At 39.9% G+C, this 72,089-nt stretch overlaps 2 protein-coding genes and 1 long non-coding RNA gene across 4 annotated transcripts; 2 read left to right on the top strand and 1 right to left on the bottom strand.

Moving 5' to 3' along the window:
• Positions 1 to 33,345: 33,345 nt before the first annotated feature.
• LOC110915144 (PH, RCC1 and FYVE domains-containing protein 1) lies at positions 33,346 to 40,757 on the top strand. 2 transcript variants are annotated; one of them, XM_022159795.2, is made up of 9 exons: positions 33,346 to 33,833; positions 35,018 to 35,104; positions 35,320 to 35,409; positions 35,531 to 35,617; positions 35,720 to 35,839; positions 36,383 to 38,494; positions 38,606 to 38,752; positions 39,544 to 39,986; positions 40,077 to 40,757. In XM_022159795.2, exons 1-9 carry the CDS (start codon positions 33,783 to 33,785, stop codon positions 40,237 to 40,239), a joined length of 3,300 nt encoding a protein of 1,099 aa, XP_022015487.1. In that variant the 5' UTR covers positions 33,346 to 33,782; the 3' UTR covers positions 40,240 to 40,757. The 2 variants fall into 2 exon arrangements, with proteins under 2 accessions (XP_022015487.1, XP_035839883.1); XM_035983990.1 differs by lacking the exons at positions 33,346 to 33,833; positions 35,018 to 35,104 and having other exon boundaries at positions 35,320 to 35,443.
• Positions 40,758 to 46,688: 5,931 nt separating this feature from the next.
• Positions 46,689 to 48,707, top strand: LOC118487284. Its single transcript, XR_004881209.1, has 5 exons — positions 46,689 to 47,268; positions 47,353 to 47,533; positions 47,852 to 48,099; positions 48,186 to 48,342; positions 48,422 to 48,707. It is a non-coding gene; the product is annotated as an uncharacterized LOC118487284 (long non-coding RNA).
• Positions 48,708 to 49,458: 751 nt separating this feature from the next.
• On the bottom strand, positions 49,459 to 54,556 carry LOC110889344. Its single transcript, XM_022136862.1, has 3 exons — positions 53,125 to 54,556; positions 50,730 to 53,009; positions 49,459 to 50,192 (listed from the first exon to the last, which is right to left on the bottom strand). The coding sequence occupies exons 1-3, from the start codon at positions 54,554 to 54,556 to the stop codon at positions 49,459 to 49,461; spliced, it is 4,446 nt and encodes a 1,481-aa protein (XP_021992554.1).
• Between the last annotated feature and the right edge of the window lie 17,533 nt (positions 54,557 to 72,089).

The raw sequence follows: 72,089 nt of genomic DNA, 5'->3' as shown, positions 1-72,089 counted from the left end.
TGAAGAAGCAGGGTTCTTAGGAAACAGGTGGGGGTATTTCTCTTTCATTCGGTCTTCACGCTCCCAGGTGAATTCAGGACCATGTCTAGCATTCCAGCGAACTTTGACGAGCTTGACACTGCTCCGGCGGGTCTTGTTAACTTTCCAATCCGTGACCTCAACAGGTTCTTCAATGAAGTGGAGCGTGTCATCAATATGAATCTCGTCGGTAGGAATGGCAACGTTAACTTGAGTTGGACTCCTCTTTAGATTGGATACATGAAATGTATCGTGAACGTTATTCAGCTCGGCAGGTAGATCCAACTTGTATGCTACTGTTCCAATCTTCTCCAAAATCTTAAAAGGACCAATGTAGCGTGGATTCAACTTCCCACGCTTCCCAAAGCGTGCTACACCCTTCCAGGGTGATACCTTCAACAAAACCATATCCCCAACCTCGAACTCTTGAGGTTTCCTTTTCAGATCTGCATAGGTCTTCTGGCGATCACGGGCCGCACTAATGCGATCTCGGATTTGCGCGATCTTATCTGTAGTTTCCTGAACTACATCGGGACCTACCAATTGTCTATCACCTGCGTCAGACCAACAGAGCGGCGACCTGCACTTGCGCCCATATAAAGCTTCGAATGGCGCGGCACCAATACTGGAGTGGTAGCTGTTGTTGTATGAAAACTCAACCAGGGGTAAATGCTTATCCCAGCTACCGCCTAAATCCATCACACATGCTCTCAGCATGTCTTCCAATGTCTGAATCGTCCGCTCACTTTGGCCGTCGGTCTGCGGGTGAAACGCGGTGCTCATATTCAGCTTCGAGCCAAAAGCTTCCTGGAAGGATTGCCATATCCTCGATACGAACCTTCCATCTCTATCAGAAATAATCGAGAGAGGTACTCCATGGCGAGTGACAATTTCTCTCATGTAAATTTCAGCCAATTTGCTTGTATGATCCTTTTCACGGATAGGCAAGAAATGTGCTGATTTCGTCAAGCGATCCACTATCACCCAGATAGTGTCATGGCCCTTAGGCGTTCTTGGCAACTTTGTAACAAAATCCATGGATATATCTTCCCACTTCCACTGGGGAATTTTCGGTTGCTGCAGAAGTCCCGAAGGCTTCTGGTATTCTGCCTTAACCTTAGCGCAAGTCAAACATTGGCTCACATAAATAGCAACATCGCCTTTCATCCTAGGCCACCAATAATAATCCTTAAGATCTTGGTACATCTTATCCGCTCCCGGGTGGATAGAGTACCGTGACTTGTGAGCTTCATCAAAAATAACTTCTCTTAAATCACCAAACAAAGGAACCCAAATCCTTTTCTCAAAACATAACGTTCCTTCCCTGTTTGGAACCAATATCTTCTCCATCCCACGGAGATATTCTTTCTCAAGGTTCTCCTCCTTGAGAGCTTCTTTTTGCGCTGCTCGAATGCGTGAGGAAAGATCGGTTTGGATAATCATTTCCATAGCCCTAACCCTTATGGGCTTGATTCTCTCCTTGCGACTTAGGGCATCGGCGACCACATTCGCCTTCCCTGGATGATACTTGATCTCGCAGTCGTAATCGTTCAGCAACTCAACCCATCGCCTTTGCCTCATATTCAACTCCTTCTGGTTGAATATATGCTGGAGGCTTTTGTGATCTGTAAAGATCGTACACTTCGTACCGTAAAGGTAGTGTCTCCAAATCTTCAAAGCAAAAACCACTGCGCCTAGCTCCAAATCGTGCGTGGTATAGTTCTTTTCGTGCACTTTCAGCTGGCGTGATGCGTAGGCGATAACCTTTTGACGTTGCATCAACACACAACCCAATCCTTGACGCGAAGCGTCGCAGTATACCACAAAATCGTCGGTACCTTCCGGTAGAGCTAAGATTGGCGCGTTGCAAAGCTTATCCTTCAACAACTGAAATGCTTCATCCTGTTTGATTCCCCAATCAAACTTTTTATCCTTTTGCGTGAGGAGCGTCAATGGCTGAGCGATCTTTGAAAAATCCTCAATAAATCTTCGATAATAACCAGCCAAACCCAAGAATTGCCGGATCTCGGTTGGCGTCTTTGGCGCTTCCCAATTCTTGATCGCCTCGATCTTGGTTGGATCCACATGAATTCCACTTTCATTTACCACGTGCCCAAGGAATTGCACGTCTCTCAGCCAAAACTCACACTTAGAGAATTTGGCATACAACTGCTCCTTCTTCAGTAGCTCTAAGATAGCTCTGAGGTGTTGCTCGTGTTCTGCCTTCGTCTTTGAGTAGATCAAGATGTCGTCGATGAACACAATCACGAACTTATCCAGATACGGCTTACAAACTCGGTTCATCAAATCCATGAACACAGCAGGTGCGTTTGTTAAACCAAACGGCATGACAAGGAACTCGTAGTGCCCATATCGAGTTCTGAAGGCTGTCTTCGGGATACTTTCTTCCTGTATCCGGAGCTGATGGTATCCAGATCGAAGATCGATCTTTGAGTAGAAACTTGAACCTTGAAGTTGGTCGAACAGATCATCAATCCTTGGCAAAGGATACCTATTCTTGATCGTCAGCTTGTTCAATTCTCTGTAGTCAATGCACATACGGAAACTACCATCCTTCTTCTTGACAAACAAAACTGGAGCTCCCCAAGGCGAGAAGCTTGGTCGAATAAAACCCTTATCCAACAACTCTTGAAGTTGCGTTGATAGCTCTTGCATCTCAGACGGGGCAAGTCTATAAGGTGCCTTAGCCACAGGCGCGGCGCCTGGAACTAAGTTGATGTGAAATTCCACTTGCCTCTGAGGCGGCAAGCCTGGCAAGTCTTCAGGAAAGACTTCCGGATATTCCCTTACGACAGGGACGTCTTCGATCTTCGGCTCAGCAGCCTTTTTATCCACGATGTGTGCTAGAAAAGCAACACATCCTTTCTTCAGACACTTCCTTGCTTTCAGACAGCTGATAATCCGCAACGGCGTCTCACGCTTCTCTCCATGAACAACAATGGTCTCACCATCGTCGGTCGAAATACGGATAATCTTCTCGTGACAAACAATCTCCGCCTTGTTACTTGCTAACCAATCCATCCCTACTACCACGTCGAAGCTTCCTAACTGGACTGGTAGTAGATCGAGAGCAAACTCACGCTCTCCTAACTCGATTACGCAACCTCTAATCACTTCATTGGCTTCTACTAACTTCCCATTAGCTAACTCGATTGAATAAGGAATATCTAACTTACTAGCGGCTAAACCAAGCGTGTTCTTAAATTCTAGCGATACGAAGCTATAATCGGCACCAGTATCAAACAAAACAGACGCATAGCGTTGGTTTACAGGGAACGTACCAGTAACGACATTGGGATCCTGGCGCGCTTCCCTGGCCTCCATGTTGAAAACTCTTCCACGAGCTTGGGTCAATTCCGGGCAGTTCCTCTTGAAGTGCCCTTGATCTCCACAGTTAAAACATCCGGGCCTCTGCCCGTTTCCACCATTGTTTCCAGCTTGGTGGTTTCCCTGGTTTCGGTTCACGGTGCCTGCTTGGTTAGCACGGTTTCCATTTCCTCCTTGATTTCCTTGTGGGCGGTTCCCATTACCACCACGGTTGTTTCTATTCCCATTTCCTCCTTGGCCTCCCCGGCCAGCATTAGCCCAACAGAAATCTCTCGTATGTCCAGTCTTCCCACAAGACTCACAAACCCTTAGACTGCAGCGACCAGAATGATGTTTTTGACATGAGTTGCACTTGGGCTGTGCACCCATGTATCCCCTGCTCTTCTTTTTATCACCAACTGAATCTTGAGCTGGTGCATTCGCTTCTCCCTTCTTGACCACCGTCCCGGTGCTTTGTTTGAAACTTGAAAACTTCCGCTTATTACCACTAGATGACTCCACATGAGTCTCCTTTTTCTTGGGTTCAATCTCATCGAACTTGTTTAACCGAATCGCTTCTTCAGTAAGAGCCACACTGAGATCAATGGCTTCTGTGATGGTTGCGGGTTTGGAAGAAGTCACCATACTGATTATCTGAGGAGCCAATCCCCAGATGAAGCGCTCAACTCTTTTAAACTCGGGTGTTACCATATAAGGTACCACGTGAGACAGATCGTGGAATCTCTGAACATATTCCGCTATCTTCGACCCTTCCATCTTTAAGTGCCAAAACTCAGTTTCAAGCTTTTGAATCTCCGCGCGAGAGCAGTACTTCCTTCGCATAAGCTCTTTCAATTCGGCCCAAGACAGGGCGTAGGCGGCGGCTTCGCCTAGAGTTTGCACTTGAAGGTTCCACCAAGATAGGGCTCCATCTAGAAACAGCCCTGAAATGTAAGTGACCTGCTGGTCGATCGCACATTTGCTCATACGAATGGTGGAATCAGTCTTCTCTGCCCAACGAACGAAGGCAACAGCACCGCCCGTGCCGTCGAAGTTTGTGGGCTTACAGTCCAGAAACTGCTTGAAGGTGCACCCATGAGTGGGATTCTGGTTGCCATTGCCGTTGGAGCTACTCCAGCTGGGTCCTCCCTGCGATGCAGCATACTGAGCAATCGCGGCAGCAATGATTCCTTGCAGTTCTTCTTGAGTCGTGGGCATCGGCTGCGGTTGACGTCTTGGTGCCATTTTCTAAAGATGCGTACGTCGATTAGGCCATAGAAATCATACGTATATAGTAATAGTAATAGCATATAACATCTCATGTTATCAATATATCACACACAACATCCCATGTCCAACATCCCATGTCCAAATATAAAAATAATCAATCAAGTAAATCAGATATGATGAGAATGCGGCGATTGCATATATATCAAGACCATAAGCATAGTAAGTGTGTTAGTACATCCATCAATCACATAGGGGTTACATCACCCCTGTACAAAATACATCATATCAGTGTTACATACAAACAATACATCACATGTATCAACAAAAATCTGTGTGGTCAAATGGTCTTCAAAAGCTGTGCATAACAATCGCGGCTGTCTCACCGGTGTCTACCCTGGTAACGTCGATGATCTCTAGAATGGTGGTGGTGGTGGAGGATAATGTAGGCGGCGAAAGAGAAGCCAATCCTCCTCCAAGGCCTGCTGGGTGCGGATCACGGATGCAATCTGCTGCTCTAGGATCGAAAGTCGAGCGGCAATGTCAGGAGGAAAAGACCGAAATGGCTGAGCAGATGAGGATGACGGACCAAGATATGGACCAAAAGACAACTGAGCTCTCTCGAGCTCCTGCAAACGCTGAGAATGGGAATCATGCTGGTGTACAAATGACATCAATAGGTCCTCTAGGGTATGCCCCATATGAGGTGGATCAATGGGTGGCATAACGGGTAGCGAAGACCAGAAAGAAGGCTCGCTGGCAGTGCCAAAAGGCATAACAGGAAAAGATGAAGTGGATGCTGAAACAGGAGATATCTGAGGCATGACAGGCATGGGCATCGATACATGGCCAAATGGATGGGCGGAAGAGCCCTCTCCAGGCCCCGCTGGAGGTATGACAGAAGGAATCTGAAACGAGAACTCAGGATGGTGAGCATCAGTGCGGTGAGGAGGAAGCGGCGGAACATCCTCGTCAGCCGGTATCCAACCGTGCTGAGCCTCCTCGTCAGGGGGATCCATGTGCTCTGCAAACAGAGCATGCTCGGGCTCAATAGGCAAGGGATCAACAGGAGCTAAAACAGGATCAACGTGAGCAACAACAGGATCAACGTGAGCAACAACAGGATCAACGTGAGCAACAACAGGATCAATATGATCGACATGAGGGTCAACTGGAATGTCAGCGATCAGAGGGTCAACAAGAGGATCAACAACATGGTCAGCATCTAACAAAGGAATATCATCAACAGGAACATCGCCAAGTGGCTGACCCGCCAAAATAGGATCAACAGGAACATCAGCATGTGCCAAACCATGCTCATGTGCGGGATCGAAAGCAGCGGCCTGCTCTGGAGCTACTGCAGGCTCGGGATCGTCAAACGCCATATCGAAGTCAAAGTCCGGATCGATAGGATCAAAAGGGTCGGCAGGGTCAACGGGGTCCTCTACAGGCTGGTCCATATGAACGAACTCAATATCACGGTCTGGATCGAATCCAGGAGGAAATACAGGGTCAGAATCCTCGATATCGTCATGCTCAAAAACAAAGCTCGGCATAGGGGCGGCAGATGACGCCTGGTCAGGATCCGAGTCATGAACGAAAAGCTGCGTGCTCGCCACATGTGATGGAGCAGATGCCACAGACTCAAAGGAGTCTGGAGCTGGAGAATGAACAGGCGAGTCTCCGGCAGGAGCACCGGCGATCATCAAAAGACCGCCAGCGGGCAAAAGAGCTGGGTCAGGATCCTCGTCCTCGTATAGCTCATCATCGAAAAGATCAATATCGTCACCAGCCTCGGCATCAAGCATAAGCTCATAAGCTGGGTAGGATGCAAGAGGAATCGGGGCGGGAATCACAGCGAGAGGAAGATCCGCAGCAGGACCACCAACGATGGGCTCATCGACGCCGTCAGGTAGTGCGAATGGCTGAAAGTCGTCGTCGTCTGTACTGGTATAATCCGAGGTGTGCACCTCGTGCTCTGATGACATACTCTCGTCTGACTCCATGGGTCGGGGTCCAGTAGTGTCCGAATCTCCTGTATCTGAGGTATCCATGAGTCTGTAATACAATCACAAGTATGTACAAATATCAGTAAATCAGGTAATCACACAAGTTACCACATAATAATCACATATTCCTCCTAGTCCCACTAGCCTCCCAGCCTCCCAGACTGTTCTTCCTAGTCCCACTAGCCAACTTTTCTCAGCCTCCCAGACTGACTCCCTAGTCCCACTAGACAAACATTTCCCAGCCTCCCAGACTGACTCCCTAGTCCCACTAGACAACTACCTCGATCGATTGGATCGAGCCTCGACCTCCCAGACCGAGCCTCAGCCTCCCAGACTGAGCCTAAAATAATAAAATATGCTCAACATTTGTTTATAAAAAGTTTTGGATCTGGACTTAAGTGGTATGCAGAAAAACAGTTTCGTGAGAGCCCTAGTGATCATAGTCTAGACTCAAAATGAACCCTAGTTCGCTATGATCAGAGCTCTGATACCAAGCTGTCACACCCTGGCTTTGCGGAAGCGTGGTTAATTTGGTGTGACTTCTTAATACCATAGCTTAACCATAACAAGCTATATGAATTTAAAATCATGCAAAGTCATCCATTGAAAATAAAATTGTCAAACATTGTCTAAATGGGTAAACACCCAACAACCATTACTTGTCTTAAACAGTACAACTACTACCATAATGCAACATAAATAAACATGGTTCAGGGGCTATGGCTTGTCCAGGAAAGAGCCATAAGCCTTGAACCCGGATGACTCTGAATCTAAATGCAGCGGGAAATCCTGCTAAACCGTGCCAGATCCTTAATTCCCTGAAATACATGTAAGTTGAAAAATCAACAATAATGTTGAGCGAGTTCATGCGAAAAATGAGTAAATAAACCTTTATCTTTATCAAAAACCCTGGTATGTAGCAAATAAGGAAATAAAAGAGATCACCAATGGGTTGCAAGTCCACTGATATGTGTGAAGTGCAAGTAGGGATGACTCAAACCTAGCGGATTTATGCGTCGGGCACTAAGTCACCCCGAGGTCCGTTATGCTGGACCTGAGGCTGGGCTCGCTACACCCAGATAGATCTACCGCTCCTGTCCCTCGGTCCTCAACGAGGATTAATGGCCTCAAGTTTCTGCCTACCCACTCACATGATCTAAGTAATAACCCTCCTTATGCTAATCATACCATGTATAACATATCCATAATCATTGTAACATGTATTTCACCCCCGCAGTTTATAAAACTGAAAACAGTTAAGAGAAAAGGGGGACATGAACTCACAGTGAGCGCGTCACAAAATCAAGCAATCCAATATCCAAGTGCTGTGCAACGACCTACATGTGCTAATTCTATTAGACGGATGGCCGTGCTTTAGCTTCATAGTTTACATCATTGGAAACAGTTAGGCAACCGTTCCGTGTATATATTTGATACGCATTCTCCTTCCCAAGGATGGGGGATTTAAATACATGTGTATTTATATCATTTTATTAAGTCCCACTTAATATATTTTATTTCTTATTCCAAAATATATTTATTTTTCTCAAAAATAATATATTTCCTTTTTCTCATAATATTTTCCCAAAATAATATATTGACAATATACGTGCTTATGAACACTTCCGAATAAAGCGTAAGTTACGTTTTGGTGATTAGGTGGTAATAGAAATTACCGTTGTAACTTATATGTTTGCCGTGAAGGCGTTTGTATTATTTCGGGCTTGACAAGGTTAGTAAATATTATTTTTACTCTAAAAATAATATTTATACATTTTCACAAAATAATCATAAACAGTGAAGTGACAAAATATATTTACCGAATAAATATTTATCACTTTTAGTTTTGTGAAAATCCCACCTCCGATTATTTATAAATAAAGTTGTGGCGAAAATATATTTTTGAAAACATGTCAAAGTAGTCTAACACTTGTTAAATAATTCTAAGTGTTAGATTTTTAGAAAATTTCGCCAGAGTTTCCACTGTAACTGGAGGTGGCCACGCTTTCAAGCGTATCATTTTCTTTTACAAATCATCTCAACAATTTATCAAATCAACCAAATCAATTTTCAACACATCAAATAGAAGACTAGAATGTAAAACCGCGTTGTTTCATGAACTTGTAGTTTTTACAAAAACTACGGTGTAGATCTCGTTATTTTTAGTGGATCTATATATAGCATAACTCAGTCTTGCAAAAACCTCGTTTTTAGAACAACTTACTTCTTACAACTTCCCGACAATTTTTGTAAACATTGTTATTTTGTCGGATCTTTTATTCTACAAGTGTTTCTATACTTGTAGTTTATAGAAATCGTATTTGTTAACACTTTATCCATTTTTATTAAAACATGATTTTCTCGACACCCGGTCCTACGAATATACCACTTGTACATACGTAGATCGGCTTGTTTTAAATACTATTTTTCATGTTAAAACATTTTTACACAAGTTCATGTTTCCCGTGTGGTGGAGTTTCACCTTTTAACCCTTGTACACAAGAAACAAGTGTATGTCAAGATACGCGATCCGAACAAAGTCGGGTTAAACGATGATGAGAGCCACCACATCGTAGATCAGGCCATATTAATCAACATATTCAAGTACTACGACATTTACACGCGTTTTGAGCTTTTAACCAACGATATTCACGTTTTAGCAAACTTTAAAGTTCCATCAAGCGGGTTACCGACATTCAACCGACAAATATCTTTTTAACCACTTTAGACATGACCAAAAATGAGTTTTAAACGTTATACCTCTAGCTCGGGGCTAGGGAAGAAACTAGTCGAAAACTGCGTGGATAATAGCAAACGGTAGAGGTCCTCCGCGTTCCGTTTGTTCCGAGCTCCGTTGTACGTAACCACCGACACTTGTATACCCTTGGAATGTCAAGACTTGAACCGAAAAACGGATGTGGGGGTGGTGGTGATCTCGGCCGAGAGGAGGGAGAGGGAGAGGGAGAGAGAGTGAAGGTGAGGTGTGTGTGTTTGTGTGTGTGAGAGGTGATGTTATTTATAGAGAAAGTTGTCTCGATCCTCGTGCAATCCAATTAAATATTCAAAAGCGTACTCTCCTTGGCCCCACTAGTTGGCCGATTCCATTGAGTTGTAATGGTGCTCGGTTCGTTTCCAATCGTTCAGTTACGGTTCAGTTTGGTTAAGTGCGTTAACTTTAAGGTCTAACCCCGTTAGTTGTTTCAGTGCATCAAAAGCGGGTGTTAGGGTAATCAGGGACCCTAACTGGCTCAGAAAAGTACTAATATTAATTTTGGCAATATTTTTATGTTCCGGGTATTGTCCGGTTGTTCGGTCGGATAGTAATCCGTTAAAGTGCTTAAGATATCCGTTAAGCGTCATAAATAATATCTTTAGCGACACAATTTATTCTGCAAAGTGTCGGGAATAATTCCTCATATTTTGGCACTTTATTACTTAGCTAGAAGCTAGTGTGTTGATAAAAGTGCTGTGTTTTGTGCTTAAAGTTCGTTTTAGGCACGTCCAAATCTCTATATCTTATTCCTAGAGACGTAATCATACAACCCTTGTATCCCTACACACACTATGGGTGTAGTAAAATAATTCTGGCTCATTCAGGCCTTTAGAGGCAGCGTTTGCCTGATGCTGGCTATTCCAGCAAGTTCACTGTGTATCCGTTTAGTGCTACTGTGCTTTTGTGCATCATGTTTGTCACTAAGGTTTAATAAATAAGTAGTGTGGTGACAGGAATATCAAAGTATGATGCAGATATGTACAAGTACCAACAATCAAGTAGCAGTTTATCAGCAAACTCAGTAAAGCACAGTAATTAGGCAACAATTAATAATTAATTAAGTCGTACGGATACCTGGTTTTGAGAGGGTTGTCACAGGATAACCATGAGATGGCTCGTTGCAAGAATTGTGGGAAGTTCATGAAGGCGGCGGCAAACTCCACCCTCAAGAAGCATACCGACTAGGGGTGGCAAAATCAACCCATACATTCAACTTTGGGTTAGGATGGGTATTATTTTTGTAGTAGATGGGTTAAGTTGGGTTAATAAGAATTGTTAAATGGGTCAAGATGGGTAACTTTAAAAAATAACAAAATAACATGTGGGTCAGGATGGGTTTTCTAGGGTAAACTAAGCTCTTAAGCCATCATATAGTGATCAGTCAGCATCATATCCTCTCGTGAAAACCAGGGTTTTGCAACTCACTCTTCACCACCACTAGTACCACAACCCTTCCTCGCTCAATGGCCAAAGGCACCTGCTGCTCCGATCCGGCAGCCACCGTATCTCCGCCACCTATCTCGCCGGAATCTCAAACCAATCGTTTCAACGACTTTTTACTCGAATCCTTCTTACACGTCTCCGATTTCGACTCAATCAACACCGCTTTCGATACGTTGATTGAATCTAGGTCTTCTGATTCCGATAAACATGATTTGATTCAACGTTCTCTTCACATCGGTTCGATTCTTCTGGAAGCCGGAAAACGGTCCGATCAGAAACGTTCTCTGTTTCATAACGCTGTTGTTTGGCCTCTTCCTCCTGACCTAACGATTAAGGTATTTTGAAGTTTGTATGTGTTGTGATTTGATTGATTGAGTGTTTTGGTTTTGGATTTGATCGGAAACGTTCTCTGGTCGTCATTTATGGTTTGTATTTTCGGTCGTCATTTATGATTTTTTTTTTTATTTTTTAAAGTTTTTTAATTTTTTGATTTTTTTATTTTTTGTTAAATTTTTTTATTTTTTATACATTTTTTTCATTTTTTTTATTTTTTAAATTTTTTTTGGATTTTTTTGAATTTTTTTTTTATTTTTTTGAATTTTTTTGATTTTTTTGGAATTTTTTGATTTTTTTGAATTTTTTGTTGAATTTTTTTGAATTTTTTGAATTTCTTTATTTTTTTGATTTTTTTTTTGAAATTTTTTGAATTTTTTGACAAAAACCCATCTTGACCTAAACCCATTCTAACCCATCTCTTAATAAACCCATTTTAACCCAAACCCATTCTAACCCATGCCCATCCTAACCCATTACCCGAACCTACCCAACCCACCCATTTTGCCACCCCTAATACCGACAAACATTGCCCGGTGACAAAGGCAAAAAAGGAAGAAAAGGGCGAAGGATCCGGTTCTTCTAATGTGTAGTTTGGTGGATGCGTTTGTTTACTTATGTTTGATGTCTTATGTTTTATGTGTGATGTTTGATGTGTTATGTTTGATGTGTTGTGTGATTTAAGTGTTATGTTTGTGAAATAATAGTTCGTTTGTGAAATAATAGTTCGTTTGTGGAAAAAAAAATTCGCATATATAATCGTTTAAGTAGTACAAAAAGTCGGTTCCTTCGGTAATCAAAATAGGTTCGCATTTGTTTCGTAACAGAATCGGTTCCACGGGACTGATCAGAATCGGTTCCTTCGGGACTGATCAGAATCGGTTCCTATAATTTATTTTTTTGCTCGTTTGCTTGAGGACGGTGCGGCACTTTCACTTCCGCTACGCTTTGGTGCGGGCACTTCGGTACAATCGTCTTCGGAATCATTGGTCTCTACCTCGTCTTCCTCTTCATCCTCTTCTTCAATAATCTTGTGCTCCAACTCCACCTCGTCTTCGAGACTCGACTTATGTTGAACACGATCAACGCCGTCCAAATGATCTTTTAGGCAAATTGCCATCTCTAGCGACTCCGGGGTTAATCTTGTTCTTCTAATCGACAATACCCTACCACTAAGAGAAAAAACACTTTCCGAAGCTACCGTGGAAGCTTGGACCGTTAGTAAATCACGAGCAATGGTGGCTAGAATCGGGAATTCCGATTCTTTAGACTTCCACCATGCCAAAATGTCAAAATTATTATACTCCTCGGCCGTCATAGTAAGTGCATCATCCCTTAGTTTATATCGGCCGAGTTCACTAGATGGTTCGTTACCCCTTTGTTGTTTCGCCGTTTCCTCTCTAACGACGTTCAACATGGTTATTAAGGGATCGGCAATTTGTGGAAAAAAAATAAAAAAATGTGATGTTTATACTATAACCGGTTCCAACGGTCATATAGGAACCGGTTCCAACGGTAATATTTTACATTTAATGTGTTGACATATATCAAGATTCGGTTCTAACGGTAATATTCATATAAGAATCGGTTCCAACGGTAACATACCGGGTACAAATAGGAACCGGTTACAGAGAGGAACCGGGTCCGGGTAGAAACCGGGTACAGAGAGGAACCGGGTACGGGTGGATTTTTTTAGAAAAAAAGGAACCGGGTAATACCCGTCGGGTTTTTTAAACCTGGGACCGGTTCCTCTGAGCATCGGGTAGGAACCGGAACCGGGTCCGGGTCGGGTCCACTGGAATCGGGTAGGAACCGGTTTTTATGCCCATCTCTAGTTCCTAACATATATAATTTGCTCCATAAGTTCATAAAACAACACTAAACACTTAAATAAAATAAACAATCATGTTCAACCATAGCTCATAACTTTCAATTATATTTTTAGACATTCAAGCCTAATATTAAATGTTGATTACTTGAAACTAATCATTTAAACAAAGCTATAAATAAAACAGCAAAATCATTTAACTACAAGTATAGAATAACAAAAAAATCAAAAAAATATAAAAAGATTAAACCCTTACATATCTATATTTTCTCCTAATCGTCACATAAAACAAAATAAATAAATAAACCATACTAGTTCTATATTGGAATTCTGACGTAATATGGGTCGGTCCAACCGGAATTTTGGTTTTTCCGGTAAAAAAAGCCACGAGGTCGTGAGCAGTGGCGTCAAGTCGCTGGGAGTTTTTTTTTTGGGGGCGGGATTTGGAAATGGAATGGGTGGATGGGTTTGGGTTATTTTATTTAGTTCAAATTTCTTTAGGTTGGGTTTGGGCTTGTGTTAATAAAAATTGATTATAAATTGGCCTTTGATTGGATTAAATAATTAAGTGAATAAGTGGTTAATAATTATTTTTTTTCTAAGTGGGGCGGTTGAAAATTTTCAAGGGGTGCGGGTGAAAAATTCCAAGGGGTGCGGTCGGGATTTCCGGTGAAAAATAACACTAAAAATATTTTTTCATGGGGTGCGCCCGCCTACCCTTGGCTTAGGGTGGGTACGCCCCTGTACTAGAGGGACTAAGATTAGACTCTCATAACATCAATCATAAAATCGTCCCCTCCTCTCTTTTCATAATCACGAAATTCCTAATCCTAGAATTTGGTACTACCATCAAGAACATATATCCTAAATGGGAATCAGATCAAGCTGACAATTATGTCGAACTCCGTGGCTGCGTCTGTGACTGGATTATCTGGTGGTCTGTCTGCTGTAACAGGTATGATTTACATATTTTCCATTATGTTTAAACAAAACAGATCAACATGTGGTATCAGAGCATATGTTGCTCAACTAGTTCTGTTTGTTTCCTTGAATCTGGAATGAAAATCTGGAAAACAAACTTTATGAAAACCTGATAAAACTCAAGAACAAGAATTCGGTTAAAACTTACATTTCACATAGTTTATGTTCTAAACAGATGTTTAATCCACATCTTAACTAATCACAAATTTCGAAATTCGTATTTTTTCAGATTTCAAATTCCAGAAATTATTTTATTATTTTTAGGGTTCATCATGTTCTTAGTGAAAATTCGAAAACATTCCCTTATTTTGGAATGAATTGAGGATCAAAGGGTGTTTTTCTGTTTTGATTAAGCTTTATCTAATTAAGATTTCGAAAATTGTTAATTTTATATGGATATTATTTTCAAAATCAGTTGGATGAACACAAAATAGCACTAAAACAGGAAACATGATCTCCCATGATCCCTTATTTTTTGGACTTTCACCCTTATCACAACTAACTGCTAATAATTGGAGATTCTAATCTTGGAGAACAAGCTTTCAAGAACCAGAAAAGATTTCGAGATTTCAGAAAACTCAAAATCATAACTAAGTTGAAATCTCATTAAAATTCGAGAAGCTTTCAAGAACAATAAGAGGTTTCGAGATTTCATAAGACTCGAAATCTAACTCGAAATTCCATAAAATGTCGAAATCTCATAAGTTGAAATCTCAGTAAACTTGAAATCAGAACTTTTCGAGATCAACAGAGATTTTGAGATTTCACTAGGAACTCGAAAACATATTTTTTTCTCGAAAACATGAAGACACAAATATACCCATCAGCTCTCTGTTCAATCCCTCAGAACTTCCATCTGAAAAGAATGTCTCTTCAGCCATTAGAAGCTATCTTAAAATACAAAAGGAGATGTCTGCAGAAGATCTAAAGAAGTATGAAGATGATATAATGTCGCAACCCCCGTCCCCTAACAATCCAGGAACGGGTGGCCACGGCCAATTTTGGTGGTATCTTGTGTTTATCCATTTTGGCAGCGGAATTTTCATCAGGACCGTAGTTAGGAAATGTTTTATCAGAGTAAAATACCACACTTTCATAATATTTAACACATGGGATAAAACCCTAGTTTTAAGTATACACATTTCCATAGGAATAAATCCTATTTTTATTTAATAAAATATCTATTTTATTTTAGGTAACTTTATTGCCACTTTTCCAAGCCTCCAGTGCTGTCCAGCTGGCTTCTATTTGGCTTTCACATTTTGTTACCTGAAACGCGTTTAAAAACATTTTGTCAGTGGGAAATACTGGTGAGTGAATCCTAGTTTAATCAAGTTTAAATGAAAACCATTGTACAGTATTGAGTGCGTTCACGCAATTATATTTGTTTCCAAGTCATACCAATTACCACCCACGGTACTGTCAACCCGACTTGTGGAAATGTTACTTCTCGCAAGGCAGTAACAAATTTTGTATACAAAACACCAACATACCGACAATAATTGTATCCTTACAAATACTCAATAACTGTTTAATATATAATTAATTAAGTGAGGTTTTGTAAAAACAATTTGCAAAAAGGAGATTACTCACATTGTTGTCTTAGGTTTTCTGTAAGGGTTTCCTGGTGACAATCTATAAATTATAAAAATGCACACGTGTTAGTATAATAACTCATTTTATGTCACACCTCGAAAATTATCAGGGCATTGGCGTGACTGGACTGGTATCTTCATTGCACAGCGGAAGCAAATAAACTAAGTCTTTAAAAAAATGAACGCCACTAAGTACTCGATTCTTCATGGTCATCCTATTCCAACCGCGCCTTGTCTTAGAATGCAGCCTGAGAAAGAACATGCGAAAAAGTCAACATAAAGTTGAGCGAGTTCATTGTTTGTTTGTAAAAGATCTGGAATAAATCTTTTGAGATGTGAAAGATTTGAAATAAAACTTTGGAATAACCGGTTTTCGAAATGGTATTGAGAAAACGAATTTAAAAATCATTTTCTTGTCCAGTTATATGAGGACTTTGTATTTGTAACGATCTATGATCGTAAAACCATGTATTTGTAAAGTATGTATAACTGTCAATGCCCACCCTGACTTTGACTCTATGCTCGTATAAACCAATACTTTGAATTTGTATAAAACATGGTTTTTATTTTGTATAAATCAAGCGTTTTGTAAGCGTGTATGATAAAAATCCCTGGTATGTAGCAAATAAGGGAATTGAGATCACCAATGGTTTGCAAGGCCATTGATATGTGTGAAGTGCAAGTAGGAAGACTCAAACCTAGCGGATTTATGCGTTGGGTACAAAGTCACCCCGAGGTCCGTTATGCTGGGCCTGGGGTTGGGCTCGCTACACCCAAGTAGATCTACCGCTCCTGCCCCTCGGTCCTACTACGAGGATTAATGGCCTCAAGTTTCCGCCTACCCACTCACATGATCTAAGTAGTAAACCTCCTTACGCTAACCATACCATGTAAAAAGTATTTGTAATTACTGTAAAACATATATTCCACCCCAGCCACCCTGGCTGAACCTCCCCAGCCACCCTGACTGACTCCCTAGTTACGAAAAATCATTCACATTTCGAAAATACGCATTTGTTTTGTAAAAACCGGTATGTTTAGTATAAACCTTTCGTAAATCATTTGAGTTTCTCGAAATCCATTCGTGATACGATTTAGAAATACGAGTTTTGTGTTTGTTCAAAACTTTGTATGTTTCTGAAAATCGTGCATGTCTTTCCACCCCGAAAACATTTACAAAAAAATGTAAAACAGTAAAAAGTGGGGGTTATGAACTCGCCTGGATATTCCTGTGCAAAGCTAGCTAATTACGACTTCGTGATGTCGCTTCCAAGATGAGACTCGCTAGCGTGCATTCTACAATATTCCTAACATGGAATATCTAATAAGTTTCTAAGTAAATGCGGTAACTACACTACGTGTCACCGAGCTCTACCGAATCGTTAATTGAACGATTCAACGATAAGTTGTTAACTTAATGGAAAAGATTAGGTTATACGTGTTAAGTCTCGTTTAATGTCAGCAGCAATTTAATAAGTCTTGAAAAAGACTTAGTTTCCGAGAGACTTAAAATAAATAAATATTTATATAAAAATATATAAATATATCGTTGTAAGTGTGTTAGTCGTCTCGAGTAGTCATACGTGTATAAAAGAATATTTCTATGAAAATATCATATAACAAACTCGTATCGCGCTTCGTATAATAACTTGTATTATATATATCACGTCTTGTGTATATTTGCCAAAAATATACGTATATGCCGTTTAGGCGTATAAAATAAATATAAAAAGCTATATTTATTGTGCGAAAGTATCATCGCGTTGTTTGAAGTTTGAAATAAATATACAAACTATATTTATTTTATAAAAGGATTCGTGTCGTATATAACTTCAAATAAATATATAAACTATATTTATTTAGCAAAACAATCGTCGTGTCGTTTGATATATGGAATAAATATAAACTATATTTATTTTGATGAAACGACTTCGTGTTACGCGATGCTTGAAATAAATATATATACTATATTTTTTTTATAAAAGATTCGAGTTTGTTTGAAATAAATATAATAATAACTATATTTATTTTTGTTGTCAAAATAATCTCCGTATCGTTGTTCTCGTAGGTTGTAAGTTGTTGATAAAGAAACTTTATATTTGTATCTCGTTTTATAAAAGTCGCTTTATAACAATAATCGTCGTTTTACAAACAAGACGCGTTTTGTTTTATAAAAACTCGTTTTATTTTACGGGTTTTCTCGAAAAACGGACAGAGTTTCCTCTGTTTTTGGACGCCCCGACAACACAAGTTGTCTTTATATTTTCAAAATTCAATCAATACTCAAACAAGATTCAATTACTAATGTATAACTTTCGTAGAAACGTCAAAATAAAAGCTAAAACTAATATGAATCGGTTCGAGCTCGTTCACGAAATTATATAAAATTATATAAAAGTATTTTAACATAACGAAACCGCATCTTTAAACCATTACCAAAACTCTTATGTCGAAAAGCTGAGTTGACCGAGTCAGCCGGGTTGACCGGCTGAGTTGACTCAGTTGACCGAGTTGGACCGAGTCAAACTGAGTCGTGCTGAAATACACCGAGTCGAACTGAGTCGAGCTAAAATCTGATCCGTTAAATCCCGAACCGCGGCTGTGACCCGAACCACACTCAAACCCGAACTCGAAACTTCCAAATCTTCGAGCTGTGATGTTACCGGTGCCGCCGGTGACTCCCACGCCGGTCGGCAGTGGTGTCGGCTGCCACCACCATCATCACTATCAACAACAGCAGCGACATTAACATCATCTGAGAAATGAAGGAAACACGGGAAGAGGGGTAGGTGCTGATGTGCGTTAGTGTGTATATGTTTTTAGATATATATTTAAGCCCTTTTTACACTTTTAGCCAAGTTTTAAATTTATAAAACACGATATTCACTAACACTAAACACACATATGGGCAAGTGCACCCATCGTGGACGTAGTATAGTGTTGGTAAGATACCGAGGTCGTCCAAGGACACAAGAGCTTTTAATACCGGTTTATCCTCAACGTCTAATCAAATCAAAAAAGTTAGAAAAATGTTTTAAACTAATAAAAATAAAAATTAACTAAATGATGAAAACAAAAATAAAATAAAAACAGATAGACAAGATGAATCACTTGGATCCGACACGTGTATTAGTATAACCTTTGATTATTTTCGCACTTTTGCACTTATTTAAGAGATTATCTTAGTTATTGTAGTAGGCCCCTCTTTTGAAGGCGACGTTACCCTCAACCCAGTAGTTTGAGTCAGCAAGGATACAATCCTAAAGGGTCGGATTATTGAAAGATAATGAATTAAGTTATTAATGCAAATTATGGTAGGCCCCGCTTTTGGCGGTGACGTTACCCTCGGCTAAGTAGTCTGAGTCAGCAGGGATACAGTCCTAAATAGCCGGGTTATAGTATTAATAGTAGTTAGCTTATGAGGGGGTCAAAGAGTTTGGATCCCCGCCATCCAATACCTATGGGCATTGAAGGAGATCCTACTAAATTTGACCCAGGTCCCAAGCAGGACCTCTAAACGCTGAACAAGGGCAAGACCTTTACCAAACCGTTCCCTTAACCCCCGACCAGGTAGCCAACATACCTCCATATAGACCGTGGAGATATGAATGGTGAAAATCTTTTATTTTATATAGACAGTAAAATAATGCCAAGACACCACGGACAAACGATAAGGAAAGATCACCTTCAACATAAGTAACTAGTTATTAAAGTCATTAATACAAAACCAAATAAAAAGTGCAAAAGATTAAAAATAAAAAGTATTATACTAAACACTTGTCTTCACCAAGTGATGTAAGAGACTTAGGCAAACATGGCCTTGATTGTCAAGAACTCTTACGATCAATCTTGGATCCCGAGACGACTCACACACTCTACGATGGACAATGGATGATGGTGGTGGATGATGGTGTTATGGTGGTGGTGGGTGGTGGATGAGGTGTGAGAGAGGTGGTGTGCCAAGGGATGAGTTGAAATGGCTCCAAGCACTCCTATTTATAGGCTGAACAGAAGCCTGGGCACGGCCCCGTGTCCGCTGGACACGGCCCCGTGCCCGTCTGACACTCTCTCTCTTCATTAATTGTAATTCACAATTACAATAAATGCACCTGCAGCACTCTGACCACGCCCCCGTGTCCGCTGGGCACGGCCCCGTGGTGGGCAATAGAAGCTTCTACTACTTTGTCTTTTGTGCAAGGGCTGACCATTCTGGACACTGCCCCGTGCTCGCTGAGCACGGCCCCGTGTTGAGCTCGACACGCCCCGTGTCCGCTGGACACAGCCCCGTGTTCAGCTGGGCACAGCCCCATGCTCAGCTGGGCACAGCCCCATGCTCAGCTTTCTTCTTGTTTTTTCTTTGGGAGATGCTGTCGAGGAGTCGGGCATGCCACGTTTCTTCCTTTTCTTTGTATTTATGTCGGATTTGGCTGCATTTTTGCTTCTTTTGTTCATTTAAGCTCTTTTAACCCTGAAAATACAAAAGGAAGACAAAAGTACACTTTTTCCAACATTAGTACTTAAAAAGGGTTAGTTTTATGGCTCATTTGATGTAATTTATATGTTGCATTTTACTCACATCAAATACCCCCACACTTGAATCTTTGCTTGTCCTCAAGCAAAACTCTTTAATATGTGCCTTACACTCCCAAATGGAATGGGTAGAAGAGAAGGTTTTGGGCTTGTCTTGAGTGTCGGGAATCCAAGATCTTTATTGGGTTTTATTTTTATACTATTTACAATCCTATTCGTTGTGATTTATTTAGAACGTTTCATAAGAGAAATTACTTATTTGGGCATAACATGCCTTTTTAAAATTTCATTTATATACAAGTTCACATACCTCACGGGGGATTACTCAACACTCGGCCGAAGGTGTATTTTTAGTGAATCACTCGAGAGCGGCATGGAACTTATTCCTACCATAAGCTTGCCAAGCAATCAATCCTCCTCCTTTTTAACTTTATACCTTTGTAAATATCAAGAGGACTTTTTGGGTGAAGGGTTAGGCTTGGGTTAAAGGTGGGTGGTTGGGTTAGTGGTTAGTAAAAGGGCGAAAAGCGTAAAAAGCGTCGGTTTTCGTAAAACACTTTTTCTTTTTTCTTCTTTTTTTTTTTCTTCACTTTTTTTTTTATTCTAATGAAGCATTTTTCAAACAAGGTTTCTTTTGATGAGCTTGTTTGTTTATTGCTAACTTCATCTCTTTTTTTTTTTTTTTTGTTTTGTGTCACAAGAAAACCGAGCTTTGTTACTAAAATAAAGGGTTTAAAATGAAAAAGGTTTTGGTGGGTAAAGGGTGTTTGTTTTGGGGAAAGAAACGAAAAGGTTTAGGCTCAAAGGGGTTAACTAGGGGGATTTTTGGGTAGGTGGTAAAAAAAAAAGGAAAATTAATGGTGTAGAAATAAAAAGGGGTTAGTCCTAATGCCTCCATCATTTACTTACTCGGGTTTAAGTTGGTAAGGACCGGGAATGTATCGTCGTGGCAAGTTCTAGAGTCGTAAGAACCAAGCGGCTATTCACACAAGAAACGAAAAATGAGCATTTAGTTTAAAGATGTATATTTGTATGCTCAATAAAGGCTCAAAACTCACTTTTGTGGGAATGGGTTTTTATGTGATCAAGTATATATAATCAAATTTTAACTAAGATTGTCATGCCGTTTCATAATCTTCTTATTTGGTTCTTTTTATCACGACGCTATCGGTTGTAAATTTATAAAAATATAACCTTTTTAGAACTTGTTGTTCCCAAATTAAACCAAGACAAGTAAAAAAAAATGAAAAGTTTTTGAAAAAATTTGGGGTGATTAGCGGTTCCAATAGAGTTTTGTGTAAGGCTTGTTATTAGGACTTGCAAAATTCAAGGTTTTAGCATCCCCCCACACTTAAATTACGCATTGTCCTCAATGTGTCCCAAAAATAAGTTTTTCGGTTGATTAAAATGTGTAAAAGTGGGTTAAAAACAAGATTTTATGGTACTGGGTAGCTGAACACGGGGTGGTGTTGGCTGAACACGGCCCCATGTCCAGACTGCCAGTACCAAAAGTAAACAGAAGGCTGGGCACGGGGGCGTGTTCAGTGAGCATGGCCCCGTGTCCAGATACCTGAACTGGGCATTTCTGCAGAGTTTTGGGCACCGGGGCGTGTTGGGTGAGCACGGCCCCGTGCTGAACTTGCAGTAATGAAGAAAAATTGTCGAGAGGCTCTGTTTTTGCGCATGGGGTGTTGGTTCAAGCTTCCCTTAGTATCCTTCACCATCCCGAGTGTGTTTTATTCCTGCAAATTAAAACTAAACTAGAAAGCATAAAAGTTAAACTAATCTAAAACTAAGGATAGTTCCGCGGAATGCCTCCGTGGTGCGCCACGTTTATAAGGGTCCTTGGCTAGACCCTCCTTATCGGGTGGTTCTGGCTCATCTTCAATTAGGGGGTCATTATTGCCAAAAGGATATTTCATTGAGCGCTCAAGATCTATGCTCCTTTTGAATGCCCCTAATTGAAGAGGTAGATTGTTGAATTTCCGGTTTTTCAAAGCTCTATGAGTTTGTACAAAAGGTTTTCCCAAGACTAAGGGGGCGTCATCTAGGATGACGAAGTCGGTTGGGATTACCATTTGATTTGTTTGAACCAAAACATCTTCAACTACACCGATTGATTTTATTACTTTCCGATTGGATAGAAAAATGGGTATTTGAAGTGGAGTAAAATCACTAACACTTAATTTTTCAAAAATGTAGTTAGGCATTATGTTAACACAAAGATCCTTATCGATGGTGATATTGCTAATAAATGAATTTTGAAAGAAACATGGAACCGGTGTAATGTTAATTTCAAAAGGATCTTCTTTTATTAGCGAGGTTTGATCATTAGTTAACTTAACACTTACTAAGTCTTTGATTTTAGCACTAGTGTTTAACTCTTTTAAAAACTTAGCATGAGGGGTTATTAAACAATGATTTTCGAAAGTAGGTGACAAGAGGTTAATTTCTTCAAAATTAGACTCTTCTTGAATTTTAACATTATCGGACTCACCGTTTTCGTTGTTTAACTCATGTGTCGGTTTTTCACTTTCTTGTTCTTCCATTTTTACACTTTCAACTATCTCTACGTTATTATCATTTTTTAACTCTTCTCTTGCGCGGGACTCCTCTTCCCTTGCGCGAGATTCTTTTATGCAACGTTCGATAGTTTTAATGTGTTCTAATATCCTATTAGTTACTTCGGTGAGATTGAAAGAATTTGGATCCTCAAAGCTTGAATCCGGTTGCTCGATCCTTGGTTCCTCATAATACTCATATGAAGTAGATGGTTCACACCATTGTTCTTCACTGTAAGTATATGATGGATAAGGGTCGAAACTTTGTTCTTCATAGTACTCATATGAGGTGGGTTGTTCACGCCATGGTTCCTCATAGTAAGAGTATGAAGATGGTGGCTCATATCTTGAATCTTCAAAGTATGAGTATGAAGGCTCATACCTTGGTTCATCAAAATATGAGTATGAGGGAGGAGGTTCATACCTTTGGTCTTCATAGGATGTGTATGAAGTTGATGGCTCGTACCTGGGCTCCTCATAATGGTTGTATGAATTGGATGGTTGATATGAAGTATTATATTGAACCGAGCGTGCATTACGACAATTAGTGCAATAATTACCTCTATAATCATCCTCATCATAGGTGTAGTTGTAACCTCTTGAGTATTGATCCATAGGAATCACTCAACAGACTACAACTGAGTCTCGGGACCAGAAAACAAAAATAAGACGGAAACAGAAGCTGGACACGGCCCCGTGTTGGGTGAACACGGCCCCGTGTTCAGGGACTGTATCTGGGCGTTTTAATTAAATTAACTGGTCACGTTGAGCACGGGGGCGTGTTGAGTGAACACGGCCCCGTGGTCAGACTCTGTATCTGGGTATCTACTCTAAAAATATGCAGCACGGGGGCGTGTTGAGTGAACACGGCCCCGTGTTCAAGCTACTGTAAATGCAAAACTAAGCTAAAATGCAGAAAAAATTGCGCGCGTTTTGAAAAGGTTTTGAAAAACTGATTAGGCCGTCGATTTTAAGCTTTCTTAAAATCCTTGTGTCCCCGGCAACGGCGCCAAAAACTTGATGTGCGTTAGTGTGTATATGTTTTTAGATATATATTTAAGCCCTTTTTACACTTTTAGCCAAGTTTTAAATTTATAAAACACGATATTCACTAACACTAAACACACATATGGGCAAGTGCACCCATCGTGGACGTAGTATAGTGTTGGTAAGATACCGAGGTCGTCCAAGGACACAAGAGCTTTTAATACCGGTTTATCCTCAACGTCTAATCAAATCAAAAAGTTAGAAAAATGTTTTAAACTAATAAAAATAAAAATTAACTAAATGATGAAAACAAAAATAAAATAAAAACAGATAGACAAGATGAATCACTTGGATCCGACACGTGTATTAGTATAACCTTTGATTATTTTCGCACTTTTGCACTTATTTAAGAGATTATCTTAGTTATTGTAGTAGGCCCCTCTTTTGAAGGCGACGTTACCCTCAACCCAGTAGTTTGAGTCAGCAAGGATACAATCCTAAAGGGTCGGATTATTGAAAGATAATGAATTAAGTTATTAATGCAAATTATGGTAGGCCCCGCTTTTGGCGGTGACGTTACCCTCGGCTAAGTAGTCTGAGTCAGCAGGGATACAGTCCTAAATAGCCGGGTTATAGTATTAATAGTAGTTAGCTTATGAGGGGGTCAAAGAGTTTGGATCCCCGCCATCCAATACCTATGGGCATTGAAGGAGATCCTACTAAATTTGACCCAGGTCCCAAGCAGGACCTCTAAACGCTGAACAAGGGCAAGACCTTTACCAAACCGTTCCCTTAACCCCCGACCAGGTAGCCAACATACCTCCATATAGACCGTGGAGATATGAATGGTGAAAATCTTTTATTTTATATAGACAGTAAAATAATGCCAAGACACCACGGACAAACGATAAGGAAAGATCACCTTCAACATAAGTAACTAGTTATTAAAGTCATTAATACAAAACCAAATAAAAAGTGCAAAAGATTAAAAATAAAAAGTATTATACTAAACACTTGTCTTCACCAAGTGATGTAAGAGACTTAGGCAAACATGGCCTTGATTGTCAAGAACTCTTACGATCAATCTTGGATCCCGAGACGACTCACACACTCTACGATGGACAATGGATGATGGTGGTGGATGATGGTGTTATGGTGGTGGTGGGTGGTGGATGAGGTGTGAGAGAGGTGGTGTGCCAAGGGATGAGTTGAAATGGCTCCAAGCACTCCTATTTATAGGCTGAACAGAAGCCTGGGCACGGCCCCGTGTCCGCTGGACACGGCCCCGTGCCCGTCTGACACTCTCTCTCTTCATTAATTGTAATTCACAATTACAATAAATGCACCTGCAGCACTCTGACCACGCCCCCGTGTCCGCTGGGCACGGCCCCGTGGTGGGCAATAGAAGCTTCTACTACTTTGTCTTTTGTGCAAGGGCTGACCATTCTGGACACTGCCCCGTGCTCGCTGAGCACGGCCCCGTGTTGAGCTCGACACGCCCCGTGTCCGCTGGACACAGCCCCGTGTTCAGCTGGGCACAGCCCCATGCTCAGCTGGGCACAGCCCCATGCTCAGCTTTCTTCTTGTTTTTGCTTTGGGAGATGCTGTCGAGGAGTCGGGCATGCCACGTTTCTTCCTTTTCTTTGTATTTATGTCGGATTTGGCTGCATTTTTGCTTCTTTTGTTCATTTAAGCTCTTTTAACCCTGAAAATACAAAAGGAAGACAAAAGTACACTTTTTCCAACATTAGTACTTAAAAAGGGTTAGTTTTATGGCTCATTTGATGTAATTTATATGTTGCATTTTACTCACATCAGTGCTTACCGTGAAACTTGTCGAAGAAGTATCAAACCACCGCCGTCGTCTTCATCATCCTCTCCGACGGGTCGCCGGAGAACCACCTCGAACCGCCAGATAAAGGCTTTGTCTGCCGGTCAACGGCACAGACCGCCGGACAACCGGTTCTCTCTCTCCTTCTGCCTTTCTCTCTCTTTCTGAGTTGCACCGCCGCACCACCACCGGACTGTGGTGGTGGTGGTCGTTATACGGATCGAAAGATGGAAGGGGGGGCTGCTGTTGCTTGTCGGAGAAGAAAGGGCCGCCGTTTACGGCGGTGCCGTCGCCGGTCGCCGGAATTCCGGCCGGTTCCATTTGCTGATGAAGGTTCACGAGAGAGAGAGAGAGAGTAAAGTGTGGATGTGTGTTTGAATGTGTTTGTCTTGTGCAGGTGAATAATTCCCTGTGTTTGTATATGTAATCGAGAGGGAGGACCGAGAGGTTGGGGGTTTGAGTTGTCAGTTGAGCTTGAGAGAGGAGATGAGGGAGTGGATTTCCTGCTTCTCCATAGTTGTTTTTGTGTGTTTTGGTTGCAGACAAAAGGGAGGGTCCTTTATATAGAGATTTGAGGATTAAGGGTTCTTATGTGCATTTATCTTACATTCAGGTTGTATTGTTTACCCATTGAATCAAAATCTTATGCAAAGATTTTATAGAATTTAGTTGGTTTTGTAAATCTTGCACAATCTAGTCAAAAGATTTATAGAGATTTTGTGCAGATTATTAGAATCCTTAGAGACCTTACTAGATCTAGTATATTATGTGTAGGTTTAGACTTGGGCTTGGGCCCAGGGCCCACAAGCCTATCTCGTGTGTAAGTAGTTCGTAATTTCTACGAGACCCGTTGTCAAAATCCTGAACTCTGTTTAACGTCAAAAATTAAAATACACCAAAGTATGGTCGGCAGTCGTTGTTTGCACGCCCGTTCGTCGACTACGGTAATAATCGCGAAAAATTGTATCGTTGCCGTCTTTAATCCGTTCTTCGATCCGGTTTTGACTGTAGTCACTAAAATTTAATTACGAAGCTAAAATATCTCGTAAAATTTAATATTTTGTTGGCGTTGTCAGTATTTCGTACAGTATTAGTCCGTTGTCGCGTCGTATTTAGCATATTTCCCATAAATCACCACACGCGCACTGTATAGCTGAGCAAACGTTTCTGGGCACTCCGAGGGCCTGGTTAAGTTAATTAGCGTTGTAAACACTATTTATTATTGCGTTAATCCTCTGTTAATCACATAATTAAGATCTGTAAATTACCGGTTGTCATATTTTAACATTAGTAATACCCTCCCCGAGACGGCATTCCAACGACTACGTCGGGCAGAACCACGACAGCCGTTACTGAACCCTTGATCAATCGGGCCGCGTATCTAATACGTACCCAGGGGTTATGATACTTACAACGGAGCAGAACTTCATTATTTAGGGGGTATTATACCCGAGAATTATATTAAATCTTCAGCAATTTGAGAGAGAGAGAGAGAGAGTTCGTGAACGATTTCGAATGTTCAGCCGATGCCTCCTATATATAGGGCCACATTTCGAGTCTCCCGTGCCCGCGTAAGAGTAAGCTAAGGCTTACGCGGCCCGCGTAGTAGAGTAATAGGGGCTAGGGTTGCTGATTCGTCGAGTTTAGGGTTGACACGGAGCTGACACGTGTCGGCTCAGGGATGCGCCTCGTTGCAGTGTTGTCGCGCCCTGCGTAGACCCTTATGTGGTCTTACCGGCCAGCGAACGATACAAAATTTTGATTTTTAATTAAGTTTAATAAAAATAAATGTATCAGGGGTCCGTTTTCGCGTATGAGGTGTATTTTAGGACATATTGGGATATTTAATATATTTTAGGGTGTCAGAGAATATTTAGGAGGGTCGTTATATCCTCCCCACCTTGTTTTAGAGCTCGTCCTCGAGATCTACTGGAACAAGTGTGGATATTTTCTTTGCATCTCTAATTCATGTTCCCATGTATACTCTGGTCCTCTTTTGGACTCCCACTTCACTTTGACCAGAACTAATCTCTTATGCTTGAGGTTCTTGATTTTCCTGTCTTCAATCTGTAAAGGCCTTGGGGAAAGCTAAGTCCCAGGTATGTTGGACCTTTTGAGATTATTAGAAGAATATGATCTGTAGCCTATCAGCTATAACTGCCAGAGGAAATGACAGGAATACATAATGTATTTCATGTATCTAATCTCAAGAAATGCTTAGCTGATGAATCACTGGTAGTGCCTCTCAAGGATATAGAAGTAAATGAACAACTTAAATTTGTAGATCCTTTCCAAGGAGAGACTTTCAGTAACACTTTGTCTCCTACCTGAAATTCTAACGGTTTGCGTCTGTTATCGGCGTAGCTCTTTTGTCGATCACGTGCTGCTTTCAGTCGTTCCTTGACTTGAATAATTTTGTCGGTTGTTTCTTGTACTGTTTCAGGTCCAGATAGTTGCTTTTCTCCAATCTCTGCCCAACAGATTGGAGTTCGGCACTTTCGTCCATAAAGTGCTTCGAATGGTGCAGCATTGATACTTGTGTGATAACTGTTATTATAAGAAAATTCTATTAATGGTAAGTGATCGTCCCAATTACCTCCGAAATCAATTACACAAGCTCTAAGCATATCTTCCATTGTCTGAATTGTCCTTTCGCTTTGTCCATCCGTTTGAGGATGGTAAGCTATGCTTAGATTCAACTTGGTTCCCATTGCTTTTTGGAAACTTGTCCAAAAATGAGAGGTAAAACGACTATCTCTATCAGAAATAATTGACAAAGGAATCCCATGTAATGAAACTATTTCATTTACATATAACTTGGCTAATTGTTCCATACTGAAAGTTTCCTTCATTGGTAGGAAATGAGCGGACTTAGTGAGCCTGTCTACAATCACCCAGATTGTATCATTACCTTTTCTTGTTTTGGGTAATTTGGTAACAAAATCCATTGTTATCAATGCCCATTTCCAAACTGGCATTTCTAACTGCTGCAATAAACCTGAGGGTTTCTGATTTTCAGCTTTGACTTGTGAACAGGTTAAACATTTAGAAACATAAGCAGCTATATCCGTTTTCATTCCTATCCACCAAAAATTCTTTTCTTAAATCCTGATACATCTTATCACTTCCAGCATGCATCCTTTTTCAGCTTTGACTTGTGAACAGGTTAAACATTTAGAACACCACATCTCTCTTTTATCATTCCACCACCATCTCATTTATATATACTCTAATTTTGAACATTTATGTGCATCAGTACTTGTACCATTGGTAGTTAAGGTTGTACAGTGGTTTTCTTATAACCATTGGATAGTTGTGTAGTTTTTTCAAAAATGGTATAACTCACTTTATTGACGAGTATGTGGTATGTGGTGATTCATGCTTTGCTTTTTATTGCATTTAAAAGGCTTTTTGGTTGCATAAATTATAATCTTTCTTCAACCTTTGTTCCTTTTTCTCTCGCAACACCTTTTCTAAAGTTAAGATCCAACGTGAACCTGGGTTTGTTTTTCTGGTTATTTTGACCTTCATGTTTTGAGAAGGTTTGGGTGTTGAGTTGTTTTTGCCCGACGGTTCCAGCCATTTGTGGCGGCGTTGGTATGACGACTTGTAGTTGTTTTTCAGCGGCTATGACTGTTTGTTGCGGTGGTTATATACGACTTGCGGTGGGTAATTTCCTTCTCAATTATCGTGTTGAACGTTTTGCTATCACTTGAGTTTAGAGAGAAACATATGAGTGTTGCCCCACTGTTGCCAGCAGTTCCGACCGTCTATGGCAGCGACGAAGTTACTGTGTGCGCTGCCTTCTTACATTTTTTGTTTCTCGCTATGAACGTTTTACTTTGACTCGAGTGATGATCTGATTCTGGTGATAAACATTATGATGTTGAGTTTGGTCTTGGGTTTCCGGGCGGCTGCATGTTTCTAAGATAAAATCAATGACGATGATGTATATTTCATCCGAGATCAATAGAATAGGGTGGTGATGATAATGGGGTAACCTACATCTAGACCCTAATTGTTTATGTTTTCATTATTTTTAACGCTTAAATCTTCTTAGAAGACTTTCAGTTCAAAGAGATGGATATTTTGTAGTGAAGTTCTCGAATGTGGATTTCTTTAATTAAGGATAAATTTGATTTTTTAGTGTAAATGCGAGAGTATTGGATTATGACGAGTGGAAGTGGAGAAACAAGGTGTAAGTGCAGCTCCCGTCGGGTAACTTTGCTTTATCAGTTCTGGTCAACGGTCAACCAAGTCAAAAGTCAAAGAAGTCAAACTAACAAATTTAGTTGTCTGAATTCGTATGTTTGGCATGTTGGAATTTATGTGATAAATTCGGAAGCCTTCTTTATTATGTATTGTATCTGAGTTTGTAAAAGATGTTTTGTCCGATTTTGATGTTATATTCGGACCAGGATATGTCACGACTTGTTGTCCATATTTATTGTATCCCGGGCAATACGTTTTATCCGGGTTTCGGCTCTAGTCCAGCATATATATATGTGTTGAGTAGGTTAGATTAGGGCAATCCTTGAAATCAGAGAGACTGTGTGTCTAGAGAGAGAAAGTACTGGTTTAGGTCAGGTTGAGGAAGATGATGTATACTCCTTTGGTATGTAATATGTGATGAATGATTCAGTAATAAAGGGTTTCATCTTCTACATCTTTTTATCTTGTTTGTGTTTTGATGTTTCACGTCTTGTTCAAGGGCAGTGGATGTTGTTTGTCATCGATCCAGGGGGTCCCAGGGACTTTCAAGTGTATCAGAGCGTGGTTACCGATTCGGAACGATCTAACCACCTTTAGAAACACCATTGTTCTTGATTTGATGTTTTTTTCGCTAAACATCACGAAGACGAAGAAATTGAAGTTGTTCGTCGACTGAGATGGTTTTCTAGTTTTCCAAGTTGCTGTAAATCTGAGGTTTGATCTAAATTTGCTCTGTCCGGATTTTTGTACGTGTTAGAGATTTCGAGGTTATTGTCCGAACTTGTTCCTTCCATATTTATTAATGACCTTGTGTGAAGTCACACTTGGGAAATAAATTCGGAAGTTTGGTTGTCCGAATTTGGATATTTTTTTCTGTCCAAATTTGGGAGTTCCTTTGCTTTTGTTCTGTCCGAATTTGATAAAACATTATGTCCGAATTTGTTTTATCTCTATTGAGTCCGAATTTGTTTCAAATTACTTGTCCGAATTTGTTTTAAGTGTCTTCTATCCGAATTTGTTTCAAGTGTTTCCGAACTTAATTCGAGGGTTTGAAGTCCGAGTTTGCTTAAGTTTTTTTTAAGCTCACCTGTCCGGACTTATAGCAACATGAAGTGACCGGGTTTAATAAGTTTTGGGGATCCGGGTTTAAGAGAAGTATGCCCGATTTTGAGCTTTTGTTGGTGTTTTGAGTTTAAGCAAGTTTTGAATTTGTCAAAGTTAGTTATAAAAAGTATACATGTTCGAATTTGTGATTTTTATGCTAAATTCGGAATAATTCTTGTTAAATTCGGGCTATTGATGCCAAATTCGGATAAGAGGAGTAAAAAAACTTAGTCCGAATTTGTGAGCTAAATTCGAATTCGGACTTAAAAAAGGTTCCGAATTTGTTGGTTCAAATTTCGAATTTATGGGTTATATTCGGAATTTTTGAGTTAAATTCAGTAACTAGTTTCTCGGTGTTCGGATTTGGTCAGTATTAGAGTTTTCGGACAATTTGAGACTTTTATCGAGCATTAGAGGTGAATAAAATAAGACTTGGTTGGACTTTAATAGTTTACAAGGGAAAAATGGGAGTAAAAATTTCCTATTTTCTTCGTAAATCTAAAGCTTAGGCGTGAAAAAGCTCGTGTGTGATGGAGTTTTGTCACGTGTGTTTGTGTTTTTAATCAAGTATTTACGTGATGAAGTTGATTTCTCGGTTGACGACTAGTTAAAGATTGAGCCTTATTAAGTTGTTGTTTAAAGTAGAGAAGATTAGTTTCTTGGTCCCTCTTCCAAGACGGTTGCCAATCTGTTCTTGAAATAATGTAGTGCTTCTTGATTTGAGGGGAAGATCGGAAATGAAAGCCATTGGGTGGATTCATGAAGATAGGAGATTGATTCATAAAGATACGTGACGAGATGAGATCATACATGAAGGGTTAAAGACTTTTGATCAAGATGGTGGATGTACATTTCGGAGTTGGTTTGTTATTAACTTATAGAGCCAAACTTCATGCCTTAGTGAAGTTTGAAGTGTTCAAGGTTGGGCATTGGAAATCCGATGTTTCTTTCTGCTGCTGGTTAGGTTTTAAGATTAAGGTATCAAGCGATGTTCTTACATGAGGATTGTAGGATGGTTCGCGTTAACTTGATTCGGGAGTAGTTTGCGGGGGAGGATCTACAGTTTTTGATATTGGATTCTTTAGGTTTCACAAAACGGCCATTTAAGTGATCAACAACAAGTCTTTTATTAGAAAGATTGAAGATCGCTGTGCTCTGTCAGAAAAATCATGTCTCAGCCAAAGTTGAAAGCATGCACAATATCATCAGTTAATGGGTAGTCTGTAAGTGCAGTATCTGGTGACTGAAGATTATCGATGCCACACAGAATTGATAGCAACAATTAAGGGGGAGTCTATAAGTGTAGCTCTCGTCAGGTAACTGTACTTTATTAGTTCTGGTCAACGGTCAACCAAGTCAAAAGTCAAAGAAGTCAAACCAACAAATTTAGTTGTCCGAATTTGTATGTTTGGCATGTCCGAATTTATGTGTTAAATTTGGAAGCCTTCTTTAGTATGTATTGTGTCCGAGTTTGTAAAAGATGTTTTGTCCGATTTTGATGTTATATTCGGACCAGGATATGTCAGGACTTGTTGTCCGAATTTATTATATCCCGGACAATACGTTTTGTCCAGGTTTGGGCTCTAGTCTAGCATATATATATGTTGAGTAGGTTAGATTAGGGCAATCCTTGAAATCAGAGAGACTGTGTGTCTAGAGAGAGAAAGTCCTGGTTTAGGTATATGTGACCTAAACCAGGTTGGGGAAGATGATGTATATTCCTTTGGTATGTAATCTGTGATGAATGATTCAATAATGAAGGGTTTCATCTTCTATATCTTTCTATTTTGTTTTTGTTTTGATGTTTCACGTCTTATTCGAGGCAGTGGATGTTGTTCGTCATCGATCCAGGGGGTCCTAGGGACTTTCACAAGGGAGTGACTTTGAGAGCTCCCATGGCTTATTAGTGATTGACCATGGTCAACGTGGTAGTTCAATGATAAAACCATTTAGTCAATATAATTGATATAAGTTTAATTTTCAAAAATAAATAAACTACAGGTGGTAGAATGGTTTTGTATGGTAGAGAATTATGGAAAATTAATAACTCAAGGGTGGTAAACAGAAAAAAAGAAACACTTTGTGCAATACCGAATGTTGGACTAATGCTAAACAAAAAAGAGCAGATGAAATTCCAGGAAGCCGCTCATGTTAAAATTTGAAACCAAGGAACAAGAACTGATAACATCATACGCAGGTTTAATTGGGATCCAATCCGATAAATTGGACGTACATGTAGTTTTTGAGATCCGATAAATTGAACATACATATATAGATAGTATTGCATCTTAACGAATTACAAAACGTCAACTATGGTGTCCGTTTTGGATAAATTGGGCGCATATATAACATTGTATCTTAACGAGTTAAGTTGTCTCCCTCGATGAACATAAATAAAACGTTAACTATGATGTCCGTTTTGGTATAAATACGCAAAAAAACCCGCAGGATAAAATACTAGTTGGCTTAATAATATATGCAATTAAAAATTGTTTCTAGACTTTTGAAACACCAAAAGTAATTTTAATAACAAATAATAATAATAATAATAATATAAAGAGGAAAAGAAAAAGCAAGCCTTGGAAATAGAAATTGTCTGCTGATTATTAATCTTCTCTGACAGAATTCTTCTCTTTTGGCCATCTTTGACTCTCTCAACTCCCTTCAACGCCACCACCTTCCTCCACCGCCGGCGATTTTCTCCGATTATCCGCCACCTCTTCACAACCACCACACATCAATCTCCATAACCACCTCAATTCCCCCTATTTCTCCCAAAACAACAACGCTGATTGTTCATTTGTTTGAGCTCGAACTGATCGCCGGTTAATCGCGGTGGTTTTGTAGATCTGGAAGTAGTTTTGGAGGTTTTTAGGTGTGCTCTTACGGTTGATTTTGTGAGGGTTTTGGTGTGAGGTGAAAGGTTGATGTTGCGCGTGTGTGATTTTGATTGATGATGACCGGCGTTTGGTGGCGGTGCTGCTGCTGCTGGTGGTGGTGCTCCGGTGATTACGTCACATGGAATGGCAGATCTTGTTAGCTACGGTAACAACGCTGATCGTGACATTCAGCAGGTATACGTTATGAACTTGTTATAACTATAATTTAATTGTTAGATATGGACTTTAATTAGATATTAAATTGGGAAGTTTTAGTATTATATTGTTTGAATAAATTGAAAAATTTAGGTCTTATTGAGAAATTTGATTGGGAAAATCTTTATTGGTACCTTGTTGGGGATTTTGTTTCCTAAAGTTATGTGTTTGGTGGTATATTTTGTTGTGGAAGCATCTATGCTTTCTCGATTATTAATGTAAGATTTCCTTCCTTGTTGGCCAACCTCGAAATGGTAAAATATATTATTGAACCTAAGGAGGAAAGTTGAGTTATGAGAGAATTAAGGAGGAAAGTTGTAAGAATGAGATGGTTTGTGGTCTGATGTACGAAATGCTAAGCTTTTGCTATTGATTTTTGAACTTTATATCCACATAACAGCCAGTGTCCGAATGTCGTGAACTAGAAGATAAGGCATGGTATGTGGGGCGGTGCATGACGTGTTCCTAATAGGATGAGTTTAAAATGAAGTACATTGCACTAAATCTTTAAGAGCCGCCCCATGAACTGGCCACGTGACCTTGCCCGCGTTGCCCTAAAAAATAGTGAGGGTTTTATCACTAAAACCACTAAGCAATGTGAAACAAAAGGTGAAATCTTCTACAACTGACCAACCATAATGAAATGAGTAGTATCCGATAAATAAAACTGATTAACACCGCCAATGACCTGGTGGTGGAGTGGTAAGGGAGAGACCTGGTGTTCCAAGTGATCCAGGTTCGATTCCTGCCCTACCATGTAGTTTCGGCGGCACCTAGTGATGATGGGAGACTAGGCGAGTAGGCGGCGATCACTAGTTTGATCCTTGAATTGAGCGGGTTTTACCTCACCGCATTGTCGTGCCTTCGAGCGAGTGTTCACGGGCTTTGGCCCTAGGTGAGGGTTTTCACCGGCTCGGAGGCGAGTGTATCCCGATGTGTTGAATTTCGCCAGTAGCCCATTTGGAGGAGTCATTGGCCGTTCAAAAAGAAAACTGATTATCACCCAATTGGGAAAGTATTTTGTTCTATTTTCCAGGAAGAGTTACGGATATATTCCTATATGAAGGCTATATGTATAATAGATTTTTCCCGTTTTCCTGTGTTCACATAATTTTGCAACTAGCAGTTCCATCATTCTTATGTGATTCTCTTACCTTTTGCAGGCATTAATTGCACTAAAGAAGGGTGCACATTTATTTAAATATGGTCGCAAGGGGAAGCCCAAGTTTTGTCCATTTAGACTTTCTCATGTGAGTTTTTCATCATATTTTCTTCATCGGACCGTTAACAATATACTCTCTTTTGGTTAATACTTTTGTTTGCTTTCCACAATTCAACATGTGACCCTGTTTTCATGTTAAAAAGAAAAGAAAAGCATGCAATTTGATACCTAATAATAATATTCTCTTCGCTCTTTTCTTTGTTTTCATATGTGATTGCTAACGGTTTGAATATAAATTCACAGGATGAATCATCTTTAATTTGGATCTCTAGTAGTGGTGCAAAGAGCTTAAAATTAGCCTCGGTCTCTAGAATTATTCCCGGACAAAGAACTGTGAGAATTCCACAATCTTTCAAGCATCAATCATGTATCATGATACCTTTGGTTTCTTACTTATCATTAGTTAATCATGAGCACAAATAAACGTAATATGTTCATTTAATGTGATCTTTAGGCTGTCTTTCGACGTTATCTGCGCCCTGAAAAGGATTATCTTTCATTTTCACTCATATACAACAACGGGAAACGCTCTCTTGATTTGGTCGGTGATTTGTTCAACTATATCATCTGTTTGTCACATGCAGATGGTTTATTAACTTATACATGTTTGTTTTGTTTTCCCGGAACTGTTGTCTATTTTTAGATCTGTAAGGACAAAGTTGAGGCTGAAGTGTGGATAGCCAGTCTTAAAGCACTGATTTCATCTTTGCAAGGAGGGCGTTCAAAAATCGACGGATGGAATGATGGAGGCCTTTACCTTGATGTATGTTTATCTGCCTACAAAATTTCTTATTGAGTAAATTTCCATTTTAACCAGTCTAGTCCAAAAATCTAATTTATAACAACTCCAGCCCCCAGGTTTGCATTTTTTAACGCTTTTCATCCAAATGGCTAACTTGGTTTATTTTTGCTGTTAAGTCTGGGTTAATTGACTAAAATGTCCTCAGGGCCTAAACATAAAAAAACAAACGAAGTTAATCTGTTTTAAATATATATGATATTCTTATATAGAAGAATTAACTTCCATTTCAGTCCCTGAGGGTATTCTGATCAATTAGCCAAGACTTAACATAAAAAACAAACCAAGTTAGCCATTTGGATGAAAAGCGTTAAGATACGCAAACCTCAGTGCTGGATTTTTTATCAAATAGATGTTTGGACTAGACTAGTTAAAATGCAAACCGTTTTAGTTGGTAAATATTAAAGATACTTCAAAAGTATAATGCACCAAGAACGGTAAATTCAGTCGATTCTTATAACGTTCATTTGTATTAATGTTGTTTCATGTTCGGTTAATTAACAATAGGATGATAAAGATTTAGCATCAAACAGTGCAAGTGACAGTTCAGTTAGCGCTCCTCAAGATTTTAGTTCCCCAGACGTTTCGGTTAGTTCAAACCCAACTACATCTCCCAAGAGTTATCCTCCAGTGGGTCCCACCAATTTCGGGAGATCATATGCACCTTTAGACCGAACAAATATGCAACTAAAAGGTTCCAATTCAGATGCTTTCCGGGTTAGCGTTTCTAGTGCACCGAGCACTTCTAGTCACGGATCGGGCCCCGATGACACTGATTCGTTAGGTGACGTGTATATATGGGGTGAGATAATATCCGATAACGTTGTCAAGCTTGGCCCGGACCGAAACATGAATGTTTCAACTACGAGAACCGATGTCCTTCTTCCCCGACCTTTAGAATCAAATTTGGTTTTAGATGTTAGTTTTATCGCGTGTGGGGTCCGGCATGCTGCTTTAGTAACTAAACAAGGTGAACTTTTTACATGGGGTGAGGAATCTGGAGGTCGGTTGGGTCACGGTGTCAAAAAAGACGTAACTCAGCCTTGTTTAGTTGAATCTTTATCCGTTTCCGACATCACTCTTGTCGCATGCGGTGAATTCCACACATGTGCGGTTACATCGTCGGGTGAAATGTACACATGTGGTGACGGAACACATAACGTTGGGCTTCTCGGGCACGGGACGGAAGTCAGTCACTGGATACCTAAACGAATATCGGGCCCGCTAGAAGGTCTTCAAGTTGCGTCGGTAACATGTGGCCCGTGGCATACGGCTTTGATAACGTCAGCGGGTCAGCTTTTTACATTTGGTGACGGGACTTTCGGTGTTTTGGGCCATGGTGATCGGGCTAACGTATCGTATCCGAAAGAGGTTGAATCTCTTTCGGGCTTGAGGACAATTTCGGTTGCGTGTGGAGTATGGCATACAGCTGCTGTAGTTGACGTTATCGTAACGCAATCTAGTTCAAATACTTCTTCTGGAAAATTATTTACGTGGGGTGACGGAGACAAAAACCGTTTAGGTCACGGTGACAAAGAGCCGAGACTTCAACCCACATGCGTGCCGGCACTTATCGATTACAATTTTCATAAAGTTGCGTGCGGGCATAGTTTGACCGTAGCTTTGACCACATCTGGAGAGGTTTATACAATGGGAAGCACTGTTTACGGCCAACTCGGAAACCCTGAATGTGATGGGAAATTACCCTGTTTAGTCGAGGGTAAGTTGGTAAATTCACCGGTTGACGAGATTTCTTGCGGTGCGTATCACGTGGCGGTTTTGACATCAAAAAACGAGGTGTATACGTGGGGAAAAGGAGCTAATGGAAGGTTAGGCCATGGAGATATTGAAGACCGTAAAATACCAACGATCGTTGAATCTTTAAAAGACCGACACGTTAAATGTATATCTTGTGGGTCAAACTACACCGCTGCCATTTGTGTTCATAAATGGGTTTCGGGTGCCGAGCAATCTCAGTGTTCATCTTGCAGACAAGCTTTCGGTTTCACTAGAAAACGACACAATTGTTATAACTGCGGGCTTGTGCATTGCCATTCGTGTAGTTCAAAGAAAGCACCACGCGCCGCTTTGGCTCCTAATCCCGGAAAACCGTACCGCGTTTGCGATTCATGTTTTACAAAGTTAAGCAAGACCGCTGAAATCGCGTCTGCTGGAGTCAGTACCAGTAGCAGGCGAAACGTAAAGCCCCGTTTATCCGGTGAGAACAAAGATAGGCTAGATAAAACCGAGTTAAAGTTAGCAAAATCAGGGGTGCCGTCTAATCAAGATTTAATCAAGCTTTTAGATAATAAAGCAGCGGCTAAACAGGGGAAAAAAGGTGATGCATTTCTTGGTCGGTCAACCCAAGGTCAATCCTTGATGCAGCTTAAAGATGTCGTGTTAATGGGTGATTTTCGCCAGATGATTCCCAAACCGGTTAATATTCACTCTAGCGTTAGTTCGAGGTCGGTCTCGCCGTTTTCGAGAAAATCGAGCCCTCCACGTTCTGCAACGCCTGTTCCTACTACTTCTGGGCTTTCTTTCTCCAAAGGTGTAGCCGACAGTTTCAAGAAGACGAATGAAAACTTGAGTCAGGAAGTTATTAAATTGCGTAAGCAGGTATGCTATAATAAACTCATAAGAGGGTGTTAACGCTTTGGTTTGTGTTTTGTTTGAGTGATTGCAGTCTTAAACTTGTGTTTTGTTTTTTTTGTTTTTAATGTTGTTAAGGTTGACAGCCTGAGGAATCAGTGTGACGTTAAAGAATTAGAGCTTCAAAAATCAAGACAAAAAGCTCAGGAAGCTATGGTGTTGGCTGCTGAAGAATCTGCTAAATGTAATGCTGCAAAAGATGTGATAAGAACCCTGATGGCCCAGGTGATTTCTCTTATAAACATTTTTCATATATTACACGGTGTATAACTAAGGGGTCCTGTTGGTGGGCTGGTATTGGGTTCCACCCACCGACACGTTTTTGTGCGTTTAATGAAATCTTAATTATTAATGTACTTGATTGGAAACTTCGTATTAGGGGGAATTACCTAATTCGATTTCTTTGATTTTTCTTTCCTCTCTATTCTATATGAGGCGACCCATTCTCTCAATTCACACCTTACAATCTCTCTAACTCATAGTTGTTAACAACGAATAGCGGACGATAGCGACTATACGCTACGTAGTGATAGCGATGAAATAGCGGGCACTATTTTATGTTTAGCAATACACTAGAAGAAAATTCTAGAAATATTTTTTTATGTATATTATATCCAAATACGGTGTTTCTATACGTATATTCAACAAAAAACCTAAAATCCAGCTATTGTATACGTATATTTTATAGCTATTTATATTAAAACCAAAAAGACCTGAAATCCCACTATTTACTCGCTATGGAGGCGCCAAAATCAGATAGTGAAGAATGAGCGATTCGCTACCCTATTCGCTATATCGCTTGCTGTGAGAGCTATTAACAACTTTGGTATGGGTTAAACAATTTGTGTGATTACAATAATACTCTAATTTTATTTAATAAAATATTTAAAATCTATTCAAGCATTTTGGGTGATTTTTCACCTATTTTTTTTTTGAGTTTCTTTAAATAAAAAAAACTTTCATAAATAAATGATTTCAAAAATTGTCCAGTTTTCACAGTTCTATAAATTTTGCAGCTGAAGGATATGGCAGAGAGGTTACCACCTGGATCGTACGACTTTGAAAGCATGATGTCAGCAAATAGCTTAGAGCAGAATGGTGTTATTCAATCCTCTGATGTAAATGGATACACTGGTTCTATATCAAACGGATCACTGGGACCCACCAAAACACTCACAGGAGCCAAAGAAACCGAAGAAACTGTGCGGGACCCTTATCCAAATGGAGTAAGGATACAATCGGGAACCCGTAATCATGTTGAAAACAACGATCCCGCACCACCAGAAAACGAAGATAATAATGATAATTACAACCCTAGTAGCCCGGCTTCTTCGGTCACTACTGCAACTACTACTCATCATGTCGATGCTGAATGGATTGAACAATATGAGCCCGGTGTGTACATAACCCTTACGGCTCTTGGTGATGGAACTCGAGATCTCAAACGGGTCCGCTTCAGGTAGCTTCTATCTTAATTGGATATAAACTAAATAAATTTTGTATTTGTAGTAATTTTTATGAATGCTAATACTAATACGTGTATTTGCAGCCGGAGAAGATTTGGGGAGCATCAGGCGGAGATATGGTGGTCGGAAAACCGTGAACAAGTGTATGAGAGGTATAATGTGCGTGGCTCAAACAAGTCATCGGTTTCTTCAAATGCTGCGGCCCGTAGATCTGGTGAATCGGCAGCACCACCAGCCAAGTACTAAACTAAAACCATAAAACCTACCGGGTATGATTGTTTCATGGCTGTGAACAAAGTAAAGGTACCCCTATCCCAGTCGGTCCTTTTTTAAGTTTTAAATTATTTTATTTTTTGTAATATATATTAGTGGGGGCCGAAAATTGATTTCATTGGAATAGCATTGTAGCGTACATATGTTGAACCCAATTATTATGATCCCACCACTTAGTGTGTGGGTGAGCATGAACAGAATGGCTGGCGTAAATTAGTTATGTGCAGGTGGTTATTAAGAGATGCACAAATAACTTGCTAGATTGCTAACCCAGAAATGTTGCTCGAACCTTAACACGGTGCAAACATAAGGAACTGTCTATGCATAGACCCATAGATGATGCGTGTATCTGCGGGTTAAGACATATTTTGATCAAGCATTATGAACTCTCCCAAAATCAAAACCTACTATACCTTACTGCCCAACAACACACATTATTCATTTTTTATTATGTAGAGTGTTCTCAAATAAATGTGACAACTTCATAGGCTCTTTCACATTTCTTTTAGTTTTAACTTTGAGTGCTTTGGGGCTTTGGTATGTGAATAATTGAAGTAATTCATATCAATAAATGAAAATGGAAAGATGAATTGTAATGGAAATAATTGTACAAAAGGAATGTGTGATGTGATAAAATAGATTGAGATATATTTATACAAAGTACAAATATCGCAATCAGGGTGGACATCACCTTGATAGCAAACATTCCTAACAATTTTTTTTCCCTGTATGTTGGAAACATTTGATGGAATGTAACAGCTGTTCTAAGAAAACTAATATATGTTTGGATCTCTGTTGTCAAGGCTCGGGCTGATATCACCCTGATATGACATTCCTAACAATTTTTTTCCCGTATATTGGAAACATTTGATGGAATGTAACAGCTGTTCTAAGAAAACAATATATGTTTGGATCTTTGTTGTCAAGGCTCAACCAAGTGTGTTCCTGGGCCCACTTTTCAGTCGCATTCCAGCTTTCTTGCTTCGCTTCAAAAGCACTTTCAAGCCCTTAGGCGCATTTTCATGCCAAATTCTAAAGAAATCCAGTAAAAAAATTGTTTGAACTGGTTTAAACATGTTTGAAACAATTATAAGAACACTAAACAAGTCTCGAACAACCTAAAACAATTTAAACTAGCCCTAAAGAAGCTTAAAACATGTCTAAAATCCTTAAATGTTGTATTTTTATCAAGGTTGGAGAACTCGCTAGTCGCTAGTCGGCCAGTGAGGGGGGACTAGCGACTACTCGGGATTACTCGTGATTAATCGGGAATAATCGGATCGGGTTTTTTATATGTATTTTTCAGTTTTGTGTATACATATACTGCAGGGAGTTTTAAATGGGGGGTTTTTATAAATATGTATTTTTCAGTTTTGTGTATACATATGAAAGAATAAAGGGGGTTTTAGTGGGTGTCTTCTCTGTTTTGATTACTGCAGGGAGTTTTAAATGGGGGTTTTTTTATAAATATAGTGTCCTATGAAAGAATAAAGGGGGTTTTAGAAATATAGTGTCTTATGAAAGAAATATAGTGTCATATGAAAGAAATGTTTGAACATGTTTGAACTGGTTTAAACATGTTTGAAACAATTATAAGAACACTAAACAAGTCTCGAAACAACCTAAAACAATTTAAACTAGCCCTAAAGAAGCTTAAAACATGTCTAAAATCCTTAAATGTTGTATTTTTATCAAGATTGGAGAACTCGCTAGTCGCTAGTCGGCCAGTGAGGGGGGACTAGCGACTACTCGGGATTACTCGTGATTAATCGGGAATAATCGGATCGGGTTTTTTATATGTATTTTTCAGTTTTGTGTATACATATACTGCAGGGAGTTTTAAATGGGGGTTTTTATAAATATGTATTTTTCAGTTTTGTGTATACATATGAAAGAATAAAGGGGGTTTTAGTGGGTGTCTTCTCTGTTTTGATTACTGCAGGGAGTTTTAAATGGGGGTTTTTATAAATATAGTGTCCTATGAAAGAATAAAGGGGGTTTTAGAAATATAGTGTCTTATGAAAGAAATATAGTGTCATATGAAAGAAATGTAAATCACTACAAGGCTGATTCTGCCATGGTGTTATATCAACATCGCGGTGTCTTCTAATCACTATGTTGCATAAGACACTATATTTCTGATGAAGTTGGTTGTAGATGGTGAGAGTATTGCATAACACACTACACTTCTGAAGTTAATGAATACTTTAGTGCATACTTTAGTGCAAAAATACACTTTATCACTGCATTGTATAAAAACACTATATTTAGTGCATACCTTAGTGCAAAAATATAGTGTCCTATGAAAGAATAAAGGGGGTTTTAGTGGGTGTCTTCTCTGTTTTGATTACTGCAGGGAGTTTTAAATGGGGGTTTTTATAAATATAGTGTCCTATGAAAGAATAAAGGGGGTTTTAGAAATATAGTGTCTTATGAAAGAAATATAGTGTCATATGAAAGAAATGTAAATCACTACAAGGCTGATTCTGCCATGGTGTTATATCAACATCGCGGTGTCTTCTAATCACTATGTTGCATAAGACACTATATTTCTGATGAAGTTGGTGGCTTTTCATCACTGCATTGTATAAAAACACTTTATTGCATAAAACACTACACTTCTGATGTTAATGAATGCTTTAGTGCATACCTTAGTGCAAAAATACACTTAATTTGCATAAAGCACTTTAAATGCATAAAACACTACAAGTATGTAAATGGTTGTAGATGATGATAGTATTGCATAACACACTACACTTCTGAATAATTTTTTCCATAAAACACCACAATTCTGTTGTTGGTAGAGTGTTATATGGAAATGGTTGTAGATGGTGAGAGTATTGCATAACACACTACACTTCTGAAGTTAATGAATACTTTAGTGCATACTTTAGTGCAAAAATACACTTTATCACTGCATTGTATAAAAACACTATAATCACTATGTTGCATAAGACACTATATTTCTGATGAAGTTGGTGGCTTTTCATCACTGCATTGTATAAAAACACTTTATTGCATAAAACACTATGAAAGAATAAAGGGGGTTTTAGTGGGTGTCTTCTCTGTTTTGATTACTGCAGGGAGTTTTAAATGGGGGTTTTTATAAATATAGTGTCCTATGAAAGAATAAAGGGGGTTTTAGAAATATAGTGTCTTATGAAAGAAATATAGTGTCATATGAAAGAAATGTAAATCACTACAAGGCTGATTCTGCCATGGTGTTATATCAACATCGCGGTGTCTTCTAATCACTATGTTGCATAAGACACTATATTTCTGATTAAGTTGGTGGCTTTTCATCACTGCATTGTATAAAAACACTTTATTGCATAAAACACTACACTTCTGATGTTAATGAATGCTTTAGTGCATACCTTAGTGCAAAAATACACTTAATTTGCATAAAACACTTTAAATGCATAAAACACTACAAGTATGTAAATGGTTGTAGATGATGACAGTATTGCATAACACACTACACTTCTGAATAATTTTTTCCATAAAACACCACAATTCTGTTGTTGGTAGAGTGTTATATGGAAATGGTTGTAGATGGTGAGAGTATTGCATAACACACTACACTTCTGAAGTTAATGAATACTTTAGTGCATACTTTAGTGCAAAAATACACTTTATTTGCATAGAACACTTCTGTTTCTGTCACAGTGTTAAAATTAAATGGTGGTTTTGAATAACAATAGTGCATAAAACACTACACCTCTAATGTTGGGACAGGGTTATATGTAGATAGAGTAAGTTGAGTAGTTTATTGCATATAACACCACTAGTCTTATTATTTGTATAGAATAAAACACTACACGTCTGATTGTGAATTCATTTCATATAATTTGAAAATTCCTGGTTCGATAACTAATTGTAAAAAGGATTTAATTTTAGTCCGGAGAAGCGGCCGAATACCAAAAATCAAAATGGGAAAGGGTTTCCATAACACAATTGGACAAAGCATCCAGTTGAGCGATTCGGATAATGATAACGAAATGCAAAAAGGTATATGTAAAAAAAAAAAAAATAACTACGCATGTAAAAAACAGTTTGTGTACACTTTACTTTTAATAATTTGTTATGCACTATGACGTTTTGTCGGAATTCTTGCACCAAGTCTGACCAACAAAAATTATGACACTTTAATTTTATTGAATTTGATGGTTTAAAGTAACAAAATGTGTTCGGATTGCAGCTAGAGCAGCACCCGATGCAAACAGCGATGACGACTTCCAAACGCCGCTTCCGGTACCGTTCGCGGAAGGTAAGAATTTGAATAACTCAAATTAAATGTTGGTGTTTTTCGTATGATATGGATCATAATGTAACATCATCTAACCGTTTTTATTAGTCCCAAATAAACACCATACTGCAGCTGAAAAAACACACTGTGTCACGGCCGAGGACGACGACTTCGTGATGCAACCACCAACGACAGATCAATCAGGTAACTTTGCACACAAAAATTGTAACCAAAAAACACTTTTCGTTTCATTGGGAATATAGTCTAACTGATGAGCTGTATATGGGTTACAGCTGCCAATTCACAGGAAGTCCGCGACAATGTTGACCACCAACATCCATGACATGGAAAAAGACGTAAGTCAACAGCGACTAGGAGGAAGTCGACGAGACCACCAGCATCATTTCCATCGAAAAAATATGAGCCCTTTACCGGGCCAAAAATTAAACTGAAGACGTCTCCGGATAATCTTGTTATATTGGTTAACAGCTTGAATAAACCACAAAAAAAGAAGGTCATAGAAATGGGATTCGGTGCATTGCTGAATTTCAACATACATCATGTGCCGACGCGGCTAGCATATTGGCTGGCAAGCAACTATGACGATGCTGCAGGAGTGTTGAACTTTGGAGATACCCGTTTACGGATCACATCAAAGTTGGTGAATACAATATTCGGAATACCAAACGGGGGTATAAAGATTGTAGAAAAAGAAAGGGCGAGGGACATCAATCCGGTTGTGAAAGAATGGAGGGATCAGTTCAATGATAACACTAAGGTGTCGCCAGTCGGGCTAAAGGACATGATGGTTACAGACACTTCAAGTGGCCGGGCATTTGAATTGAACTGGTTGGTGTTATATAATACTATACTTGGGGAGATAAGCGCATGCAACACAATTAACCAGCGATTCTTGGGGTGCGTGGACCCAAATGAAAAAATATCGCGCTTTGATTGGAGCAGCTACATGATAACCTGTTTAGATCGGACGACGAATGCATGGAACCGGAAGAGGAATGACGCTTTTAGAGGCCCGGTCGTGTTACTAGCGGTATGTGACTCTACTCTATTGTTTATGATATCTAAGTTAAAACACTACGTGCATAAACACCACAAAAAATTTATGTAACAACATAAAATTGGTTACATCAGCTACCATTTCATACAAAACCATTAAAGTCTATTAAAACAGTAATACACTATGTTACAGTGTATAACACTACAGTCACATGTATTATAGTACAAACAAGTCTGTTTTGAATACAATATTCCATATCATATTAAACAGTACCATCATATTAAGAGACTGCATCAGTTGACTAAGTAAAACACTACAGTCAAACAGTAATACACTATGTTACAGTGTATAACACTACAGTCACGTGTATTATAATACAAACAAGTCTGTTTTGAATACAATATTCCATATCATATTAAACAGTACCATCATAATAAGACACTGCATCAGTTGACTACGTAAAACACTACAGTCAAATAGTATTAAACATGTCTACATAATCCTTATAATTTAATGCTTATATGTGCAGGCTGCATACGCGTACGACCAAAGGGATGATTTGAAGCGTAATAAGAAGGGATGTCATCCGATTGAATTGATAGATGACGGGATGCTCGACGAACTGCTCGGAAAGCTTGATGACATACTTTGGGATTCTCACATAAAGCATAACACCCCAATGATACCTAAAATTCATGTAGATGAAGAAAATCCAATGAGTGAAAAGGTTAAGAAGATACCTGAAGACAAAAAATCAGCATCAACCAGCGCTAAAATAGTTGAAACGGCAGCAGAAAAACGTGCGGATGACAACAAGGATGGGGGCAACGAAGAATACGGACCGTACGATGAAGGGGACGACGACCATCTGGGAATATATAAACATTGCAAAAATTATCTGTTGTCACAGCCAAGTACACAGGAGCTACCGTTTGTATGTCAAGTTGGGGCAGGCGGCGAGTTTCGGATCCCAATGGTATCACAGTATGGGACGCCGTCCGTCTACTCACAAGAAGAAAAAGATAGTGAAGAGGTACATGACTTGATAACCTTTTTAACGTTTGGTGCAATATCAGACCTATTTATACTTATATACATCTGACAACGTTTTGGATAACACTTTATAATTTGGTTAGCAGGATATGGCGACAAATCTGGATGATGCACTTAAGGAATTTGAAGATTGCGTTGAGAAGATACAAAATGCAATGAGGGAAGCTTTACGTTTGCACCCCAACAGTGAAAAGATATTGAGTAGGAAAACGTCATGGATTGCGACGGTCCGCAAACATATAAAGGACATTGCGGATAATGAGGAAGGCGATGTTGTGTCAGAAAAAACCCCCACACCTGTCAAAAACACTTGACTGTTGACACAAGGTAATCAATCTCCTTTCCCGCCCATGACTTCATCAGTTTGCGCAGAAATAGATGAACTGATATCTGCAATACAATCCATACGACACCCAGGCACACAATCGAAAGCTGAGGGGATCCAACCAGTAAACTTGCAAAGTGAACTGGACAACGTCGCAACAACTTCAAGTATTCCAGACACTGAATAGGAAGGAAACGCCTTACTGCAATATAAACTCCAAAGGCCAAAAAGAAACACCAATCTTCCAGATGTTTTCAGGTCACCGTACGTGCAGCGTGTGGTTTCGTTAACAGATAAACGAGAACAATTGGAATCTGCATTGGCTAGCTGTATACTCAGCGCAACGGGAAACAAATGGTAGGCATCGACAACAACAAAAAAATTAAATAATTGAACGAATTTGCTTGTTAATTAACAATTGAGTTTCATGTTATCACGTAGGGATATTATATTCGATTGCCCAGGAGGTGTCTCGATTTTGAGAGGCTCGTTTGAGACGATGTACCCTTCCTTATGCTTGGATGCAGATATTATATCAGCATGGGCCGCAGTCCTTAACCACGAGGAGCGGTTACGGGCACCGGGTACCCCCGCGAGGCTGTTTTGCAATGCCGGAATGTTGGTAAGACACTTTTCACACCTTATAGAACACTACTTGATAATGTAGACCAGTTGATAATGTAGACCAGTTTATAACACCACAATACTAAACTTAAATTAAAAAAAAAATACTTATAACACTATATGCTGCAATCAAACATATAAAACAGCTTATACATATAAACAGCTTATATGAAACTAAATATTATGCCTTTATACATATAAAACAGCTTATAACACTACACCCCCAGCTTATAACCCAGTTTTTGGAATATCGTCGAAATAACAAACGGACAAAGTAGCTTATATAAACTAAAATCTGTTATTTATTATGAAACAGGTGGCAGGCGATTTTAAAGGGTCCGATGAATACAGAAGCTCGATGTTCGGTAGCCGGATGGAAACAATACTAGGCCAAGCAGATAGCATGGACATCAGAAACTTCCAAATGGTATTCGTGCCGGTGCTGTATAATACACAGTATATACTAGTGTTCTTCAATCTAGCACAATCACAAATATTGGTGATCGACAATATCGAGGGTGATGTCCCTATCAACATACGATACAGCGGCTACGTAGAAAAGTTGTAAGAACACTACCATTAAAAATATTAGTTGACATACAATATGTATAACTTTTAAAAAACCCCATTTGACATCATAAAATTCACAGGTCAATGCATTCTGCTCGTATGTGAAAAATCACTCTCCTGCAATTGCTAAAAAACTGCGATCAACATCACCGGTTAGTCTGAAGTTCCCGTGGCAAACACTGTATAACGGAACAGATTGTGGAATATTCGTCATGCGTCATATTGAGACTTTTAAAGGTGTTATTGTAATTATAGTTTTATTATTAAAGTTGACACTGGCATGTACGCTAAATTGGTTTGCATTTCTGTTCACTAGGGACAAGTGTGCGCGAATGGAACTGCGGGCTATCGCCAGAGCGAGACATCACGGGGGAGGTGTTGAAAGACCAATCGATAGAACTATGTGACTTGCGAATAAAGTACTTATCACAAATCTTGTTAAGTGACATAAACTCAATGCGGTCAAAAATGGAGAAAGAAGTACATGAGTACGCAAATAAGAGTCAACATGAAAGACTGGAAAATGCTAAGACTGCAAAGGACAGGATCGAGTTACGATTGTCAGAAGAATAGCACATAGTTTCGTTACAACTGATAATGTTTTGATACATGCCTTATTTTAGATATTAGCCTGATAGCATGGTTCTGAAATGTTTTGATACACGTTATAATTAGACTGGTTTCATTTTGTCTGGTACAAACACTGTAAAAAAGTGATGGTAGTGGTCTATTTCGTTAATATAACACTATATTTCATTACAAAACACTGCATTTATAAGTAAATAACGGACTTTAAACTAACTGTATATGACAATAGCAACATACTGCAGGTCCCTAATACTGCATTTAACACTATAATTATAGATAAAACACTATAGGTAAATGTCAGACTTTAAACTAATTATAGAACCTATAATAAAACACTACAAATCAATTATAAAACACTATATATCATTACAAAACACTGCATTAATAATGTGACAGCAATTAAGTGTTTGATTCACCTGATTATTGTTGTCATAGTTTAAACAATGATAAAACACTACATTTAAATATAAAACACTATATTATAAACCAAGGAATTCATGTATGTCAATTAAAAAAAAATTACAATTTCTATTCATATTGACAAACGTACAAATTCTTTTTTTTTTTTTTGGGTAAAGGGTTACCCCGGTGAATATTATAAAGAATCAAAGAACAGGGTGCAACAAGAGTTTGACACACACTACTAGGCTTGACAGGCCAAGCCTAGGCAACACAAAACAAACAACTCACAAGCGGCCCAAACAAACAAAACAACCCGAAAAACAAAACTAACTAACTGCAAACACTAGCAAACTAGACTCGCAATTAGCCCGGTTCGTCTTCTCTTACTCCCCAGGTTTCCAAAAGCTTCCTATAATTCCCGTGACGTCCGATCTTGAAACTCATTATACGAAGCCGCACCATATCCAAAATAATCTGTGCCACCATCTCTTCCTTCCTGTGAATGTTGGAAAACAGCCGGTTATTCCGTTCTTGCCATATAAAGTATGTAGAGGCCGCTACCACCAGCTTACACACAATGTGTTCCAGAGTCTTTGAACTCGCATTCAGCTCTATCCATGCCATGATTGAGCTCCATGAATCGTTTACATTTACCATATCAACTTTTTCCTTGACAATGCTCCAAATCTTGGCCGCATAAGAGCATTGAAAGAATAAATGATCTCTTGAGTCTCGTCCATAGTTACAAAGAGGACAGCACATAAGACGTAGATTTGTTTCACTCCCCGCTTCCCAAACTGCCAATCTATCTTGTGTCTTCAGCTTATTCTTTAGAACTAACCAAAGATGAAAAGAATGTCTTGGAATGCACTGGCCATACCACACCATATTCACCCAAGCCACCTTGTTATCCCTTACCCGAAGATTATTCCAAGCTTCCCAAGAGCTAAAATGCACAATTTTCCCTCCCACCTCTCTCCATCCCAGTCTGTCAACCGAATCAGGAACAAGAGAAGGAGCCATGACATTTATGAGTACTGGGAATAAGTCATACCATGCCTGAGGCCACCGCCAGTTGCCATTAGCATCTACAAGCTCTGCAACAGTAGTTTGCAAATTAAAACCCGCTTGGGCAATTCTCCTTGGTGTAATAAAGTTTCGGATCGGACTGCACGAGCACCAATTATCACTCCACGCGTTTGTTTGGGATCCACTCCCAATTAACTTCCAAACATAAGGTCTGACCAACGGACGAATAGATAAAATCTTTCACCAACTCCAAGTCAAAACCCCACGACTTTGAATCTCCCAAAAATTTCTGCCTTTTATCTTGTAAGAATGGATCCATTTGACCCACAAGGATTCCCGGTTGGTAATAATGCTCCAAATATGCGACATCATAAGTGCTTTGTTCATATCTGAGATATTTCGGATTCCAAGACCCCCCTCATCCTTAGGCAAACAAACGTCCTTCCACGCGACTTTAGACCGAATACTCCCAGGAGCCCCCCCGTTCCAAAGAAACCTTCGCATTCTCTTTTCCAGATCCTTGACTATACGCATTGGCAAAATAAAAACCGAGGCCCAATACGTATACATTGCTACAAGAACAGAGTTAAGGAGCTGCAATTGACCTGCAAACGATAACAATTTAGACATCCAATTATCAACCTTCCTCTCCATACGTTCCACCAGAACCCAGCAATCTCTAAAAGATAACTTAGTAGAGATTAAGGGAACCCCGAGGTAGCAAACCAGAAGTTCACCCTCACGAAACGGCAACAAGCTCAGGATTTCAGCTTTTACTTGGCTTGGAACATTGCAGAAAAAAACCGTACTCTTGGGCAAGCTAGGGACCAGGCCCGAAACACTAGTGAACTTCTCCAAAACTTTCTGAACAAGCTTAACCGATCCAGTATCTCCATTAACAAAAACAAATAAGTCATCAGCAAATGATACGTTGATAATCTTTTGTTTAGAACAGTGACTATGGAACTTGAAAGCAGGGTTTAACGCCATCTTTTGTAACATGAGAGATAACACCTCCATAATCAACGTGAATAGGTACGGGGACATTGGATCTCCTTGACGAAGACCCCGTTTCCCTGAAAAGTAACCATGCAACTCGCCATTTACGCTAACCGAGTAGGATACCGTTGTGACACACGCCATAATCCAAGCAACCATTTTCCGGTGAAAACCAAACCGGACTAAAATAGCTTCTAAAAAAGACCAGCTTACAGTATCATAAGCTTTCTGGATGTCAATCTTCAAAGCACACCTCGGAGGACCACGATCCACATGATAATTATGCATAAGCTCCTGCGTAATAAGAATATTATCAGATATCTTTCTACCAGGAACAAACGCCGACTGGTTAATGTTCACTAGAGTCCCCAAACACCCCTTCACACGATTAGTGATTATTTTGCTGATACACTTATATATCACATTACAACATGATATTGGCCTGTAGTCAAGAACTGTATTTGGAGTATCCATCTTTGGCACCAACGCTAAAATCGTATGGTTAATCTGCTTAAGAATTTGCCCGTTATTAAAGAAATCACACACCGCCTTTGTAACTTCACCGCCCACAACATCCCAGGCATTTTTAAAAAACGCTGAAGTGTATCCGTCCGGACCTGGAGCCTTATTCTCACTTATACTGAACATAGCCTGTTTAACTTCATCATCGGTAACCTGTCTCACCATAGTCTCCGCCACATTCTGCTGCAAAACATTAACAAATAAATCTGCATCATCCAACCTAGCCACTTTATCTTCGGTGCCCATGAAAGCTGAATAATGGTTTAGCAAAGCAGCCGCGACATCAACTCCCTCATACTGGTTCCCATTCGTATCCTTAATGCAATTGATTCTATTTCTAGCATTCCTACTTTTCACACTATTATGAAAGTAGGATGTATTTGAATCACCCGCACATAACCATTGCACTTTAGATTTTTGTTTCAAGAAACACTCCTCATCATAAACCGCTGACTTGAAGTCTCGCAAACAGATAGTCTCAGATGACCGAATAGCAGAATCAAAAGGATGAGCTTCCACCTGTTTTTGAATCTGGTCCAGCTCATTCCGTAAGTCAGTAACTCTTTTATGGAGATTACCTTGATTACGCAATATCCTCCTAAAATGTGATTTCAGACCCTTCATTTTCTTAACCACAGAAAACATGGTAGCACCCTCCACGGTTTTAGTCCATTCGGACATCACAGCTTGACGGAACTCAGGCTTTGTCACAATAAAGTTTGGGAATTTAAAAGGTTTAGGCCGGTCCGTAGACATAGAAAATAATTTCAAGATAGCAGGAGCATGATCTGAAACACGGAAAGGCTGAAACATAGCATAAGCATCCGAGAAAACATCTAAGAGTTTGATGTTACCCATAATACGGTCAATCTTCTTTAGCATTCCTACCCCATCCTTTGGTTTTTGATTCCAAGTATAATGCAACCCATGACTCTTAACATCGATCAATTTTGCCTCTTGAACACAATCATAGAATTCTCGCATAGCTATTATGTGGGAGGACGGCCCCATAGTAAAATCCTCCATATTCAAAGCGGCATTGAAATCACCCATTACAACCCAAGGGGTATCATGAGTGAGGCCTTTAAAGTTACACAAATCAGCCCACAAGCTTCTCCTATCCTGATATTTGTTTTCCGCATACACAAAAGAACAAAATATCTTCTTTTTGACCGATTTTAACAATACCTGAGCATGAATAACCTGGTCTGATTGGGATATAACCATAAGATCAATATCATCCGCATTCCACCCCAATATCACCCTCGTACCTCTATGACACACACCTCCGTTCGATGTCCACTTCCAATTCCGAAAAATCTTCTCACATATCTTATTCAGCTTATTAACAGCCACATGAGACTCTAAAATGGCACAAACACTTAAATGATTCTCCGCAATAAAATGGCGAACCTCACTTTGTTTCAGGGGTTGGTTCAGACCCCTTATGTTCCAAGCAGCTAAGCTACCCATTAAAACCATTGTCACCGGGAGTGCTTGCCCCCTCAGAATTTTGATTATTCATGTTACCACTCATAAAATCAGCCATCTCTGTCGGATTCAACTCCTTAACTTCATCAGGTTGTTGTATACGGGTACCATGATTTTCATCAATCATCGACTTGGCACTAGTCGGATCCCTTTTCTCATTATTCTTATCATTATCAAGCACCGCAAAGGAGTTTGACAACTGCACAGCCGCCGAATTATCCCCCTTCGTTCCAGACGTACTTGCATGATATTTATTAGTCTTAGGTTTATACACAACCTTAGGTTTCTGCTTCTTTTGAGGGAACGAGTACCTTGCCATCTTCCTTTTATCAGTAACAAAACCCTCCTCATCAACAGTAACCATCTTAGCCTTACCATTAGGTTTCTTGCTACACGTATTGTCATCATGACCAAACAAACAGCATGTACTACAGCGTAACGGCCTCCACTCATATTCAACTTTAACCCGTTCCAAAATGAACCCATCCTCATCCATTTTAGGGATAGCTATAGTAATGTGATCCTTCAGCTCGTTATCAGCATTTAACTCAATCATCGCACGAGCATAACTACTCCTTCCCCAGTTTTCAACACACATATCAGCTGTATAGGAATCTAACCTTTTAGGAACCCCTAGCTTCGAAGCCAACAAGCTCAATCCATCATCCGTATAAACTGAAATCGGCACATTGTGCAACTTAACCCATATTGGAACGGTTTTGATACTATCTTTCTTGAGTGTAACCTTCGGAGACCATATGTTCAGAAATAACGGGACCTTTCGTATTAACCATGGTCCTCCTTCCAACACCTTAGTCAATCCTTCCTTCGAGTCAAACTTGAAGAAAAAGAAACCTGACGTGTTCATCATAAGTTTTGAAAACCCAAACTTTGCCCAGACATTCTTCGCATAATACTCAACCACAGGAAACGGCAATCTATTCCCTAAAAAATAACCATAGAGGACATTATCGAATTTGTCTTGAACCTGCTGCACAACCTCTTTCGGTATAACAATATCAGCATCATCTCTCGTTTCCTTAGGTTCCAAGAGTCTGAAATTTACCTCCCTTTTCTTACGAGTGGACTGCACCTTTTCAGCATACGAGACTGTTTTCTCCTCCTTACTAGCTTCCCAGAAAACCTCATCATGCACAGCATTAGGCTTAACGACATCATGATCAACGGCATTAAGATTGACTGGAACTGTGATTTTGGTAAGTTCATCTATGACATTAACTACCTTCGGTCCCTGTTGTTGATCAGACACAACACCCCTACGCGGACAGAATGTTTTGCCGTCAATGTTCAGTAATCTAGTAGCAAAACCCTTATTAGGGTTTGACGAGGAAGACAGAATATCCGGCGGCTTGACATGTCTTGCATCCATATCCGACGGCTTGAAGTAACTATAATCCATACCACAATAAATCTAGAACCATGCAACGAAGAAAATACGAATAACCAAGAACCAAAGCGAATTGACAACAAACCCTAGCAGTAAAAGAAATAAAAACTAACCCTAATCCTGACGTCAAAAGATTAGTAACCAAGGTAAAGTCTAGTATCCTTACTCAGAAGGAACGACAACACCACAATTGCTAACCCAGATCGATCAAGAAGAAGATCAGTATGAACAGACGAGCAAGAAAACTAGGGTTTCACACGGTCGCCAATTTCGCCCAGAGCCATATGTGCATGTGGTTGGCGGCTAGGGTTTTTCAGCCTTTTCACACAAACGTACAAATTCAAAAAACATATAACACTATAATTATAGTTAAAACACTATAAGAAAAGGACAGACTTTAAACTAACTGTATATGACAAAAACGCCATACTGCAGGTCACTATTACTGCATAAAACACTATAAGTAAATGTCAGACTTTAAACTAATTATAGAACCTATAATATAACACTACAAATCAATTATAAAACACTATAATTATAAAATATGATAAACGACCTGGTCCTTAATAAATAACAACGTCAAACACAAGGAATCCAACAAAAAAATTAAACGTCATTAAAAAAATAGAAATAAAACTCAAAGTTTGCATAAATTAGTAATCAACTACTCTTGCTCTTCATCTTCTAGCTCCTCTTCGTCGTCTCCTTCACCCGCCACATCTTCTAGCTCTTCTTCGTCGTCTCCTTCAAGATCCGCTTCATCACTTTCTGAGGAGTCGTCGGCATTTTCCCTTGCCGGGAACGAGCAGGTATGTCTATTATGCCCCCGACGTTTGCAATTGCCACATTCGCGTCCCTTTTTTTTCTTCGCAGATTGAATAATGGCAATTTCACGATTACTCTTCATTTTGGAAGATTTGCCCATACCTTTAAATCTAATGGTTTTCGGCATACGAACAGTTACAGGTGTTTCTTGCGTGTATCCAGTTATTTCAGCAAACCTATCGCGACGACTCCTAGGGGGAGCGTTTACGACTGCCTGATCAGCGGTCGATTGATACTGGACAACATGGTCCCTAAAAGCGCACAACGCATCAAAGTTATAAACCAACCTGTTAATAAGAGACTCGGCTGACCTTGTTATCTCCCTTACAACACCATTAACTTGCTGGTACCGATCATCACTTTCACTAATCCCCAATATCGCTCCCGGCGCACTGTTAGGAATAGCTTCCCTTGTCCACCGTCGCATTATGTACCTTTCAGGGAACTGCCTGATATCAAGAAGCCGCAAAACACAAAAAATATGCGCACACAGAAGCCCAAACTGTTCATACCTATTGCATGAGCAACTAACGGTCATGTCTAGCTGCCGCATCATAACCTAATACATAAAAAAAAATGAGAACAAAAATATATACTCAATCAAAACTATAAGATAAAACACCATGAACAAAGAAAAATTATAAACAAACAATTGTTACATCCTATAGTTACCTGAAAAAATGTAGTACACGCTTGAGAAAAGTCCTTCACAAAGAAGTTCACAAAGTTATCCTCTCTATCCTCCCATTTTCCAACAGCACACTTGTGAATGGCTGTCTGAATTTCAAGTTGCGCATCAAAGAAAATTGTCCGTGTGTATATGTTTGCCGCCTGTTGCTCTAAGACAAACTCTTTTGCAAATATTTGGGGGTTCGTGTGCCTAGTATCGTGATCATTCTTCCTGTGCTCGTGTCTTTGGGCTTCGATTGCAGAATCAAAATGCCCCAAGAATTCAACGAGGGTACAATTTGGGTTGCAAAACTGCCCAAAGAAATGGTTCTCACTCTCTGAACGTGATGAGGTACGCATCAGCCCAGACATGTGTTGATCGCGATAATACGCAGGGATCCATGTATCCCTAATCTGATACATTGACTGTAACCATTCATGATTCAGCAAATCAAAATCAACCAATATAACACCCCATTCATTTTCAAACTGTTCTGGCAGTAAGGCATCGGTCCAAACAATATCACACAACCTCTTCTTAAAATCAGTGCTATTGCATAGGTTGGCGCCAGCCTAAAAAACAACGATTCAACAATCAAAAAATTAAATATACAAAAAATACATGATATAACCTGATAAAACATTATATAAAAGTAAAACGACATCAATAAACAAAAAGAGACATTGTCACACCCCGATTTTCCACGTGTCACCGGTGGGCCCGGTGTGGGGTATGGTGACGTAGTTGGCATCGTCATAGACAAACAACACAACATAATAATGCACAGCGGAAGCAGAAATAGATTCATTTCAACTTTAATTAAAATGTAATAATAAATATCACAAGTAGTTGAAACGGATCCACAGGCGGATCAAATAAAATAAGATAATTGTTCAACAGTTTATTTGTCGTCCGAGCTTGCGAGACTATTGTGGACGCTCTAGGAGACAGCCAGCCTAGTACGTGTAGTACCTGCACTTAACCTTTTGGGAAAATACGTCAGTTTACACTGGTAAATACAAATTAACTGACTCATTTTGAAAATGATTGAAAATTGATTTAAATGCACATGGCATAAATATTTTTATAACTTGGGATAATTATGCAATATAAACTTGTGAATGAATTACATGCTACTCGTGCGTTCGGTAGCCCGGGATCTTGTCCGGGTTAAAGATTAATAGACACACCACATTAAAGAGTTATACACGACGGGTGTACGCCTACACCCCGTGCTCTGGTCGTGGCCATCTCGTAAGATAATGCCAAGGATATCCGGGACACGGTCATTAACCCCCCAAAGGCTTAAAGTAAAACAAGACTGTTTAAACGAGCCGATCAAATTATTCCAATTGCATACCCAAGGGTGCAAGATTTGAACGCTCGATCAAGCGGTATTCTATATACCGTACCCCAAGCCCGTATAGGGAAAATAAGTCAAAATGTATTTACCTGAGTAAGTATGAATCACAATTGGCAAGTGAGGGTAGCTTTTACTGGGCCTCCTATTCTGGAACAAAGGTTTATAATAACCTATTAGATTCCTAACGGGTCTTTTATTTAAGCCTAAGCTTGACCGGTTAGTTTTAAGGACGATACGGTTCAAGCGCACGATTAAGCGAAGACCGGATAGAATGTGATTTAGACCCGACAAGTTTGAATATTTGTATAATATGGGTATACTAAATACATTCTGGATTTTGAGACAAAAATGATAACGTTTGATGTAGGTCCCTCGGAGGTTGAGGTTTAACCTATTCCTTGTTATGTTTAACCCACTAGCGAGTGCGGAATCCAAGCTAGCAAGCAAACCGTAGTTTAGATGAAAGCAAAGCAACAAGAGAAAGAGTAGACAAGCAAAGTATCAAAGTTTTCTCTTGTATTTCAGTGGACACGGTTACAGACCTTGACCAAACTGAAAATACTCTCTTACAAGACTTGGGTTCACACACAAAAGCTCTCAACACTTTGAACAAAACTTACACAGAACTTACTTTTGAAGTGAACCCTCATGGATATATATATACCCACATTAGACAGACATGCATGAAGGATAGGTATTCTGGTCGAAGGATCATCTATCGACCAGAAGTACCTTCGAAAGATATCGAAGGATCTCAACATACCTCGAAAGATGGTATATCCTTCGAGGTCCATCAATATCCATCGAACCATCATCTTTCGAGGTCATCGAAGGATACAATCTATCCTTCGATGACATCCTTCGAAGCATCTAATCTTTCAAACACTAAGTGTTGATGTTTGGCCAAGTCAAACCAGGAGGATGGTTGACTTGGTCAAACACGCATTCCAACACATATACAAACATACAAAGACGTAAACACAACAGACAAAAGACATCGTTTTATACATTACAAAATACAGACAAAGTACAGACACAAAGTGCACCAACAAACTCCCCCTTGGCTGTAGCTTTGTCTCGATCTTCGTGTCTTAAGTCTCTGACGTCCTTTCCGCGGTTAGGTGGAGTGATGACCACGTACTTCCTGCGTTGATCAGCAGATTGAAGCAGTATCGAGCCATCCTTTGAAACTTCATCGCTTGATCTCTATCCTGAACCAGGTAGTTTATCTCATGATCTTTCAGAATAATAATATCCGATCTGGACATGTTAGTGATCCACATCGGATCTATTATCCTAAAGTTCTCTTGATTGTCATTGAACACGATCACCGCTTCACCAGTATCAGCATCGTAAACCCAGCAACGAAAGTTCTCAAGAAAGTCAGTCTTCATTTTCATCAGCGGAATCTTCTTCATCACTTTTGGAGGATCGTATACTAAACGATAACGAGCAGTGTTCGTCTCTGGATCAAGTGTAAACCTGATCTGCTCGTATCTTGGAAATTGAGGCTTGTACAGAGGATCCTTCCAACCCACTCTTCTTTCCAATCTAATCTTCTTCGCAAATAGTTCTACCATCTTCTCTTCGCTCCGATTGATCACATCAAGTTGAGCTAACACAGCGACATCATAGTAAGGCAGTGTAAGAATACTCAAAAGAGTTCTGAAATACTGAAGCCCCGTCTCTCTTTTCACCACCATGCAGTGAAGATCCTTTACAAACATCCAACTGATAATGCGACCTCGAGCCTGATTCTTCTCGAGACGCAGATAGTTAACTTGTTCCAAAGGAGCGAGCGGAGGAGGATTCCTAGCAAGGAAATCCGCTCGCCATTCACTAACAGTTTTCTCACGGCTTTCTTGAGTTGACGGTGAATCAGACGAAAGATTTGCAAACTCAGCAGTCTTTTCAGCAACGAAGTCGTCATCAAGGGCATTCACCTCCGCATCATCCTTTCCAACATATACAGGACGATCAGGATCTGAACCGATGAAGATTTCATCTATTGAAGAGAAATCGGTTTGATCCTGAACTAGCGGAGTATTATCAATCATGCTTATAGCAATATCATCCAATTCCTTCAAAGCCAGTATTTGTTCATCCGACATTTCAGAGATATATTCTCCCTCTTCCAACATTTCACATGTAACTGGATGAAACATATAAGCACTTGAGGATTCAGGGAGATCTGTAAACGTCTCTGCTTCAATAATAATCTGTTCAGGCTCTGTTGACGTTTCCAGTATCTCTGTCTGCTCAGTTGGGCCAGTAGATGTTGCTGTAGGAGCAGAAGGAGCATCTTGGAGAGTACCAGATCCACCAGCAACACCGGATGCAGTTGCACCGGAGTCTGGAGCAGCCGTTTGGTCTGGGTTAGCAGCATCATCATCTTGATCATCTTCACGTCTAGATGAAACCACATCTGAAGGTTTGCACCTCTCCCTTTCTCTCCATAAAGTATTAACCCTCGAATGAACTACATTGAAGTTTGTATGCATCGGCTTAAAGGCATTTATCAGTCTTTCATCACGACTGCTAACCATTTCCCTTAACGCTTTTGCTGAATTTTCCAAATTAGTGCTGTGTCTTTTCATGATCTCCACCTCTTTATCCCTTGCCAAGTTAGCCTTCTTTAATCTATCAATTTCTTCAGCTTGTTCTTTGATCTTCATACTTTGAGCATTTACAATAGAACACAGCTGATTGTGAGCCTCTGCATCCTTCACTCGTTGTACACGATGTTCTTCAATTATTCTGGTGTTCCGACTAACTATAGAACCTAATTCACTGATTTGTCCAATCAGGAATTGGATCTTTTCAGCATCAGATAAGCCAGAAAGAGTCTCTGCCAATGTCGGTAGAGATGGTTCTGGTCCTGATGACCCAGATTGACCAGTAGCTCCTGTAGGACCGGAAATAACGAGAGAAGGTCTAGTATGTGTACCTGAGGCGGGAGTTGCAGGCGTCTGTCGATCAACAGACACCGTGCGTGTCCCAGAAGACTTTGGTGGAGAAGACATGAGCTCCAGCGTCTCAGAAGCAGACATGAGCTCCAGCGTCTCAGAAGCAGTCAGCTGATCGCCAATCGGAGGAAACTGTTGCTCTGGCTCAGAAGAAGGTTGTACTGACACAGGAATAGAAGACACATCAGCAGCCTTTTTCGATGCACGTACACCCTGTTTCTGTGCCTTCCTCTTCTTAATAAAGCCCGGAGAAGTAAGCGTATAGTCTTCATCCTTATCAGATTCTTCATCATCACCTGTCTTCTTTATCTTTACAAACCGGGGATTCCCGCGTTTGTCAAGGACTTTCTTCAACCCTGGAGGAGGAGGATTATCATCATCAGAGGATGAACCATCACCATCAGGACCTCCTTCCTCTTCAGAAGATGAACTGCTTTCATCAATAATCTTTCTCTGCTCATCTATCTTGCCCTTCCCTTTGTCAGTCGCAGCCGAACCAGACTGACCAGCAACATTTCCAGCACCACCATCACCACCAGAAACAATATGAACATCAGGATCAACAGACATATCCTGAACCTCTTCTGCAGCCACATTTATATCAACCTCAGTACTAGCTGCTGCACCAGAACTTCCAGCAGACCTTCTAGTTGCCTTGATTCCATGTTTAGCTGTGAGTTGCTCATCAGCCATAGCAATTAACGCTGGTTCTTCATTATCAGAAACACTTCCTTCACGACGCCATCTGTGATTCTGCGGAGCCTCATAATCAGGAGCATTAAGATGACCGATCAGTTTCCTATTCGGATCCGATCCCTTGTAAACCCCCATAGACTTGACGATTAGCAGTGTGCGTTCGTTCATCGGATTCACAGGAAACACATCTGCCTCAGCTTTAGCAAGATCAGGAATCTGATCATCTATCATCATTTGCAGAAACCGAGGGTATAACCAAAACTTGGTGTTAGTTCGCTGTGTATCTGACGGAAGTGGCCTCCGAGTGTTCTCCTTCAGATTATTGAAGATATACCGAGAAATGTTGAACGGCTTGTTCAGAATCAGCGCCGTAAACAATCCCGTCAAATCAATAGGAGACAAATCATACCCAGAGCGCTTGTTGCTTAGGCAATGAATGAGAATGTGCAGAAGAAACTTATATCGAAGAGGCAGAAACTTCTTGTTGATTTGATTGGTAAGAACGTTCTCGCTGTACTTAATCCTTAACAATAACCCTCGCTGACACTGTAGCTCTATAGACGTTGGGTCTTCAGATTTATCACCAAGCTGCAAACGTTGTCTGATAGAGTTTTCAGTAATGACCACGGGCTTTTCAGCGACTACTGCCCTGATTACTTCCTTTTCATCCACCGTTTCAACCACAGCTGTATTCCAGAATGCCTTGATGTATGACTGATAGGCGACATGCTGAGTTGTGATAGCGTAGTTGATTCGCGACCGATGTAGATACTCCATGATTCCATCAAACTCTGCACTGACACTTCCTTCAGGTTGTAAATACGCCACCATGTTATGTCTAGATTCAGACATAGCTTCCAGCTCTGATTTCACCTTCTTTGTTGGCTTTGCCCGCTCCTTTTTAACCTTTGGTGCCATCTCTGTGCATCAAAAACGACACGTAATAAGAACAGGTCAAACAGTCAACATTGAGTTTCACACTTAGAAAAATTTTCAATTTCTTGAAAATTTCCTAAGTGTTGAAGCTATCGAAGGATACACTGTATCCATCGAAGGATGAAATGTGGCACGAAGGATGATAATCTGCTCGAAAGATGTTAGACAGGCTCGAAAGATGTCACTTTTCTTGAAGGATACAGCCTTATCGAAAGATCATCTTTCGGAAGATCAAGAATTTGAAAGATGTCTTGATCCTTCGAAGGATTGATCAATCGAAGGATGATCCTTCGAGATGTCTAACATGTTTCGAGATATCTAATATCTTTCGAGACTCACCTCGAAGGATGTTGTTCAACACATCTATCGAGGTGATGACTCATCATCATCCTTCGTTCCGGCACTGTTCATCGGCGTATTTCCGGTGAGTTTTATGTTGAATTCCGGTGAGTTTTAATTGAAATTTCGATGATTTGGTTTACGTTTTGTTCAAATGTGTTCTGTGTCATCAATAACAACATCATCCACTATTTCAAAACATCAATGATTTGACCAAAACCGGATCTAAACACACACATACATCAGATTTTAACATAAACCCTAACCAATCCCCTGTTTAACCCAGCAAAAAACACCTCTGATTTATCCAACCCAAACATCTGATATCAAGAACCAAAATGAACACACTGATGAACCGAACAAATCAACACTATCATAACAACATATGCACATCATTTTTTAACACTTATCATTCATCATTTTCTTAAACTAAGAAAAAAACAAGAACACAAAGATAAGATAACATGATCAATGATGATTAATGAGCCAGTGTATGTTAAAACGATGATGATTATCCTACCGAGTGTTGTGAGTGAATCCTGATACTTTTTAACAATTTTGAAAATTTGGGCAGAGTTTCGAGAGGGATGAGAGGTTTTTGAGATGAAAATTTGAAACTGATAATGATGAATGATGAAGATGATGCTTTATATACCTTGACCTCGAAAGTCCAACCGCCTCGAAGAACTCAAATCATTCGAAAGATGAAACAGTGGTCTCGAAGGATAACTTCTGGTTCGAAGGATCCATATAAGGTTCGAAAGATCCAGATATTTAAAGGATCTGGATCGAAAGATACCAGATATTTATGGATCCTTCGAAAGATATCCTTCGATCTAAAACCATCTTTCAAGTGGTCTGGTCAAATCGAAGGATCACTTGGTCAACTCGAAGGATCACTTGGTCAAATCCTTCGTTGACCAAGGTATCTTTCGACTGAAACCATTGACTTTCATTGACTTTCTTTGACCATCTGATCTTTCGAGGGCCATTGCTTCCTCGAAGGATCAGATTTCCCACCAACACTTTGGATTTTTAGGGAAATTTCAATTTCCACCTTTCAAATTTTGAGGTTTTTCAGGAATGACCATTTTGAAAAGTTGTCCGTTATGAAGTTCTGCAAGGTTAATTTTATGAAGTATCTCGGCTTGTCAGGTATCGGATCGAGCACCAACATCAGTTAATCAAAAATAATGTTTAAATTGAAAATCTTTTTGGATTTTGTGGTTTGATAAAATAAAAGGTAACAATTTTAAAATCCTTTGAATGTTATCAAACGACATCACCGCTAATGTCGTGCTGATATGCACCAAACGACAAAAACTGTTTAAAATAAAGCAGTAAATTAAGCAGTAAGCAAATCTGTACAAACACAACAATATTTTTGCGAGATTCTGGCGAAGAGAATCATATCAGCTTGCGGTCTTTTGTCAAAACACACTTCCTTTTAAAATTCTTTTACAGAAGCGGATAAGTATTCTACCACAATTACCGATATTGTTGTCCACTTAAACTCAACGATCAGGTGTAATCATAATACAATAAGATACGTTTAAGGTATGATTTATACTTACCGACCGGTGTTCATCCACTCACGACACATTCCCGTATCAAGGTATGCACGAGAGTTCATCTTACTGGGGAGTATACCATTTATCATCCGTTTTTAACGTATATATTTACAATGTGAACAAGTCACTTATTTGAGTTTGAAAACAAGCCCTATGTGATAGAATCACTTATTGATGAGGAACTTGATTTTCGATGCATGAGGGCACAGGAGCAAGTCCGTGAACAGGTCAGTACTTCCGTACAGCAGAGAGACGAACTTGACTCCCGGATAGAATGTGATATTTTATCACTTATTTTGGTGGACATGTGATTGTTTATCACTTATTGAGGTCGAATGCAGTATGAGATATGTACACGTATGTATGGTATCATGGAAGAACTTAGACTTTGTCTTTTATAGAAACAACCATGATACCCAGATGATAAACAGCATAAACCCCGAATATTTCAGAACCTCGGCAATCTATCAAACGAAATTTCGGTACCAAGACCATATGCCAATGAGCGGTTCCCACGCGGTTTTCAGTCTGTTATGTTTATATCTCCTGCATATTTTAAAATGATCGTGAGTCTACCGGTACATCATTAGTAGAGCTACTTATCATTTTCTTTTTCTTTTGATTTCTGGAAACATGTTTCAACCGACCTCTGATGTAATATCACTTTCTCTTATATTGCCAAGAAACTCATTTTTGTTTTTCTATTGTTTTTGTGTTTTTCTGAATTTTCTCCCCCTTAAATGCAGAAAGTAAATAAATTAAAGACATATTTTTGTATTTTTGTGGTTTTTCAATGTTTTTGTATTTTTCTTGAAACTTTCTCCCCCTAAAATTCAAAAATAAAGAAAATGAAAAATATTTTTGGATTTTTGGTTTTTAGAAAAATATTTACAAAAACGATTTCCTGATGTCGGTTACTCTTGCTTCACCTTAATGCCGTTTACCAAAAGTAAATAATCAAATCTTGATTTATCAAATGCTTTGGTAAAAAGGTCGGCACGTTGGTGGTCGGTATGAATATGAACCACATCGATAAGTCTCTTTTCAAAGCAATCACGTATGAAGTGATATTTAATACCGATGTGCTTCGTTTTCGAGTGCTGTACAGGATTTCGAGTGATCTGTAAAGCAGCCTCATTATCAACATAAATAGGAGTAGTTAGAAATTCAAAACCGTAGTCCCGCATCTGTTGTTGGATCCATAGAACCTGGGAGCAGCAACTAGATGCAGCAATGTATTCCGCTTCACATGTAGACGTGGCCACACATGTCTGCTTCTTGCATTGCCAAGTGACTAGGCGATTGCCTAAAAACTGACATCCTGCAGTAGTTGATTTTCCATCCTTTTTGCAGCCACCAAAATCAGAATCACTGAAAGCTGTGAGATCAAAGTTATCATCCTTAGGATACCATAACCCGGTGTCAGGGTAAGTCTTCAGATAACGAAAGATCCTCTTGACAGCAGCATAGTGAGAGACCTTCGGATTCGCTTGATACCTAGCGAGAAGACAAGTTGGATACATGATGTCGGGTCTTGATGCGGTGAGATACATTAAAGATCCAATCATAGCACGATAGAGCGAAGAATCCACAGCATCTCCTTCGTCATCCGGAGTAATTCCATGATTCTGAGGAAGAGGAGTAGAAATTGGCTTCGAATCGGACATCTGGAACCGACTCAAGATGTCCCCGACGTACTTGGTTTGATGAATAAAAATTCCAGATTCGGATTGATTTACTTGCAAACCCAAGAAGAACGTCATTTCACCCATCGCACTCATCTCGAATCGATCTTGCATCACCTTTTCAAATTCTTTACACAACTTATCATCGGTAGAACCAAAGATAATGTTGTCGACATACACTTGTACCAACAGAAGATCTTCACCATTCTCTTTGATGAAGAGGGTACAGTCGATCAAACCCCGTCTAAAACCATTGCTGAGCAGATAGGTAGACAACGTTTCATACCAAGCCCGAGGTGCTTGATGAAGACCATATAACGCCTTGTTTAGAAGTAAAACCCTGTCAGGATGTAATGGATCTTCAAACCCTGGTGGTTGCTCGACATATACTTCCTCCTCGACTACTCCGTGTAGAAAAGCACTTTTGACATCCATCTGGTACACCTTAAATTTCTTGAAAGATGCATAGGCTAGAAAGATTCTAATAGCCTCCAGACGAGCAACAGGAGCATACACTTCATTGTAGTCAATGCCTTCAATCTGACTAAAGCCTTGGACAACCAACCTTGCTTTGTTTCGGACAACAATCCCACGGTCGTCCTTTTTGCACTTGAACACCCAGCGAGTTCCGATCTTTTTGTAGTTATCGGGCCTATCAACCAATTTCCATACGCCCAATTTCTCAAACTGCTGAAGTTCTTCTTGCATTGCTTCCACCCAGGAATCATCCTTCAATGCCTCTTTCCAAGATTTAGGTTCTTCTTGGCTAACGTAGCAGGCAAAGGACCACTGATTCTGTTGTCCCGATTCTCGTATCTCAGCATACAATCCAGCATTTTCGTTGTTTCTGATTTGATTTCTTGTCCTTACGCCACTGAGAACATCACCTATTATATTCTGCTGAGGATGAATGTTATGAATTCGGGTTTCAGTAACTTGAGGAACTTCAACATTTGACCTCAAGTTAGTGATATTTAAATTCCCGATATCATTCTGAAGCTGGTGAGTTGTAGAAGATGATGCATTTTCTTCTTGGATAATTGGCGCAGACACTGGATCCGTTGCTTCTGAAGTACCTTGAACCGGACGCAGTGCTTCACCATCATTTGCATCAACATACTCCTCATCTTCCGATGACAAATTGTAATCGACAGCATCATTAAACACCTCATTTGAAACGAGATTGTTGACAGAAGAAGATGCTTGTGAGTCAACAATGATTGGACGAGCTAACTGAGAGCCAGTCGCATTCTCGCTTTCAGACAACATTTGAGCAATTGCATTATCATCATCAAATGTAGGCAGATTGAATGAGTCGAAAAGACCATCATAATCGAACATCCATGGTTCACCAGAAGGCTTCGGAGGATTAGAATATCTTTGGACTCTTACTTCACCCCATTCTTCAATCCTTTTGGTAGTCAGGTTCCATACTCGCAGATTAGGAGTAGCATACCCAAGGAAATAACCTTCGATAGCTTTGGCACCAAACTTCCCGTCAGGCTCAATCATGGTACATGGTGCACCAAAAGGTTCTAGATATTCCAAGTCAGGAGTCTTCTTGTGTAGGAGTTCGAAGCACGTTTTTCCATGTCTTTTCACTGTGAGAACCCTGTTTAACGTGTTGCAAGCCGAGGCAACAGCTTCAGTCCAGAATCGAACTGGAAGCTGAGACTCAACCAACATGGTTCTTGCAGTCTCTATTAAGGTTCTGTTCTTTCTTTCAGCGACTCCATTTTGTTGTGGCGTGTACCGAGAGCTGTATTCATGAAGGATTCCTTTTGCAGTGCAAAACTCATCCATAACCCTGTTTTTGAACTCGGTACCGTTGTCGCTTCGAATTCGCCTCACCTTTAGAATATACAGATTTTCCAACAGGGTGATCAAATTCTTCAGAATTTCTGGAGTCTCGCTCTTGTGGACCATGAAGTCAACCCATGAAAATCTTGAGTAGTCATCAGTAACTACCAAGCAGAAAACTTCTCCGTGCACACTCTTGTGTTTGACTGGGCCGAAAAGATCCATATGCAAACGCTCGAGTGGCATGTTGACAGTGTTAACCTTCTTCAATGGATGAGATTTCTTGGTCTGCTTTCCCTTTTGACACGGCACACAGACATCTTGAAGTTGAAAGTGTTTCACATTGACACCTCTCACCAAATTGTTTTTGACAAGGTGATTCATTTTTCTGAGGTGAATATGACCCATTCGTCTGTGCCAAGAGATTGTCTCCTTTTCAGTGGCCTTTGAAACAAAGCAAGTAACTTGTTTGGAATTTGTTACTGCTTGGCTCATGTCAAGGACATACAAATCATTCACCCTTGGAGCTGATAAGAGAATCCATTCTGGGGGGATCTTGAAACCTGGCTTCAGCACATAACAACCGGCATCATCAAAATGCACGGTGAACTTCTTGTCGCAGATTTGAGAAACACTCAAGAGATTGTGATCCAATTGCTGCACATAGTTGATCTTGTCGAAACTCACAATCCCATTAGAGATCATTCCCTCGCCGGTGATATAACCTCCCTTGTCGCCCGCAAATGCAACATATCCGCCTCTGATACTTCGAACATCGAACAGAAGACGATAGTCGCCAGTCATGTGCCTGGAAGCCCCACTATCAACAATCCAATGACTATTAATAGTTCCTCCTGGAGCCGCCTGCACATGCAATTAACACATCAGTTTGAGAGGGGGACCCAAGCCTTTGTTGACTTGGGTCGTCCTTGATCATCAAGGAAAGTGATCTCAATCACTTGATGATTAGGAAATAAAACTTCTGGTGCTCCCCCTGACTTAATTACCTGTTTTTGTTTCCAAGCTTGTTTTTGTTTACCAGTATTTGAATTAATTGTTTTTGTATTTACTGGTTTTGCATTTGTAAGTTTAGCTTGAACAGGTTTTTCATCCTTCACCTTTGATGTTAAAGCCTTCTCAATTACCCTTTTATTCTTTTGTTTTTCCTTCTTTTCCCTTTCTTTCAAGACACGTGGGTCTTGTTTCGGGGAAACCGGTTGTTTTTGGTAATTGATTTCTTGAGGAGCACTTGTTTTTCCCTTCAATTTTTGCAAGTATGGGTAGTATCTTACAATGTGCCCAATTGTTCCACACTCAAAACACATTCTCCGCTCTACAAACCTCGGAGAAACGTGTTGATTACCAGACGAAGAACCAGACACTGAAGTTTGTGATCTGGATGTGCTTGGACCTAAGTCACATCCGTTTGTGTGTTGGGTATAATTGTTTTGCTCATTTCGTTTCAAAATTCTAACTTGTTTTACAAATTCATTGTTAGATTTGTTTTGAAATGTTTCAAGTTTGTCCGTACCCGTTGATTCAACAAACTTCACTATCGGTTTTTGTTTCTTAACAGGGGCTTTCCTGTTTTGCACCTTTTGAACCTTAGATTGTTAACCTTAGATTGTGGAACTTTAGGTTGTGCAACCTTAGGTTGTGGAGCCTTAGACTGTTCAACTTTAGGTTGTTGAACCCTTGGCTGTTCAGTCTTAGGCGACTGAGCTTTTGGTGCTTGAACATTCTTGTTCTGAGCCCTCTTTTCTTGTACCTGGCTCTTGCCTTTTCCAGAATTCACTTGTTGTTTTCGCTCAACTGACAGTTTTTGGTTCCCATGTTGTTTTCTAATTTGTTCACGTGGAACTGGTTCACATTGAGTGACAGTGACTTTGTTACCTTTGTTTCCCAAAAACTTATCAGTTCGTCCTTCAAAAATTTTCTCAATTAAATCTTGATTTACATTTTTGATTGGAAAATCTCTGTCAGAATAAATTTTGCTGTCTCCCTTGAGCGTATACAACAAGTTATTCTTTTCACTGCTAGGTACACTGGGCTTCATTGCCTTTGGTGTTTCAGCCTTACTCGGTTTCACTGGTGGATCACACAAGATGTGATTCTCAATTGGAATGTCTGGTGTAACCGAGTTAGACTGTGGCTTCACAATTTCTTCAGATTCATCGTCTGAAGAGTCAGCATCCTCAATGATGGGAGGACTCTGTTCCTTTTCACACGATGAATTTTCCACATTCTCAGAAGCTGATTGTTCCGAGGAAGATGTACCAGTTTTGAACCCGAGGCCTGCAGCAAAGTCATCTCGCGCAAGTGGCACAGTAGGTTCAAAACGGGGCATATCCTCGTCATCAGGCAATTTTGAATAATTGTGACTCATTGGGGGAGGACATTTTTTGTATCCAATACACTTGACGTCCCCCTTTTTCTTTTGAACATTGATGATGTGATCCAAAACAAAGCGGGAATTGGAATAACTGTCCAATTTCTGCTTGATTGCATCACACTCGCATCGAGCTGTAGCTAACTCCACCATTTGTTTCTCAATTGTGTCAATTAAATTATTATTAGCATGTTGTTTTCTCAAAACAGCCTTTTGTAATTCAGAAACATCATGTTTTAATGACTTATATGTTTCTTTAAATTCTTTTTCATTTTTGGTTAAAAAGAAGTTAGCTTCAGATGCTTTAGCAAGATCAACAATCAATTCTTGATTGTGTTTTTGTGTGATTTCAAACAGACTTTCCTTTTCTGCATATTCTAGACATTTAGCACATTCAACAGCAGCAGAAACAGAGTCAGGTTTAGAATCACATACCTGTGAGGTTTGTCCTTCAACATGAGCCATAAAGGCTGTAAGAAAAGAAAAAGATCCATCTTCAGAGAAAAATTGAGAAAGCTTCTCAGAAGTTCCAGCAGCTTTCTGGCAAAGAATAGATCTTCTCTTGCATAATGCTTCAGCATCAGCCAATAGCTCATCAACCTCCAGATCTAAAGCCTCACTTGATAGATCACCAGCATCAAGTGATTCCCCATCCATACTTCCACTATAACCCGAGCTATCTTCATCTTCAGAAGATTCACCTGCAGACACGGGTTCTTCAACCTTTTCAACCACCTTGGCGTAACACGCTGTTCCACCATTTCCACCATTTCCTCCTTCTCCAAGCTGAACACTCCAGTTACAAATCTCATCAGCTTGAACAACTAATCCTCTGTGGGGATTAGAGTTTGTGGTTCCAGATGTATTTCCTCCCACGGGAACTATTTGTCTGTCAGAATTGTTCTGTTGTTGCTGAGGCTGTCTCTGATTCCTGAAAGGATTCTGATTACCTTGTTTTGGTGGTTTCTGACATTCCCGCTTGAAATGACCCTTTTCACCACAGTTGAAGCAGGTGTCAGCATTCTTATCAAAACCATACTTGGTGTTGTTGTTGCTTTCCAAGCTGGTTCTCCCCGTTCTCTCCATAAACTCTTTAGCTCTACGAATAGCACTAGCAAGAGCCCACTTTATATCCATCATCTCAAACTCTTCTTTATCAACCTGCTGATAATCTTCGTTGGTTAGGTTGATATTTCCAATCTGACCCGCAACCAACCCACAGTAGGCACTAACCAAGGTGTTCAACATCTCCATATGTTCCTTGGCTATCTCAACACTGACTTTTGAAAAATTGGAAGTATCCAATCTGACAGTGTTCGGATTGGAAGTAGCTTGAAAGCTTGAAGAACTTCCATAAAATCCCTGCTGTTGTGGTTGTTGCTGTTGAGCTCTGTTAGGATCCAAGAAAGGTGGTGGAGTGAATTGTTGAGCTGTCTGCTGTTGTTGTTGTTGAGAAGAAGAATCTGGTCTTGAATACATCATTGTGTATGCTGAAGGATCAAATTGATTTGCTGTTGGAGGTCCGGTGTTGGAGATGAACGCTGTTTGAAGCTTAGCATGCTGAGAAGCTGGCTTTTCTCCAGTAATACCACCTGCAATCCCAAAATACATCTCGGGATTCTGAGGAGTGATTGTTCTTTTCACCTTGAGCTTTTCTTCAACATCTTTGTTTTCCAATTTCTGTATTAGCTCATAAATGGTAATTGTATCCAGAACACCGTTTTCCTTGAGAATCTCAAGATAACTGCTCCACTTTGCTGGTAAGGCATCAGCAAATCTCCTCACCATATCTTGTGGAGTGGCAGAGACTTTGAAGGCAAACATTTCACTCAACAGATGGTGATATCTTGTAGACAATTCTGATAGACCTTCATTCTCCATGCAGGTAAAACCTTCAAACTCTTTCTTTAGCAGCTCCTGCTTGATCTTCCTTGATTGAGCATTTCCTTCACACCTTAACGTGAGCATATCCCACAAACTTTTGGTAGTCGTACAGTAGACGAATTGGTGGTATATATCTCTGTGAAGAGCCTGCGTGAGAATCATAAATGCTTTCTTTTCCAATTCAAACTTTTTCTTATCTTCATCAGACAGTGTGCTGTAAGTTTCTGGATTTGATCCTGCAACTTCCAACTCATTTTCAAACGAAGTGAAGAAACACATCCATAAGTCTTGACCTTGCCCCTGAACATAAGTTCTCAACCTTTCTTTCCACCATCCCCAATCATTGATGTGATTAAGCTTTGGCGGTTTCGTGCTTGTACCAGTTTCACTATCGTTCTGCATCATTGCTTGAATGCTGTTG

This window comes from Helianthus annuus, chromosome 2 (assembly GCF_002127325.2).
Source record: "Helianthus annuus cultivar XRQ/B chromosome 2, HanXRQr2.0-SUNRISE, whole genome shotgun sequence".
NCBI classification, from domain to species: Eukaryota; Viridiplantae; Streptophyta; class Magnoliopsida; order Asterales; family Asteraceae; genus Helianthus; species Helianthus annuus.
The sequence above is the reverse complement of the archived record's forward strand: the minus strand, read 5'-3'. Positions and strand labels throughout refer to the sequence as shown.

Coding starts and splice junctions, on each gene's coding strand:
- LOC110915144 (XM_022159795.2), top strand. CDS start 33,783: ATGGCAGATCTTGTTAGCTACGGTAACAACGCTGATCGTGACATTCAG. Junction 35,410..35,530: donor TTATTCCCGGACAAAGAACT/GTGAGAATTCCA, acceptor TGTGATCTTTAG/GCTGTCTTTCGACGTTATCT. Junction 39,987..40,076: donor CTCAAACGGGTCCGCTTCAG/GTAGCTTCTATC, acceptor GTGTATTTGCAG/CCGGAGAAGATTTGGGGAGC.
- LOC110889344 (XM_022136862.1), bottom strand. CDS start 54,556: ATGGATTATAGTTACTTCAAGCCGTCGGATATGGATGCAAGACATGTC. Junction 53,010..53,124: donor AAGCACTCCCGGTGACAATG/GTTTTAATGGGT, acceptor GTGCCATTTTAG/AGTCTCATGTGGCTGTTAAT. Junction 50,193..50,729: donor TAAATTGTTATCGTTTGCAG/GTCAATTGCAGC, acceptor CTACTGTTGCAG/AGCTTGTAGATGCTAATGGC.